Raw genomic sequence first — 71552 nt, 5'->3', positions numbered from 1 at the left:
AGTCGAATTAAAAGTGAAAACTTTTAAATCAGTGAACAATGAGATTTTCAAAAACTGTAGCAGTAAACATTTTCATATTCAAAACAAGAAAGAAAACTTTTAATGTAGTAAATTTTAACAACTTTTTAATTCAAAAGTAAGTTACTTTTGTCATTACCGTAATATTTTTTTGTGTGTAGGAGTGCAATTCATAGCTCCGATAATTGAAATACATTTTTTTTAACAATGGTTTGTTTAGTCTTTTGCCACCAGATTTCGGAGGCGAAAATAATCCTTGGTCGAACTATACATTAGGGGATATGAAAATTCGGGAAAATTTAAGAGCGAGTTTTTCACCAATGTGTAACAGGTCGTATCGAGGTGCTCCGATTTGGATGAAACTTTCAGCGTTTGTTTGTCTATACATGAGATGAACTCATGCCAAATATGAGCCCTTTACGACAAAGGGACGTGGGGTAAAACGGGCTTTGAAGTTTGAGGTCGAAAAAACATAAAAAATCTCAAAACTGCTCTCATTTGCGTAAAACTTCATCAATTCCAACTCTCTTAGATGCATTCGAAAGGTCTTTTAAAGCACTTCAAAATGTACTATAGACATCCAGGATTGGTTTGACTTTTTCTCATAGCTTTTGCAAATTACTGTTAAAAATGGATTTTGTTAAAACCTTAATATCTTTTTACAACAGCCTCCAACACCCATACTTCCATAGGTCAAAAGATAGGTAATTGCATGCACTATAAGCCTACGGTATTAACTTTTTGGCCAATCGCAGTTTTTCTCATAATTTTTATATTTTTCTATAACAAACATTTTACAACGTTAGTTTTTGTCCTGTAGGCCGTCATAGCGGCACTTTTTGGTCTCAATTTTGTCATATTCGGAATACTCGGACAATTTCACGTAAGTTAGAAGTATTGGAGTTGTAAATTTGATTGGAAAAAATGCCATTCAGAATGAATTAAAATATTTTTAAACATTTTGTCGGATTAGGGGTAAAACAGATATTCGCCTACTTGATACAGCATTTGACGTATTGATCACAGGGTAAATAAGATCTATTTCTTTTTTCAAAAATGTTTTATTTAATTAATTTTTAAATCAAATTTACAACTCCAATACTTCTAACTTACGTGAAATTGTCCGAGGATTCCGAATATGACAAAATTGAGACCAAAAAGTGCCGTCTTCTTGGCCTACCAGGCAAAAAATAACGTTGTAAAATGTTTGTTCTAGAAAAATTGAAAAACTATGAGAAAAACTGCGATTGGCCAAAAAGTTAATACCATAGGCTTATAGTCCATGAAATTACCTATCTTTTGACCTATGGGAGTATGGGTGTTGGAGGCTGTTGCAAAAAGATATTAAGGTTTTAACAAAATCCATTTTTAACAGTAATTTGCAAAAGCTATGAGAAAATGTCAAACCAATCCTGGATGTCTATAGCACATTTTGAAGTGCTTCAAAAGACCTTTCGAATGCATTTAAGAGAGTTGGAACTGATGAAGTTTTACGGAAATGCGAGCAATTTTAAGATTTTTTATGTTTTTTCGAACTCAAACTTCAAAGCCCGTTTTACCCCACTTCCCTTTGTCGTAAAGGGCTCATATTTGGCATGAGTTCATCTCATGTATAGACAAACAAACGCTGAAAGTTTCATCCAAATCGGAGCAACTCGATACGACCTCTAGAACAAACCGAGCAATATTTACAAATACTGCCTCTTAAATTCAAATAATCGGCAATTAGCGTAAGTGTCAATTCGGGAAAACGGCATTCGGGGAAGTGGCCGATTAGGGGAAATGGCATTCGGGGATGTAGCCGATTAGGGGAAATGATATTTGGGGAAATGGCTTTCGGGGATGTGGTTGATTAGGGGAAGTGGTATTCGGGGTGTGGACAATTAGGGGAAATGATTTTCGGGGAAATCGAATTCAGGGAAATGGTATTCGGGGAAATGAGCTAGACCCTGTTTCATTTCTGTTAACCTCTTCCCGCCCAAAGCAAAATCGAGATTTTTTACGTTTTTCTACATTACTCGTAATTGGATCGACCAAATAAGATGAAATTTTAATGGTTATAAGTTAACATTCCATATAAACTAATGCGGGTTGAACCAGGTTGAAAAAATGCATGGTTGCAGAGAAATTTAATTTTGAATACAAAAATTAGTGGTGCTCTGGAGTAACCATGGGCGTTACAGGGTTAAACTTCTTAAGTTTTTGCCTACGCCCATGTTCAAACAGAGTCACTTTTTTAAATAACAAAAAAACATGATCATATGCCATGCAAAACTTTTTTCAAGCTCTGACCCTTTTCTAGAAAGCTTTGGCACGGCACCGGGTGTGTTGTCATCTTGTCACAATCCAATGAATAAATTTGTGAATTTTTCGTGTTCGTAAATGAACTTACTTCGTTTGGGCCGGTAGTAAAAGCTGATCCAGGACCTCTAGTTTTCCCTTATTGTAGCGAATTGCTTGCAATTTTTTCATTTCACTGGCCATGTTAACGAGAATCTTGCACTGGTTTTCTATTTAAAAAAAACCTGATAAGAACGCAGATTACCAGGGTGACAGCAAGGTTTACATGCACAGAACAGCAAGGATTGACAATACAGTTTCTAATAGAATAGAGTTATCTAAGACCGATCTCACGCACACTAGCTTTCCATTTGTTTTTGCGGGCGACCACAATTAAACCTAAAAATCCATCGTGTACGTACATGCGCACGTAGATAGCTCGATTATCTACACCCTTACCAAAAATCATGATTTTTTGAGTTCCAAATCCCACTTTTCATACAATTTTTTGAGTTCAGGTACTACAACCATAAAAATGGTTATATGGGTTGAACTGAAAAATTCGTATGAAAAGTGGGATTTGAAACTCAAAAAATCATGATTTTTGGTAAGGGTGTAAGCCCGCTCTCACGCACACTAGCACACCATTTGTTTTTCTGGCGGGTACAAAATTTAACTTCAATCTTTATCGTGTACGTACACGCAATACATGCGCCCGTGCAGGGGTAAATAATACGGGAATACCAAATGTTGGTATTACTTGGGTAATAACAGGAACCAAAATATGCCCTTGGTTACCAAAATAGATGGTAAAATTTCATGAAACCATACCAAAGTCTTTTATGTGGAAGGACACAACCATACCAAACCTTGTTATTCCAAGGGCAAAATAATACCACAATATAAACCATTTCAATACGTTTCGATTTACGCAGACGTCATGAAATTTATTACAAGCTGGGACATCGTACCCTTTTGGACCTGAGGGGCCCTGACAACGCCCCTGCCGGTTGGTCTTGGAGCCACGGCCGACAGGGGTGGGCACAGGGCCTCTTTTCTCGCGATGGCTAGATCAGCAAACAAGAGCTCGTAGTTCAAGGTCGGCTCGATTTCTCAGTAACCAAAGTAACAAGACACTAGATCACTCTTTAAACTACTTTTTATTCACTTACTGTGTGTGTGTGGGAGGGGGGATCTTGCTGGGCTGGCGTTTACTGTTTATCCTCGTCAGCGTCTCCACCACGTGGACGACGCCAAGACTCGTCCTCCGGATTCAGCGTACTTCCGGGCCTCACGGTCGTCGTAGGCCATCGCGGAAGGGATGCCCGTTGCTCGCGCTGGAAACCTCGGCGATGCGCTCTGGGCCAAGCGTGGCCCCAGGTTCTCGTGCAGTTCATCTTGGTCTTCAAGCTTGAATCGTATAGACAGCGTGGGGGGGGGGGTGGGGTTCGTCGACGCTCCCGCGGACCACGTGGTACAAATAACCTTCGAGTGCTGGTGTACAGTTCACAGGGCTGGACCGTACAGGTGACTTGATGAGTCGGTGGGCTCCGGGGTCACTGGAGCGGCCACTAGACCAAAGGTTGACCTTTGATGGTGTGGTCTGGTTCTGCGAGGCAGAACCACAAACCGCGTAACTTTTAGTTCACAATTACGGGTCCTGTTGGGATTGCACGTGGGGAGCGGAGGATTAGATATAACTACACTGAAATAAAAAAAAAAAAGTACCAAATTCCTAAATTCTAGGAATATTGCAACTTTTCCTTATTTAGTAATCGGGTTTTTTGGATTACTTAATAAGGAAAGGAGGCAAAATTCCTAGAATTTAGGAATTTGGTACTTTTTTTTATTTCAGTGTAGCCGTAATCGGGCTACCGATTCCACCATCCCGTAAACGTCCCAAAAGGCTCACTCTCATACCTGATTCGTTGTCGTAACTCAGAAGTGATATATCTTTTCAACCAAACTCTAAACGGGCACAATAGTGCAATATGCACACTTTACAAAAAACGCTTGTTGGTCGACTTTCTGACCTTGTCGATCGCTGATTGAAGTGGAAGAGAACGCTCAAGATCAAGGGCATCAGAGAAGATCCCTCAGTCTCTCCCAGATAGTCGTTTATTCCCTTTTTCCTCTTGACCAGTGTCCACTCTCTTTCTTCTAACCGTTTTCCCATGCAGCATCTGAGACTTGAGTGCAGGGTTGCCAGGTTGCCAGATAAATCTGGGAATGCCAGATTTTTCAAGTGTCAGCCAGAATAAAGATTTATCCTTCTCTGTGCCAGATTTTGCCAGATTATGCCTGATTTTTCACTTCATGCCCATTTTGAACAATTTTTTTATTAAAATAGACGAATTTAATTGAAAATAAAAAAAATAGAATGAGTTTTTCTTAGAGAGAATGTAAATGAAACATTTTTGAGGTCATAAAATTCATTTAACCTCCTGAATTCTACAATTAATTCAAATCCTCTTTCCCCTTCACCATTGAGAATGGTTAGATTTTCGTCTGCCAGATTTTTCCAGATTTTTAATCGAAACATTGCCAGATTTTCCTTATTTTGACCTGGTAACCCTGCTTGAGTGTGTTAACAAACGGTTGGCTACGGTTTGCAGATACAGTGTGTGCTTGATTTTACTCCCTGACCTTGCTCTGATTTTAATCTGTTTGTGTTGTATTATTTATTATTTTAATATTCACAATTAACATTAAGAAAAACATGCAAAACACAAACATCCCTACACGACAATTTCCCTACTTTAAAATACATTTCCCTACTCCTACCGGTTCATAAGCGAACAGGAAAGATGATCAATCGCAACGGTAACACTACCCCATACTCCCCTTCAAAAAAAATTAAGAATGTGACAAACATTCATTAATTTTTTTGACAGGATTGATCATATTAACACGGGCTCAAGGATTGGGGAAGCCAGATAACGGGCTCAATCAATAATGAACATCCCTACGTTGCATAAGCAAATAGTTGCTTCTATCATCAAGAAGTCTATTTTCAACGTATAAACTAAGTACTCTCGATTACTGAACCTTCTCATCTCCCCATTAAGCAAGAACAGAAAACTGCTCTTAGGAAGAGAAAGGCTTTCTCTTTCTGGAACTTTGACGAACTGTTCTGATGAAGTGGGTTTGAACGTTATTTAAAGCTGATATGTTTGAACTCTAAATTAGACCTCTGCTTAGGTGCCAACTTCATCACATCTCTGAATAAGTAGGATAGATGAAGCTAGCAAATACATCTTATCAAGCTTCCCATGCGCCAGTGCCAACGCACACCGCGGGTTTGGTTTTCTAGCTTCGGTACGTGCCTGAACCCATTTGTGTACACAGCTAAAAAAGTAGTAATCCAGCTGCGTGTAAATAGCCTGGGTGTGAAATAAATATTGCATTATTTTATGCAATTTAATGTAATTTTACACCCTAGAATATGTAGCCCATCAGTATGGGAAACCTACTTGACCGAAATGTCAAGCTCATATATGCGTTTATCCTTACAGCATTTCATCGGTCTGATGGCCGAGTGGGCTAAGGCGCCAGTCCTTACTGTTGGTGCTGGGTTTGAATTCCGTCGGTTGCAACTTTTTTTTGTGTTTGCAAAAATTGTACATGCAGTGTGTAATATTAAGTGTTTATTTTGACGAAGGTGATGTGCATGCTTTTGCATGCGATTTTACCATCGGATTTTTTGCTGTGTATTGTCTTGGTACATCGTACCAGCGCACCACGACACTCTCGGCTCGCCCCATCGGTTTTGTGTCTGGCACTCACCCATGGCATGAACCCAGCGTGCCGTGGTACGTATCGTGGTATTGAACCCGTTTTGTACCGCCAGCGCGTACCACGGCACGTACCTCGGCTCGTAACGAGTGAAGCACCTTGGCTCATATACCGGGTTCATGCCATGGGTGAGTGCCAGACACAAAACCAACGCGGCGAACCGAGAGTGTCGTGGTGCGCTGGTACGATGAACCAAAATACCCTCGGTTCGTGTGAGTCGGGTACGGGTGTAAACCGAACAAAGCAGGCGCAAAGCAAACCCGAGGTACAAGCGAACCGCGTGTACCGCACGGTGCAGGGAAGCTTGCATCTTATCAACACGGTTAAGAACTTGACATTTCTAGTTTGACTCCCTGATCGGTTTTATTCTCTCTCGATAACTACTCTTCAAATTATGATTTGGTGTATTCCAGTGATTTTTTTTTTCATTCAGTCTGATAAATAGAATTTGGGAAAAGAGATACAAACACATAAACTCAAAAAAAAATTTAAACATTCAATCAGATTCGTATAACTTTACTGTGACTGTGTCGGTTACAACTGTACAACGTACAACGACATACAAAAACTCCTCAACACTCGTGATCTTGATCTACGTTCGAGACAATTCTTGCACACCAACGTACAAAAAAAACTAGATAAACACAAACTTGCTTCTACTCGATCTAGCTGGTTACATTTTATTAGCGAAACAACAAGTGTTTTAAAATGTGCTCTCTGGCTCTGTGCTTGTTGTAACTATAACGAATTTCCTGATACGTTTTCACCACGGAAAATTCTAGTCGAAGTTTTGTTAACTAGGCGTCCCCAGTCAACTATGCTGAACTACTGTTGCTGTTCTTCTTGATCCTCTTGTGTTCCTTTCTGTACCACCTACAGTGCGCTAGCAGGCTGACGATTGGAGGAAGACGTCAACAATTTTCGCTGCTGATTTTCTTTGAATTTTTGTTCCAAAAAATAAAAAGGGGTTCCGGAACTAATCAGTGCAGTGGTGAATGGTGTTGTCGGTCGCGGAACTGCTATGGAACGCGGAGGCCTTCGAAACTTCCCCGACGACCAGGGTGGATGTGGGTTCGCCTGGAAATAGTCAACTTCCGGGAGTCTGAAGGAACTGACCCAAATTGGAAAGGTGGCGAGCGCAGAGAGCGAAGCGGTCGTCGGTCTCCTCGTGGATGGACTCGTCGAGGTCAAAACCCTGCAAACGAAACGGGAATCGGAGCCTTGGCGCACGGTTTTAGTTCGTCGGAACCAGTTGAGGTGGAACGCAGGTGCAGCGGGGAGGTTCCGTTGCCTAAGTTTCCACGAAAGAAGAGAAAGGAAGACGACGGAGCAGATTACGAGTGGGGCGGCGGCAAGCTGAAGCAGCCCAAGCAGAAACCGGCCTTTTTCGGTGTATTTCGGGCATGCGAGACCTTTGAAGAGAAGCTGATTTTGAAAATGTTATCAACTGGTGAGCTCGTTCTTTTTATAAGACAACCATACTTTCATTTATTCTGACATACACACACATCAATGAACACAAACCACGCCAATATTACTATATACGCGGTAGGGTGTTCCTTTGGTCGTTCGCTGTGAGTTGTGGATTGCCTGCTTCTCTAATGAAGGTTCGACTAGGGGGGCATGCTTATTAATTTCTCGTCGCTCCATACCCTCAGTGATGTGATGGGAGCAAGGGCGTCTATACAAAGTGTCCCTACACCCGCTACAAATTTCCGGTGCTTGGGGAGGGGAAAGGGGTTTCTTTTTATTCTTTGCGCCGGTATTTGTAGCACTAAAATTCGTGCAAAAAAACTTATGCACGTGGGTGTACAGATTACAGAGTAAAAGATGATCGAATTGTTCACCTAGCGCTCACATGTGTTCCAGGACCAAGTTGCCTGCGGGTATGGGGATCATACATACTAGAGTGTAACAAAAATGACTTTTTGGCGGGCATTCAGGGGTTTGTTCCGGTGGGCATACTGAGCCTAAATCCCAAATATGAGCTTGATTGGACGTAACAGGAGCTGGCGCTCCGCCCTTCAATTTTAAATGGGATTTAACCCGTAAAAAAAGATTTTTTCAAAAATGTCACTTTTTGAGGAATTTTGGCCACCAATGCGTTTACCTCGGTACAGACCTTCAAAGTTTGGCATTTTTTCGAAAAATCGGCCCCAGCAAAATCAAATGGCGTCTCGGGCGTCGCGAGGTGCGACGCATATCTTTTTTGCCGGGGCCTTTACCGAAACTTGGTTACAGTCCCATACCCTATCCAGCCAGCTATTTGATGACACTTATGAAGTTTACCGGAAGGATAGGTCAAGTTCTACTAGTTCGAAATCCAGTGGGGGCGGTGTTCTTCTTGCTGTACGCAAAGAACTTAAACCACGTGAAATGAAGGTCCCAGACACTTCCGAAGTCGAACTCGTCTGGGTAATTCTCCCTTTGACTGAAAAATCCGTTCACATTTGCGTCGTTTATCTTCCACCGGACCGTGTCAACGATTCTGAGCTTGTCGAGCGTTATACCCAGTCCCTCTTGTGGGTCGTCTCAAAATTGAAAGCTAATGACAGTATCTGCGTCCTGGGCGACTTTAATCTCAGCTGCCTCAAATGGACTTCCGACAAAGATGGTTCCCTTTTCGTCGACGTTAGCAGGTCTACCGTTAGCACAGTGACAGCGCGCTTTTTGGATGACCACCATCTGGCAAATCTTGCTCAAATTAGTGAAATCACAAACGAAAACAACGCTTTGCTTTATCTTTGTTTTGTCAGCAACGATGTTACGGAATATTACCGAGTTTCCCGCGCGCCTGCACCTCTGGTAAAAGATGTCCGGCATCATCCTCCGTTGCACCTGAGTATTTCCGTTAGCGCTCCCTGTAAGTTCGCCGATAGTAAGACTGCTGTATACTACAACTTCAAAAAAGCTGACTACATTGGAATGAACAACTTCCTGAACAACATGAATTGGGAGGAACTGCTTGCATCACGGAATGTCCATTCTGCTGCTGAGGTTTTTTCTCACGTTCTATTGTACGCAATTGACCAGTTCGTTCCCAAGAAGTGTCGGAAACCTCCTGTCACTCCGGAGTGGTCCACTCCTGCTCTCAAACGACTAAAATCTTCCAAACGTTCGGCGTTGAAATGCTTCTCAAAGAGCCATTCTAGCTTCTACCGTCTCCAGGTCAACAACATCAACAATCGGTACAAGCACCTTAACAAGAAATTGTTTCTCGCGCATCAGATTAGAGTTCAAAAACACCTGAAGAAAAATCCTAAAGGGTTTTGGAACTACGTGAAAAAACAGCGGAGTGAGTCCGGCCTTCCAAATTCCATGGTTCGCGACGGCGTCGATGCAACAAATACGAGAGAAATTTGTGATGCGTTCCGTGCCCAATTCTCTAGCGTGTTCACATATAACAATCTTTCTGAACAAGTAATATCCAACGCTGCGGCTCGAGTTCCAGAATCGCTACCCATCCCTTCGAACGTCGTCATCTCGCACGAAGACTTCAGAACTGCAAGTGCCAAGCTAAAATGCTCCCACTCCGCCGGATCTGATGGTATCCCCTCGGTTGTCTTGAAAAGTTGTTCTAACAGCATCTGCCTTCCTCTAACAAAAATCTATAACATGTCTCTTAGCTCCGGGGTGTTTCCTGACCGATGGAAGGAGTCATTTGTTTTTCCGGTATTCAAAAAAGGCTGTAAACGAGACATTTGCAACTACCGCGGAATTGCAGCCCTCTGTGCCATGTCTAAACTTTTCGAGGTTATCGTGCTTAACTTTTTTCTGCATAACTATTCTTCGGGCATTGCGTACGACCAGCACGGATTTCTCCCCAAACGGTCAACTAACACAAACCTTGTGTCTTATGTTTCCACAATACAACGAGCAATCCAAAGTGGGTACCAGGTCGATGCAGTCTACACCGACCTCTCTGCAGCTTTCGACAAGATCGATCATCGAATCGCAATCGCAAAACTTCGTCGTATTGGCTTACACGGGACTTTTCTTGACTGGGTTTACTCCTACCTAACCGGAAGATCGATGCAGGTAAAAATCGCGGATTGCCTTTCATCACCATTCCTTGTGACATCCGGGGTACCTCAGGGCAGCCACTTAGGTCCATTTATATTCCTGCTCTATATCAACGATGTCAACTATCAACTTCGGTGCTCGAAACTTTCTTATGCTGACGATTTCAAACTGTTCACTATCATCAAGAAACCCTCAGACTGTCGCTTCCTTCAACAGCAAATCAATGTTTTCTCCGATTGGTGTCAGCTGAACCAAATGGTGTTAAACCCCACTAAATGTTCAGTTATCACGTTTTCACGGAAGAGGTCGCCGGTCTGCTTCGACTACACACTATTTGAAAACTCGTTAAAACGTGATCGTTGTGTCAAAGATTTGGGTGTCATGCTTGACGCAGAACTTTCATTTAAGGATCATGTGGCTTACATGACTTCTAAGGCATCCAAACTGCTTGGTATGATCTTCAGAATGACTAAGTACTTCCGAGATATTCATTGTATAAAAACTTTATATTGTTCACTAGTCAGATCCACCTTGGAATACGGTTCTATCGTCTGGGCGCCATTTTATGCAAACGAGATAAATCGAATTGAAGCTGTCCAACGCAAATTCACTCGATTCGCATTGCGGTACTCTCCCAATCAATCTTTGGATTATGCCAGTCGATGTAATTACCTTCATCTTGATTTTTTGTCTGTCAGGAGAGATTTAGCGAAAACCGTGTTTGTTTCTGATCTGTTGAGATCCAACATTGATTGTCCTTACTTGGTCGGACAACTCAACATCAACATTCGCCGGAGAACACTTCGCTCGTTTGCTTTTCTGACCCTACCCTTTGCTCGCACCAATTACGCCTTCAATGAACCATTCTCCAGCATGTGCAGAGTCTTCAATCGGTGCTACTCGTCCTTCGATTTTAATTTGTCTCGTCCTGTTCAAAAACTTAAATTCTTGACGTTTCTCCGAGAAGAAAATCCCCCACCCCTTAACCCTCTAGTTTAGGTTTACACTTGTAGCTTATTTATTTATTTATTTATTTATATTGTATGTAATTTTCGTTAGCCCAATAAGTTAGTTTAAGTAATTATGTAAAAAGCCTTTTTGTCATTTGGACTGTAAATCTGTTGACAATAAAAAAAAAGAGGTTTTGTGCCTATTTGAGAAGGACCCATCGGTAGGCGATCCACTCAAACGGGCTTTTCCCTCCAAACAAAACAAAACAATCGTGCGTTCGCTTCGATTTTGTTTTGTCGGTCGGCTGCCGCCGAATCCTCCAGCACCAGCTGTTCCGTTGTTTCAAGTTCTCCACGGCGCTGAAATGATCAACAAGAAAAATGTAAACAAAGTATCTGGTAAATCAAATGATTTGTTTGAAAATTATACCTGCGCACAAAACGTAGACAACAACCAGCCGCACAAACGTTTCACTTCAGACTGTTTTTGCCTGCGCCAGCCTGCAACAAGTGCAGGTAACGAGCATAGCGAGAGAAGAGAAACGAGAGAGCGCGCAAAGCAGAGTAATAATACTCTGCCTGGCGCGCTCTTTCGTTTCTCTTCTCTCGCTACGCTCGTTACCTGCTCTCGCAAATATGCCGTAAATCCAAAATTATCAACTGTTGAAAAATGATTCGCTCATAAAATTGAAATAAAGTAACAATTATCACAAACATGATATGCTTAAAATTGAATCGTCAACGAAACTCAAAGAAATTGTAGCGCATCAAAAGGAACCGACATTTTCGAGCCTTTTTGTTCATGAGCTCCTCAGTTTGTTTTCTCTTTTTGTTGGTTTAGATTCTGTCAATTAAAATTGGTAAACTCCGGATTGGCTTTTTTTGGCAGCTTAAATGTGGGTAAAATCCAAAGCCAAGTAAGCCAAATGATGTCCACATAACTTGGTACACTTCACCGTATAGTGAATGCCTTTACCATATGGTTCACAAACTCTCCGCCAAAGTTGTAATTCTTCGCTATTATCAGCCCCACCATCGTTGAGAAGATTGTACACTTGTCGGCAACTTAGTCAGACAAAATCTTGTTCCGGAAGTTGCCCAAATCCGACTCCAGCACAAACCCAACCCCTTATGAAGCTACAGACAAAAAAGTTTGATTCTTTCATTTGAAAACAAAACTTGTTCAAATTTGGTAAACGCTTTTTGCAAATTCTAACTATTTTTCAAATGGGTATTTAATGTTTCTATATGGTAATCGTGAATCAATATGAACCATTTGAACTTAAAAATCACCTTATGATTTAGGGTAACCATTTGAGTAAACATCCCCAAATAGTTTTTTAAAGTCATCAAGAAAATTGTTTACCATTGATCGAAGCAAGCCGAACGCGCGTCGTGACGTTTAGAATTTTTGCTCCGCGTTTTTTTCGTTTCTTATTTCGATTATTATAGTTTTCTAAGTGAATTTTAAGTTTAATATTTTGATTGCCCGGGAGGTTCAGAATCGGATTTCGAGTGCTGAGCGACGGAATTTCAAATTAGAGGTTAAAGAGAAGTGTGATTCGTAAACTGGAAATTCAGTGGCAGTTTTTTTGGGCAAGCAAAACCGATGTCAGGGACCTTCGAAGGTGAGCTTGCCCTAGCTAGAAGCAGAACATTTTGAAGCTGCTGGTGGAAATTTCGGTGCTGTCGGGAGCGATTGATGCTGAATGGTGGTCGAGATGATCGAGTCAATGATTTGGATTTGTCTCTATGTTTCGTCCTGGATCGTTTTGTCCTATCCCGGTGAGCTCTTTTCTTTTTGGATCTTCGTTTAGTTTTCACGGAACGGAACGGACAAAATTATGGGAGTGGCCGTGGCTGACTGGTAACGGTGCACGCCATGGCGGAAGGCAATTATTATTGAAATTGAATGTACCTAAAATGTTTTTTCGTGGAAAGGTAGCTAAGGGGTTCCCTTTTCGATATTTGTGACCTAGAAAATATTTCACCTTGGGATTTTCGATTTTTTGTCATTTTCAGTTTTCGGTTACTTTGCGGTTGCACAGCACCTCCCAAATGCTTTTAATTGCAATGGATACTGATCAAAGGAGTCGTCCATGAAATATTTCACAATATTGAAGGCCCCACCCACCCTTACAAGCCCCCCCCCCTCTCATCACCCTAATTTATTTAACAAAGATAACATTATTTTTAGTATGAGGCGTCCATAAAGTATGGCTCACTAAAATCTGCAAAAATTAACCGCCCCCTCCTCCCCCCATAGCCACACATTGTCACGCTAGCTACCCCCCCCCCCCTTGATAAGTTCGGCACGTTTTGTACCTTAATTTGTTTTTTTTACATTTTTACTTTTTTTTCATTCTGAGTTCAATTCAACATCAAATAACTTTTTTGTAAATATTTTAAAGCTGAATTTTCATTTTTTATTTCTACTCCCAGTAAACTTGGTATCCTTACACAGTGAGTTGCATATGCCTAGCTCGACTAATTTCAGCACAGCTGATTAGCAGAAAAAATCAAAATTTATGGTTGATTTGGCTGACGAGTGTTAGGTAGTGTGATTCTCGGCATACTGCATAATAAGTTCATTGTGTTTTTACTGGATAAGGTACAACAATACATTATTAATATAAAACATTTGAAAAATCAAGCTTAAATAAATAACATTGTTCGCTCTACAGCATTGCCTTAACGTTGTCGATTGCGAGATTCCTACTCAAAACTAGGTGTCCGAAGGCTTGATTGTTGAGGCAATTGCAAACCTCTTTTTACACCTTAGCTTCCATCCACCCCGGGATTCGAACTGGCGACCTTTGGATTATTAGTCCAACTGCCTCCTGCGACTGCGACTCCAACGAGGCAGGACCCAGGGAGACGACTCCTACACCTGGACTGAGATAACGACATAACCTCTAGGTTAGACCGGGACCAACATTTACTTTCCCGTCCGACGGAAGGCGTGATCAGACAAATCTCGTCTCGAAATATGCCACCAGGACCATCTGGAATTGAACCCAGGCCGACTGGGTGAGAGGCAACCACGCTTACCCCTACAACACGGGTGTAAAATATTTACAAAAAAAGTAATTTGATGTTTAATAAACTTAACTCATAAATCAAACATGATAAAAGGCATTAAGAAACAGAGTTGTTAATGATAGATATTAGGGTACGAAACGTGTCGTACTTTTCAAGGGGGAGGGGGAGGCGTATTCAGCGTGGGGGAGGGGGTTATTTTTTGCTGATTTTAGTGTGCCATACTTGGTGGATGACGCCTCATACTAAAAATAATGTTATTATCTTTGTTAAATAAATTAGGGGGTTGGGGGGGGGGGGGTTGTAAGGGTGGGTGGGGCCTTAAATATTGTGAACTATTTCATGGACGACCCCTTTGATCGGTATCCATTGCAATTAAAAGCATTTGGGAGGTGCTGTGCAACCGCAAAGTAACCAAAAGTACCGTGCGCCTCCATTTATACAGTTAAAAAACTGAAAATGACAAAAAATCGAAAATCCCTAGGTGAAATATTTTCTAGGTCACAGATATCGAAAAGGGACCCTCTTAGCTACCTTTCCACGAAAAAACATTTTAGGTACATTCAATTTCAATAATAATTGCCTTGCGCCATGGCGTGCGGTGTTCACTTTGTAAGCGAATGGTCCTGGGTTCGATGCCCATCTGCTCCCAACGAAAAAGTTTAAGACTTAAAAATATTTGAAATACGTAATATGAACTAAAAATCAAAGTCGCTCGAGGCGGGGTTCGATCCCCCGATCTATGGATTGGTAAGCAAAAATGCTAACCACTGTGCCATCACAGCTTGGTGAGCTTTGACTGGAATTAGGAAAACTGTTACTACCAACTAAATACGCGCTGGGTTTGTGTCCATTTGGCAAGGATCCGGAAGTTCTGAATAACGTTTGAATCCGATTGATGCAAACGTTCTTTAGGGCGGGGCTTGTCGGTTCAAGCTGAGGTACCTCGCGCACGGCTAGCCTGCGTAGAAATGGGTCACCGAAGCTCGACAGAGCTAACACTTTCCAAATGCCTATGCGAGTTATTTGCATGTATAGAATGTAAATCTAAAATACATGGAAACAACTCAATTTGTAAGAAGCGGCCGCGTGGCTCCGTTTGGTTGGTTGCACACACACACACACACACACACACACACACACACACACACACACACACACACACACACACACACACACACACACACACACACACACACACACCTACAGTGCGCTAGCAGGCTTAACGATACAGAAAGTCACTTGCTCGCCTCCCTTCCTCATATTTTCATCCTTATCAAAAGGATTTATCGAAAATAGTACGGAAAACTCTTCTTCTTTGCCTTTTCTTGAAGGACTTTGCTCTTGCTACAAACTGTACACTTTCTTGTGCATTATACCCTTAAACTGGGAAAAAACACATAATATAATATCGACAAATAAATAACACGTTAAAATAAAACTTGAACAAATCATGCTTGCTTGACTAAGACACTGTGACTAGATATTTTCTTGCATGCTGATAACAAACAAAAGTTTATGTACTCGTTAAATCCATTTTTAGCATAAATTATTCTAGACTAGCTGGAAAGAACTTCAGCAAAAAGTTTCAAACTAGATTTTATTTCACTCTTGCACATATTATACGAAATCAATTTTCCTTGTTTATCATTCTCATTATTTATATCAGTAGTTCACCAGAACAACAAAAACTGGGACTAGAATCATGCAATAAATCTCTTTAATGTAGTTGTGATTCGGGTAAAGGAACTCACACTACGATCTTTTTACAAATTTCCTTTTCATTGTATTTGTTTACTACCACAAAATAGTCCTGAATTTGCTCTATAATCTCGCTAAATTTCGTTGCAGACCGCTTAACTCAGTGGTCATTAAAACTCACCTTGCGTCTTCATTCATGCACACTCTTATTCTAGTAACTCGCTCTGCTAACTAATAGTTAAAACATGTTTTTGAGGTAATTTGCTTTAGAAAAAAAAAACCAAAAACGCTTTAGAACCCTCATGCAAACATCATGCTGCTCTCAGCCATGCAACTTTTTTTCTTGGCAAATGATTTATCACAGATTTCATCAAATAGAAGGTGTGTCTCAACACCATGTTGAAGTCTTGGTGCAAGAATAACACAAAAATAAAACTTTTCATATCACAAATATTAGCACAATTTCAAATCACGACTACAGATTAAAATAATATTCTCTTTCCAATACTTCTCTCGCTACTAAACGATTACTATCGTATTTTTAGACGAATAATGCGAGCAAAACAAACTCAACTTCTTTATCATGCAATCTATTGTTCACTGTGGTATCAACCAAAACGTTCTGCTGTAAATTTGTTAGTTTTCTAGGAAGTAATTTTTTTTTTCAATTCAATTCAGGTTTTATTGGCGGATAATCATGAAACAATTAGTTCATTTAAGTACATAACAGAGTTTTGGGGTTCCTTTCAGCTGTGAGTTATTTCATAGTTCATTTGGAAACTCTAATTGCTTTTAACTAAGGATTTAACAAAAGATAGAAAAAAATAAAAAAAAAAACTATCTGCACGTGCTAAGAGAGAGAGGAAAGCTTAAAACTAGATCACAGTAAAATATTTATCCATTATAGACATACTTAATCATAAGTTCGCCAAGCGCCATAAATTGCTCCGCCTTGTTACGGCAGGTCTTGAACCGCGTCAGCATCTCCCCCGCGAGAGCAAAGAACTCCGGCAGGGTGAAGAGATCCTCGCCAGTTACTTCTTGCTGCGCCGAATTGCCGCCAGCGGCGACGACGCTGGCAAATGAACGTCCCCATCCAGGAGGAGACGCTGAGTTGCTCGCTGGGACCGTACGCTGCTCAGCTGCAGGAACGGTTGTGCACGTACTTCGATGAGGAGGGCGGGACGCTGCTGGTTTCTTCTTCCTCTTTTCCTGCTCCTCGAGGTAAGCTTTACGTGCGCTGCATCCACGGTAATTGCTGGTATGATTACCTTCGCATTTGGCGCACTTGATGCGCGGCTTGGTTTGGGCTGCGTCATCCCCCAAATCCGCCTTCCGTGGCAGTGAACACACCTCAGAAAGGTGTGTGCCACCGCATTTCACGCAACGTGGCTGGAGGTTGCAGTGTCGCGAGCCGTGGCCGTATTTCTGGCAACGGTGACATTGCGCTGCGTCGTTGGGGTGTTTCGAGTAAAACCGCCAGTTTACCCAAAACCCATCCAACGTTTTACAGCGTGTGCGTACCTGTCTCCGTGGTCTTGCGCGAGAGCACCTTTATCTCTCGCGGTTGTACTTTCGCGTTTTGGAGGTGTTCCTCCAGCTGCGAAATATCGCGATCCATATACCCGCCGAGGACAATTTTTACGGGGACGTCCTCTGCATGGCTAAAAGTGTAGTGCCTTATCCCATTAGCTTTGAGAGTCGCGATCACATCGGCAAAACTTTTTTTGTCGAGTGTGATAACTTGCACTGCAGTTTTGCCTAGCTTGAGCGAATAATTGTTGCCCTCGAGGAGCTCATCTATATCGTCTGCGAGGTGGCCCAGACAATAGATAGGCGGTGGCCTGTTGCAGTTGAGTCTTTTTACCGGACGGACGCGTTTTTTAATTCGCTCTACACCTTATTTTTATTTACCTTCACTGACCCAGTCCACAAACGTAAACGTAAACATATTTATTTTTTTTTGTCGCGCGTCGCGTGTGCACTTATTAACAAACGTAAGCAAAATGCAGTGCTATGTGCCGACGTGCTCTTCACCCTTCGACCAACAATACCTCTGGAACTGTACGGGCATTTGTAATCGACAATTTCACGCAGCCTGTATTGGGGTCAAACGTGGCTCCGAAGACGACTTGCAACTACATGTACTTCCTATATGCAGCCTTTGTCGAAATAACCTACATATGGAAATCGACATTAGAAAAATAATGCAGCATCATTTAGAAGGCAGTCATATGATCTTGACTCACATCAAGACCAATGACAAGACAAACCAAGAAGCCCTTAATGAACTGCATAATAAAATCATAGGCCTGCAGGAAGAAATTAAGAAATCTGCAGAAATCGCAAGTCGAATACTTTCGGCAGTATTAACACAGGCACCGGCAATGGACTTCCCCTTAAACGAAGTCAGAAAAGCATTTGAAGACACCACCTCGGACCAGAATCAAAAACTCGCTGAATCATTCTGCCGTATCCAGGAAATTACGTCATCCCACCGGGATGACATAATTAAAACAATTGCCTCAGCAGAAAAATGCCCCTCGGACATAATTTTAGCAGTCCACGATGAAGTGAGGGCCCTCACTTCATCCATCAATAAACTGCAAGACAATGAAATTGAAGTCCGGCAAAAATCACTGGCAGAAGAATTAAACGAACAAACCGTACTGGAAATCGAATCTGGCTGGCGACTTATCGGCAGCAAAAAAATTTGGAAGCCAGACTGGACCGACTTCGACGCCAGGCAGCGGACTCGCCGTCTTCAGGAAAAGGAAGCCGAAAAAGCACGTCGCCGCAACCGAAAACATCGTCAACAAATTCAGCACCAGCAACAACAACAATCACAACAACATCATCAGCAACGCCGGCAACAGCAACAACAATCACATCAACATCTTCGTCGGCAACAGCACCAGACCAACTGCAACTCTGACGCAGGCCGAAACCCAAGTACGCCACATTTTAACTTAAAGGACAATCAATTCGACCAGGACAACGCAAGTAGCAGCAACTTTTTCACTCATTCGTCAACCAAATTGTCCGACAAGGAACTTCTAGACCAGGCAAGGGTCGAATTTTCTGGCCAACCTCCAACTACATCGAATTCAAACTTCATCAACTTCCGAAAAGGGGAAACCATCAACCCCTACCGGAAGGAAAAAACGCCAATCGTCCCACCTCTAAACGCCACCACGCCGCAGCCAGCAAAAACGTCATCACAAACTCCTGAAGTAACAGACAGTATGTTCTGTCTGGACCCAATGAAGCCGCCCATAGTACGCCTAACTGAACAGTCTGCAGTCGGCGATGGCCGTTTCCTGCTGGCCAGACTCCGCGAAATTAAAGTCTATGACAATCTCAGACTATACTTGGCGTATCTGAAGGACCAAAAACCGGACGTCTGCATAGACGGACTAACACTAACCAGCATGCATGTCTTTTTTGCATCCAATGGCCTGCCTACTGAACCTGAACATCTTATGAACATCTTCATGGAATACAATTCAACAATTGGAATTTCACCTAAGCAAACCCTCACCGACCTGGAAACCTACAGGAAATATGTAACAACTAGAAGACTTCAATACCTGCAGCATTCGCGCGAAGCCGCCAACAAATTTTACCTGCCGACTACATCGTCGAATTTTTACAAGCATTGACGCCTTCTAACACGGAAGAAGAAATGACACCCTCGCAAGAGGCAGTAAGTACTATTAATAATTTAAGTATGTCTCCAAAAATTTCTTCAACGGAACAACAGAATGCGAATGAAATTCTAATTTATTGTCAGAATTTCAATCGCATGAAAAGCCCAGGCAAAATGAAGGAAATTTCTTTAAACATTCTCTCACATTCTTTCGACATTATTCTTGGAACTGAAACTAACTGGGACGAAAGCGTCCACCCTGAAGAAATTTTTGGAAACAATTATTTTGTATTCCTAGGCAATAGAAATTTAAATCTCAGTCAGAAAAAGTCAGGAGGCGGCGTCCTCTTAGCCATAAATGCCAGACTTAATCCAAAAGAAATTGTAACTGAAAAACATTTTCAATTTGAACAAGTCTGGGCCAAAGCCACTATTGCAGGCCAAGTACACATTTTTGCATCAGTATACTTTCCGCCGGACCATGCAAATAAACAGTCGTATGAACTATTCTTTAAAACAGTAGAAATCATAACATCAAAAATGGAACCGGAAGTAAAACTTCACATTTATGGCGACTTTAATCAAAGCAAAGTCGAATTTATATCTGACCAAGAAAATGAAGCAATTCTTCTCCCAGTCATTGGGGAAAATGAAACTTTGCATTTTCTCTTTGACAATATTGCAAATTATGGACTTTTCCAAATCAATCATGTAAAAAACCAAAGAAATTCATTTTTAGACCTTTTATTCACTAACTGTATTGAAGACTTTCATGTACAAGAATCTGTAACCCCCCTTTGGAAGAATGAAGTCTTCCATACAGCAATTGAATATTCTATTTATGTCCATAAAAACACTTTGCCCATTGACTGGGAATATGAAGAAGTCCTGGAATACAATAAAACAAACTTTGTAGAAGCCAAACGTAAACTACTTGCAATTGACTGGCAAAATTTATTTAATAATGAAGGAAATGTCGACGAATTAGTAGGAAAATTCTATACGGAAATTAACACTATAACATCTGAAACCGTACCTACTAAAAGAAGACGACGTAATAACACAGGCAATAAATACCCAGTGTGGTTCACTCCACAACTAAGAAATTTAAAAAACAGAAAACAAAAAGCCTACAAACTATACAGAAACAATACAAATGACACAAATCTTCTGAATTATCTAAATATTTCCGACCATTTTTTTTCAGCACTCAATTCTGCCAACGAAGAATATAATAGTAAAGTCGAATCTGAAGTCAAATCATGCCCGAAAAATTTCTTTAATTACGTAAAATCCAAATCCAAAAGTAGTAACTTCCCATCGCAAATGCAACTGGACGAAAATGTAGGCAGTAACTCAAAAGAAATTTGCAATCTTTTTTCAAAATTTTTCAAAGAAGTATACACCTCATTTTCCGAAGAAGACCGCGACCGCGACTACTTTTCATATATACCGGAATTTCCAAATGACGGATAAAGAAATTTGTAAATGAAAGTGCTTCTCCCACTGAAGCCATCCAGAAAAATCGTGTTGTGCTCCATTGCTATATGCGTGAGTGTGCATTAAAAGGAAAAGTGGAGTCAATCTGGAGATAAGGAGGAAGCGGCTAAATATTCGGCTGAAAACAGTGCTTGTTTTTGGGAGTTCACATTTCTTCTGGATGCGTATTATTGAAAACTCCAGGTTTTGGTAAACGAAACACAGCTGTGTTTCAGAGGGAGAGGTAGGACGAAGAATTGAAAAGCTGATGTTCAGGTGAGAGGTTCCATGCAGCAGACAAACATTCGAAAGGGCCTGATTGTTTCTTTATAGTTGTAATTTTTCTTAAAATCCAGGCGTCTTTTGGCCTTTTTCGAATGTTTGTCTTTCTGTAAAACGAGGAATAAAGCAGATCAATGTGTCACGCAATCGTAGCAGCATAGGCTTGTGAGTGTTGGTGCGCCTGGAGCTGACTGTTGTAGGGTTCTAATCTGTTTTAACGTTCAAATTCTGCAGTTGTTTTGCAATGGCAGTGCAGTCAGTTTGCTTTTTTTTTAAGAGTGTAGTGATGTGTTGCTCCCGTCGGTTTAAAATTTTCACTAGTTCGTTTGCGTGCAATTCTTGTCGGTTGATTTTAAAGAATAGCATGATTAGGAAGCAGGTTTGGCAGCTGACTCCAGGTGTTGGTATTCGGGTGTCGCCGATCTTCGGAGATGAATCATCATCAAATGCATAAATCCGGTGAGAAAATTCCAATAGAGTTATCTACGTGCGTGTGTATTGCGTGTACGTACACGAAAAAGATTGAGGTTAAATTTTGTACCGTCCAGCAAAACAAATGGCGTGCTAGTGTGCGTGAGAGCGGACTTAGATAACTCTATAGGAATATTTTATGTGTGAGTGTGAGTGAGTGTCCAAAAGTTGAGCCGGATCAACTGAACAGTGATGCCAAACATTAAAAAAAATTCAAAATTTATCGATAATTCATAATTTATCAACAATTCTTGACGTAAAGTTTGATGTTTTGAACAAAAACAATTTATTTAATTTTTATTAATTGTGAACAACAATTGCACATCCTCAACATTTCATTTCCATGAATGTTCTATGATATGAATATATTTATTGATCCGGCTCATCAAATGACATGTGCGTGAGAAAAAAAAATGTTGTTAAAGTATGGATATGATAAAACATTTTTTTTTTTTTTTGCAGCATTTTTTTTTAAGGAATCGCACGAAAAATCACGGTACGGAATACCCCCACGAAAAGTCGCGTTTTATCGTATATTCGAATGATTTTCACCGCGAAGCGCGATATCTCTCGGGGACGTAAGACTTTTGCATTACCGTCGGATAATTTAGCTCTTTCTAACATATTACATAGTTTTTCGGCTTGATGTTTATACTAATATATTTTTCCTCTTTAAAACTATTTGAAGAAATTTGCACATTTAACTTCTTAAGGGTGATCAAACTTGTCGTGTAGAATCGGATAATATCTCGGAATATTCGAATCGCTAAGCTGAAATCAATCTGATATAATATAATTTTGTTCGATCTTTCCGCAGCCGGCTGCCTAAGAAAGAACACTTAAGTAAATAAAAACTCCATCAGCTAAACCTAAAATTTTCTCAACAGCAGCATCCGATTGCTTGCCTTGAGAGTAAATTTTCAATCTTATAAAAGACTTAATTTATCAGATGTAAACGGGAACAGTCTCAACAGCAGCTTCCGATAGTCTGCCTTGAGAATAACAACTTACCCTTTAACCTCACTTATGCCAATGGTCGTATCGCTTGCTTAGGGCGAATCCCAGACCTTTACCTTTCACAACTACCAACTCCACGCGATGCTTACGCAGCTCTGTTGTTTAAATTCAATCAAATTTGATCAAACGGTCAGTTTGATCGAGTTCCACAATAGGGCTGGGAAAAAGAGCCTGCGGTTTCGCTACCTTTTTCTAAGTAAGTTCAGCATCAACACTTCCCGTGCTCCTAATCCTTATTCCTGCCCCGGTGAATGGTGGAGATGGGAGCGGCCGGCAATGGATGGCTTTCATGGTGCTGGCTGTCCTGTCCTGGTAGAATTGGTTTTAATTCCTTTTAATCAATTTCTAAGCAACCTGGGCTGGATAATCATCACACAAACATGACGAAATCCAGTCTGCAACCCGCTAAGATCACCATCTCCATGCGAATGCGAATGCGAATGCGAATGCGAATGCGAATACCGGAATTTCCAAATGACGTCTCAGTCAATTCTTTGTCAGAAACGGAAGTACGCCAGGCATTGAAGGACTTAGACTCATCAAAAGGACCAGGACCCGACGGAATAGCACCTGCATTCCTAAAGAACCTTGCAGAAGAATTGACATTTCCACTGCATCATCTTTTCAACATGTCAATAAATACTGGAAAATTCCCACAAACATGGAAAAAGTCTTTTTTGGTGCCTATTTTCAAGTCAGGCCCAAAATCAGACATACGTAATTATCGCGGAATTGCCCTTTTGTCTTGCATTCCAAAACTTTTCGAATCTATTATAAATGAAAAAATCTTTCAGCAAGTAAAAAACCGCATCACATGTAAACAGAACGGCTTTTTTAAAGGCCGCTCTACTAGCACCAACCTTTTAGAATTTGTAAATTTTACACTGAATGCAATGCATAATCGCAATTTCGTAGAAGCAATTTACACAGACTTTAGTAAGGCATTTGACAGAATCGACATACCATTATTAATCTTCAAACTGCAGAAAATTGGAATTCAACCGAATCTTTTGGAATGGCTTAAGTCATATTTGACTAAGCGCGAACAAATTGTTCGCTTCCAAAATGTACTATCGGAATCAATTCACGTCACCTCTGGGGTTCCGCAAGGATCCCATCTAGGACCTCTTCTTTTCATCTTGTATGTAAACGACATTTCCTTCATTCTTAAAAAAATTAACGTACTTGTATATGCAGACGACATGAAATTGTATATGGAAATAGGAAATGCCAATGACAGTCATGTATTCCAAAACGAAATTAATCTTTTCTACACATGGTGTAGTAAAAGCCTACTCCAATTGAATGTAAAGAAATGTAATTCCATTGCCTTCAGCAGAAAACATGAAACACCAAACATAACAGTATTATTAGGAAACCAACCAGTAGAAAAATGCAAAGTAGTACGTGATCTAGGTGTCATCCTAGACTCACAACTAACTTTTGTAGAACACTATAACACAATAATAAACAAGGCAAAAAGTACATTAGGCTTTATAAAGCGCTTTGCATTCAACTTCCAGGACCCGTATACTATTAAATTACTCTATATAACGTATGTCAGGCCACTCTTGGAATACTGTAGTATCGTCTGGAATCCATACTATGCCGTACACCAAGCACGTATTGAATCTGTCCAAAAACAATTCTTACTGTACGCACTACGTAAACTTAACTGGACTGCATTTCCTCTCCCATCGTATGAAGCACGCTGCATGCTCATAAACATACAATCATTACAAGAACGTCGTAAATTTGCCATGCTCTCTTTCATCAACGACATTATTTCTCAACGCATACAGTCAGCAGCATTATTTTCAGTAATACGCAATAGTATTCATGAACCAAGCCGTACTCTTAGACATTCACAACTTTTTAGAATAACTGCATACACGACAAATTATTTAAAAAATTCGCCATTAAATCAAATGATGCGCTTTTATAATGAAAATTCACAGTACATACATTTCGACATGTCTAAACCGGAACTACGAAAAAATCTGTACAATAGAAATAATATCTAGTATGTAAGAAAATTGTAAGTAGTCTACATAAGCTTGACGAATAAACAATAAAAAAAAAATTCTTCGTTCTTTCGAACGCGTTTTGTTCTTCTCCTTTGCGCTGGACTCAGGAGTGTTGCTGTTGTCGTCGTCGTCGTCACTGCTGGTTTCGACGTCTTCTTCCTCTTCCCCGCTGAGGGGCTCGTACGGGTTGCTGGTTGATTATTCCACCCGTTGATTTACTGCCGCCGGGTTTCGGCGCCTTCACCTGGCTCGAGCCTGCTGCTGCCGCGGTCTTCCCACGTGTCAACACGGGACTTCTCGGGGCCACGATGCCACGTGGTCGATATTCGGGATGCAAAAGACTCTTGTCGATGACACTTTCGCTCGTTTTAGCGATGGCGACGGTTTTGGCGACGGTTTGTTTACCACCTTTTTGCAATCGGCTGGTGGAGGAACTTCGCGAATGTTTCGAGGCCGCACTCGAGCTGCCACGACCCCGGCCGGACTTCGGCATCTCGGGGAGGCAGTTTCGCGGATAAACTCGTAACTCGCGACGTTAAAATCGAAAAAAACTTGGAGAGCGTCGAACACCGTGTTGTTGCTGGCTCTAGCGTTGCCAGGGTTGTGGGAAGTAAAATTTTAAACATTGAAATTTGCTCGAAGAAAATCGCTCTAAAAATAATCAATAATACAAAAACATGTAGTTTTAGTGAGATATTTTCATAAATCTGTTTGACTAGCTGTTGAAAAATGCTTGAATTGAAGTGGCAGAAGTTTCATCTGTAAAGTTGCAGTGGGTGCTTTGGTGTTTTGCTTTGTTTGCGTGGGTGTGTTGGGTGGGAGATGGGGGGATTTGTGTGTGTGTGTGTGTGTTTTTTTTTCTGCCAAGCGCTTGCTTGAGGAGCCTGACGTTTGGGCTCTCCGTGTAATATCGCCGACTGCCAACTGAAAAGGTGATTGTTGTAGTGCTGGAGATTGTTTTGATTTGATGAATCGATTGATTATCAAAACACAAAAGTGTAGGTGTAAAATCGAAAGTGCAAGAGTTTACAAAGAAAATTAGCAAAAGCTTGGAATAGCTTATTCAAAAGTCTGGTAAAAGTGTTTACGGTGATATAAATGTGAACGCGTTGAGCAGTACAGATTGTGTGAAAACATGTGTTGTGGTAAACAGTTTGAATCGATAAAAGTGTTGTTATTTTGTTTTCTTGGGGGTGGTATAAGGTTTGATCGGGTTGTGAATTATTAAAAACTTGAATGAATAGTGTTAATCGGGAAATTGTTGCTGTAGCTGTAGATTTAAGAGATGCTTGTTGAAACACAAGTGTCTATCCCTCTTAGTTTTAAATCTTAGTCAATGCTTTTGTAATTTTTAAGTACGATTTATTGGTAAAGTAACAAAATAGGGGGAATTGGAAATAGTTATATTGCTTGATAAAGTTAGAACAAATTTTACCTCGTGAACTTTTGAAGCCAACGGCACGATTCTTAAGTGTGAACAAGCGTATAATTGCTACATGTTTTTAGTTGTATGAGTTTAAGAGCTAACCGACACGAATAATACTTTACATATGTGGGTGGAAGCTTTGAATCGTAACAATGAATGTCAATCTTAAAGCATTCGGGAGCTTTGGTGTGGTGTTATTAACGGGCGATAACGCAAAGCTCATGCAAACGTTGATGTTTTAGACGGAAAAGCATACCTTGGTGAGTGTCTTATAACTGGAGAGGTCAGCGTATTTTATGCGACACTGGGAACCCTGGGTGAGTTTGCTTGTGTGCATGTATGCGTGAGTCGAGTGATGTGGGTGCATGAATAGTTTTGTGAAGAGTCATTTGTGAGTTTCCACAATTGGTGAACTCTATCATTTGGCTCATGTATGGATGGAAGCATGAATGGATTTAATTTTATTATTATTTTTTTATTGACCAATTTATTTTAATGTATCAATTTATTTTAACTTATTTATTTCAATCTATCTATTTACTTTAATTTATCCTTGTATGTATCTTATATTTTACATATTTTTCCCCACTTTCCCTCTTCTTTTTCTTCTTGCCTTCTTTCAAGTCGCGTAAAAAATAATATACCGGTCGTTAAACGAGAATGTCTAACTCGAGTTCATGCGTCGTTTTTACGGATTCGTTCTCCTCTTACTCTGATCTTATTTTTCCGATAATTATAAATATAACGTAAAATATATAACTACCTATAACGACTTCGGCTTAAAAATGCACCATTCGTAAAATGTACCATTCGTGATAGTGTCACTTTATTAATAACTGCTCGAAACGAAAACTTTGAGTTACTATTTTTCGCAATTCTGTCGGTCTCGTAGATTACTATTTTCGGATCATTTCGTCTTAAAATCTTGCAACACGATGAAATCATTGCAAACCTCACTATAAAGTTTTGATATAATTCATTTGGAAACCACAGAAAATACAATTTAATATATTGCTTAAATAGTAAAAGGAGGAGCCCTTCTCACAGCGTCGTTGCTCGGAAGGCACGCCGACGGGGGAATGAATGATAATTTGGCGCCGCGTTCGAATTAAAACTATTTCTAAATCAATGATTGTGTATCTTTCCGCAGCCGGCTGCCTAAGATTTTTAAAATTTCAACAGATAAACAAATTGCTTATGGTCGCATCACCTACCACAGTGAATCCTGACCTCATACCCATCTTACTAACCCCTCAAAACTCATGTGATACTTTGTCGGAGACGCAGTCGATTTGGCGGTCCCATCACTCAAGTATCGGACTAACATTCCCATCCACTTCCCCGTGTCTTACCACTGGTCGTGGCCGGCGTCGGTATTGATCAGCATGATAGGGATCTTTGAAAATTGCGAAGGGGTGATGATTGGTTCCTACTTTTCATCTGTGGTCCACGGAGCAATTTTTGGGGGTCCTGGTCAATAACGAAGTAGCAGCTACGGGTAGACACCAATGCTATGCTATGCTATGCTATGATATTTTCATAAATCTGTTTGACTAGCTGTTGAAAAATGCTTGAATTCAGGAGAAACAGTGGAAAATTTCCAAATAAACCGTTTCTTGCAACTCTCGACATTCTTTGCGCTTGTTCCTTACTTCAATCGTCTCCTTTTCACTGTTATTTGTTGCTGTTAAAGTTGCTGCTGTAAATTTCCAAAAGTTATCCAACACAAAGTGGTCGAAGGAAAATCATTTTATTTTTGCAGAGCACTCAATAACTTTGATTTTTACGTAAAAAAAAACTTTCACAAACCCTCGTATCCTCACCACAATCCAGCTCAATCCAAGTGACTAGTTCGTCAAAACTCGGACTAGACGTGATCTTTTTTTCTTGCTCTTGATCATATAAACAAAAGATTCAAAATTTCCCTTTTTGCGTTGTGAATATACTTTCGCAGACCAAATTTTCCCCTTCCTTTCCTCTCCTCTTCCTCATTTGCTTTCACCTGACACTTTTTAATCACTACACAATTCTTTGTATTCTTTTGTAGCTGGCGATTTATTACCTTCTTATTTTGCATAATTATCCAATAAAAGTCATAAAGTTTTGATAACCTGGAAGAATTTTCAAAAAATTCAATTAGATCAAATATCAAAGAGATTAATCACAAACAAATATTATTTACAACCCTTCAATAATCAGCTAGTGTGTTAAAACCACAAACATAAAACATTTAATCGAAAATCCAAAGCAAAATTTTCTATTTTGATCAATGTTACGAATCAAGACCCAATAATCGATTTTCAAGTCAAATTTTATTAAATTCTCCCGCTCTTTGCTGAAACCACATAAAAATGTTCACTTTTGAAAGCGTTCGCGCACTTGCAACCGGTGTTTAAATTATTTTCACCAAGTGAAAAGAAATAAAGCATAGTGCAACCGCTTTGAAAAATCACCCTCTAACCAGAGTCTTTAAAACCAAAAAATCCCTAGCTTCTCACAAACTTATCACAAACAGATCTTGTCACTTTGATTACACATTTACGAAAATTACTTTCAGTTGGGCGCCATTTATTACAAGCTGGGACATCGTACCCTTTTGGACCTGAGGGGCCCTGACAAAGCCCCTGCCGGTTGGTCTTGGAGCCACGGCCGACAGGGGTGGGCACAGGGCCTCTTTTCTCGCGATGGCTAGATCAGCAAACAAGAGCTCGTAGTTCAAGGTCGGCTCGATTTCTCAGTAACCAAAGTAACAAGACACTAGATCACTCTTTAACGGTGCACATCAACCAGAGCTTTTGCACCGAGATTTTTGTTACAGATATTTTAGTATTTTTGAAACTACGGGAACTATCGATATAATTTTATATTCATACCCTAAAGTACTGTCTACTAAGCAATTTACAACAAAATTTGCTTATTTTTATTATCAGGTTGTTGCAGGATTGGGTCCGTAAGTTTGTCAATTTTGGAATAAGAAGACAACAACTTCCTTGGTTGCTGTGCACTACTTTTTATTCACTTACTGTGTGTGTGGGGGGGGGGATCTTGCTGGGCTGGCGTTTACTGTTGATCCTCGTCAGCGTCTCCACCACGTGGACGACGCCAAGACTCGTCCTCCGGATTCAGCGTACTTCCGGGCCTCACGGTCGTCGTTGGCCATCGCGGAAGGGACGCCCGTTGCTCGCGCTGGAAACCTTGGCGATGCGCTCGTGCTCTGGGCCAAGCGTGGCCCCAGGTTCTCGTGCAGTTCATCTTGGTCTTCAAGCTTGAATCGTATAGACAGCGTGGGGGGAGGGGGTGGGGGTCGTCGACGCTCCCGCGGACCACGTGGTACAAATAACCTTCGAGTGCTGGTGTACAGTTCACAGGGCTGGACCGTACAGGTGACTTGATGAGTCGGTGGGCTCCGGGGTCACTGGAGCGGCCACTAGACCAAAGGTTGACCTTTGATGGTGTGGTCTGGTTCTGCGAGGCAGAACCACAAACCGCGTAACTTTTAGTTCACAATTACGGGTCCTGTTGGGATTGCACGTGGGGAGCGGAGGATTAGATATAACTAGCCGTAATCGGGCTACCGATTCCACCATCCCGTAAACGTCCCAAAAGGCTCACTCTCATACCTGATTCGTTGTCGTAACTCAGAAGTGATATATCTTTTCAACCAAACTCTAAAGGGCACAATAGTGCAATATGCACACTTTACAAAAAACGCTTGTTGGTCGACTTTCTGACCTTGTCGATCGCTGGTTGAAGTGGGAGAGAACGCTCAAGATCAAGGGCATCAGAGAAGATCCCTCAGTCTCTCCCAGATAGTCGTTTATTCCCTTTTTCCTCTTGACCAGTGTCCACTCTCTTTCTTCTAACCGTTTTCCCATGCAGCATCTGAGACTTGAGTGTGTTAACAAACGGTTGGCTACGGTTTGCAGATACAGTGTGTGCTTGATTTTACTCCCTGACCTTGCTCTGATTTTAATCTGTTTGTGTTGTATTATTTATTATTTTAATATTCACAATTAACATTAAGAAAAACATGCAAAACACAAACATCCCTACACGACAATTTCCCTACTTTAAAATCATTCCTTTGTGGGCCACCATTCAGTGAGGTACTCCTGGATTTTAGCTCCTGAAAAGTGCTTAAAAAGTGCAAAAATGCCTCACGGCAAGAAAAAGAGGCGGTCCTCTCCAGCAGGATCGGCAGATTTGAAGAAGCTAAAGAATGCCGAAGCGCTACCTGCAAATCCAGGCAGTTTGAGCAAGGACGCTCAAAAATTGTCTGGAAACCAGTTCGCTACCCTCCCTGTGGACGTGAGCGAGAAGGAAGAATTTGAACGACGGGAAAAGTTGCCACCCATTTTTGTGAAAACATCGTCATCGGATTCGGTGCGAAAGTGGCTGACCGGGTTTATCAAATCTGGAGCTTTACGAGCTTGTGTGCTGATTGACTCAAAATTCTGCTACCTACCAGAAAGGATTACAACTACGTTCGGGATTTCCTGAACAACACAAAGATTGAATACTACAGCCATGACGATCCAGGTAAACGCCCCATGAAACAGGTCCTCCGTGGCCTGTACGACATGGATGTGAGTGTGCTGAAAGAAGAGCTCAAAACTCTTAAATTGAACGTGATCGAAGTCTTCAAGATGACGAGACACAACAAGGACATCAAATATCGTGATCAACTGTACCTGGTTCATCTCGAGAAAGGATCGACAACGCCTTCTGAGCTGAAAGCAGTTCGGGCAATTTTCAACATCATCGTGACTTGGGAACGTTATCGTCCAGTGCACCGTGACGTGACACAATGTTTGAACTGCTTGCAGTTTGGACATGGTGGAAGGAACTGTTTCATCAAGAGTCGTTGTGCAACCTGCGGAGGTGAGCACAAAACTCAAGCTTGCGAAACAATCAACGAGAACATCGAAGCGAAATGCTTCAATTGCGGCGGCGACCATTCTACCAAGAATCGAAGCTGCCCAAAACGAGCTGAGTTTGTAAAAATTCGGCAGCAAGCGACGACGAGGCACCAACCAAATCGTCGCAAAACACCACCAGCATACACGGACTTGGATTTTCCTGCTTTGGCGTCACCAGGAGCAGGATCTGTTCGATTGGTTCCAAATCTGCAACCATTGCCGTTGAATCAGCGGCAAAAAGTTGCAGAGCATACAACACCTCCTGGCTTCAGTCAGCAACCGAGGGAAAACCAACCAACATCAACGGGTGAAGGCAGTAGTGACCTGTTTTCACCACAAGAACTTTTGAACATTTTCATCGAGATGACAACAACACTACGTGGTTGTAAAACTCGCCAGGAACAAGTAAGAACTCTTGGAGCATTCATCTTAAAATACAGTTCGTAGTTTACTCGTTCTAATGATTTTGAATATTTCAATGAATTTATTTTTTTAGTTTTAAGTTAGGATTAGTTGTTAAAGTGATTTTTTTCTTTTTTACCCAAATGTATTCGATGCAATGCAATAATGTAAAACAATTTGAAGTAAATAAAATAAATGTGATCAGTTAATAATAAAACGAAAAATACAACAAAGATGAAGAGCATTAGGCCATACCACTTAGTATGTAAAAGAAATGTAATTATTATAAGAATGTTCAATAAAGACATATTTAATTTCAAAAAAAAAAAAATCAAAATTTCCTACTTTAAAATACATTTCCCTACTCCTACCTACCCTACTCAATCGCAACGGTAACAAATTATTTATGAAAATTCAAAACGAAACAGATGTTATAGTAGGGGAGCTGGGGGTAAGACGGCTAGGGGGGGTAAGACGGCCACCCCACTGTTTTAATAAGTATACTAATGAATATTACTAAAATGTTTAGCAATGCTGTTCCTCATGCTAAATAATGCATATGGAGTCACCTTTGCCAGAAATATTGTTTGAAATAGTATAAAAATAGCTCAAAATAAACAGATAATATTTGAACTTGAAACTGGATGAAATTTTCATGAATTACAACTTAGGCATTTTTGTTAAATAACAATATGTTTTTCTGTCTTCAAATATTTTTTCATGTTAAATTGAAGTTTTCCCTAGATTATGTCCCTCGAAAAAGTTCAAAAAATGCGATGAACTGTTTACAATCAAAAATCAAACCATCCACATTAACGACCCCCGGGTCTTTTGTGGTCTCTATTGCAAGTTTCTGCTCGAACCTAGGAGTCCGAAGGCTTGAATGGGGAGAGCACCCAAACCTCTTTCTACTCCAAGGAACCTTCCACCCCAGTGTTTGAACTGACGACCTTCGGATTGCGAGTCCAACCGCCGCCAGCGATTCCACCGGAGTAGGCTTGGTTTGGTGTGTTGTTTGTACTTATGGTATGGAGACGACTCCTACACCTGGAATGACTTAACGGCCTAACAACCAAGACCGGGACCGACATTTTACTTCCTCATCCGATGGAAGGTTGGAGCAGATGGGAATCGAACCCAGAATCATCCGCTTACAAAGCGGACAGCGTAACCATTCGGCCACGCACTGCCACTGTTTACAAAAAATGTTTAAAAAAATAATTTATTTGGGGGCAAGACGGCCACCTCCTCCGGGGGTAAGACGGCCACCCGTAATTTGTAGATTTTATTTGATATAGGTTATATTTTTGACGGTTTTTGACTATTAAGACATATTTGTAGATAAAGGAGAAGCATTTTCAATAAAACTGTCCATTTTTAATCAAAATGCTGTTAACTACCGTTTCGACAACATTCTTTACTGTGATATAGCAAAACTCATTGAATAGTATGAAATCCTATCAAACTTTTCATAAAAATCGCTAATTTAATATTGTTTACATAATTTTGATTTACTTATTCTAATCGAAATACACAAACTAATTTTTTTTTGTATCAAATTGTGTTTGTTTTGTAGTAAAAATTCATAGTTTTTCATAAAATGTGGTCGCAATAATATGAAATTCACAGAGCCAAAATATTAAATTTTTTAAACAGCATTTTTCTTCACATTTGAAACCTGATTTTTTTCAACCAAAATAGTTATGATGTTCAGAGAAGTCTGTTGAACCAACCATGTAGGTGTTTGGGTGGATTTAGCAAAGTTATTAAGTTAATTTATAGCATTGGCCGTCTTACCCCGCGTATTTCATATATATATACGATTTCAATTATTTTTTTAAAATTGCTGAAAAGTATTGAAAATTGGTTTTTAGACCAACTAATTTATGTCATTTCTATAATGGACTAGTAGTAGAACAATACGTACGTAATTTGAGATCAAAATAAGCTGTTGTGTAAATTTTATTAGACTTCTCCCTTAGGGTGGCCGTCTTACCCCCATCTCCCCTATTCCAGAATGAAATTAATATTTTCTATATGAATGGCGCTGTCGTAGTCTTTTACAACTGAATATAAAAAAGAGCACATCAATTTTGTTTTGTAGGAAGATAAACAAGGGGTAGGACACAGAGTAACTGAGTGACTCAATTTTACAAAATTACTCAATGTGGCTCAAAGTTACTCAATCTTCCTCATGATTTTTTTTTCACCGAGTTGCGGAATTTGTGAATAAACGTTGACCACGTTGACAGAAGAGCGTGTTTACAAATACATTAGAAATATTTTCACGCCACGCTGCTGCTAAAGTTCAGTCAGTCAACGAAACCGGGAACAAACTATTCCGCCCGACGACGACGTCGATTCCGCCTGTTACGGATTGTGCCGTGTTGATCGTCGCCGCCGGTACCGGTGAATTCGATACTGGTATTATCTAAATCCGGATGGCACAGAGATAACATGCTGGAACCGTCCACCAAGATGTACTTGTTTCAAGCAGAGGCCATCAAGCGCAAGAGAGCCAGGCTGACGGCAAGTGCCCAACGGACCCCACCGACCCCACCAACAAGCCCCTGCATCTGCCCCCGGCAACGGAAACCGGTGTAAACAAGCCCGGTATCGCCATCGTCTTAGCCCCGGTCAACCTGGCCGCTGAAGTCAAGTCCGTCCGCACAAAGAAGCCCTGCTGGACAACGCCAAAAATGTGTCCGTCAAGGAACTGCGTCGTGGTTACGTCGCCGGTGACTCGAAGAACTCACCGCCCAGGTCATCGTGCTGAACCACCCCGGTCAGATCTCCAACGGATACACCCCAGTGCTGGATTGCCACACCGCTCACATTGCTTGCGAGTTCAGCAAGATCAACTTCGTTTATAACATGGTTTGGTATTGTTGTGCCCTTCCAAATACAAGACTTTGGTATGATTTCATGGTATTTTTCCATCTATTACTGGGCAACCAAGGGCACATTTTTGTCCCTGTTATTTGCCCAAGTAATACCAAAATTTGGTATTCCCGTATTATTTACCCCGGCTCAGGACGGCGGCTAAGTTCCGGCGGACAGCGGCCTCCGCTGGCGAGTCCGGCTGGTCTGGGGCGTCTTCTGGAACTGGAACTGGACTGGAGTTGAACTAACTGGAACTGACTGAAACTGACTGGAACAAGAACTGACCCTCCTCAAGAATTATTTAGGTTTTTATAGTCAGTCCCCGAAAACTCTACTAAATTTTGTTCTGCTAAAAGTGGTCCGTTTCGATAAGAAGCATCGATGAACCTCATGAATTAAATTATGCAGACCTCTGCAATTCTGACTTTCCGTATGGTGTCGTGAGCACACCTCAATATCGGAAGTCATGAGTTCGAATCGTTTTCATGAAACTTTAATTTATGTAATAGCATATCAAAAATATGTTATTCAAACTTCCTCCAAAATTGAGGTTAATAATGAGAATGCCAAATTCTCTATTGAACAAACATGCCAAAACCTTTAATTTCCCTTGTGAAATAACATCGCACATTCATAATTGAAAGCTTAACCAATTTGAACATTATTTAGGCTTGCGTCAGCGCGCATAGTCAGAACTCTGGTGAGGTTCGAAAAATGGACAAATTTAATGATTTAAATTTGAGGTCGCTGCACCGACCTGAAGTTCAAAATGTCAGAAATTCGAATTCAAGTGAATATCACAATAATAATAATAATAAATAATACTTACAGATTTACGTAATTCCAAATCACATTTTGCCATTTGAAGCATCCAAATTCGTCCGATATAGCCCGATAACGATTCCCAAGTCTAAGATTTGTCATTTTAACTTTTCCCAAGCGAAACATTCTCAGGCAATTTTGGAACAGGAATTCACAGCACAAAAGGTGAAAATTACAAATCTCTGATTAGGGACTCGTAATCGGGATCTATAGGACGAATTTGGATGCTTCAAATGGCAAAAGGAGGGGTTTTATGTCCCCCCCCCCGGGGGTCAAACTGGTTCTGGGACAATCCGGATTGTTTCCGTACAGGGGGGTACGGACAAATGTTTGATTCACTGTATTTAAAAAAATATAACAGCTAGAACAAAGTAAAGCTGCAAAGTAAAAATGCAAAGTAATCCACTTTAACGACCCCCGGGTCTTTTGTGGTCTCTGTTGCAAGTTTCTGCTCATTTCTAGGCGTCCGAAGGTTATGTGTGGTGAGTCACTCAAAACCTCTTTTACGCAAATGGACCGACGTTTTACTTCCCCATCCGATAGAAGGCGTGGTCAGGCAAATCTCGTCTCGAAAAATGCCACCGGGTCCGTCTGGGATTGAACCCAGGCCATACTGGGATTCAGAGGCTACCACGCTAACCACTAAACCACCGGACCCGGCTAAAGTAAAGCTGCGTTGCTTACAAAAAAAAAATTTAAAAATGTATAATAAAAAATCACATGGGACAATTGTGTGTAGAACGCCACCATAATTATTAAAAAATATTATTTAGTTATGGCGCAAGCCTAACCTTCAGATCTACTCACACTTGTTTAAACAAAAATGGCGTCTACCTCTGTGTGCATAAAAGTCTTGCTATATGCCATTGAGACAACACATTTCGAAGCACAATTGTATTTTTGAGAGATGTTAAGCAAACATGATGACCATTACACGAAAAGGTTTATTTAAATGTGAAAAAAGCTGCCAAGTCGTCAGTGTTATTCTAACGTAACACGCTAAGGCAAGCGGAGAGGATGTCGAGCCGCTGTCAGTGCGAGCCACCTCCATAAGCTTGCGGTTGTGAGAGCAGAAAGGAGAACTCGAGAGATAGCGTGAAAAATGAGACAGAAGATTCTCTCCGTTCGACCCAGGTAACACGTATACAGTATATTTTATGTATAATGCCATTCTGCAATCAGATTTGTGATTATTTAGCGTGAGCTAGAAATAAACACAGAACCATCTTGCGTCGTGAAATATATGTCACCACGTAAGTAACACCTCAGCAATTCTGAACTATGTACCACATAAGAGATGATGCCCACTGGGAATTTTGGCTCGAGCCTCGAGTCGATCTGGCTCGAGATCGAGCCTGAACCGAGTCGAAGCTCGAGCCAAAATTTTCAGTGGGTGTCTTCAGTCTTAAGGGCTTTTTTGCAAAACAGGACTATTGGGTACATGACGATGACGAAACATTTGTTGTGCCTTGATGGCACTTACAAAACGTCAAAAGTAAACTAACAGGAACTTATTTCAAAAATGAATTACATGCATAAATGTGTCAACAATGTATATGATAGCGTTTCATTGAAGTTTAAGCCATAATTAAAAGTGTTCCAATGGGAAATTTAAGGAATTAATTGTAAGAAATTGAGTAGTTTCCATATTTTAGTGACGTTTTTTCCAGGTAAATCAAAGATAGAAATAATAACAATTGAAAACGGTATCCATAATCGTGTCGTTAAGCAGTAAACAAATTGACACGTTTTTGGACTTCTTAGAAATTGAGAGACAAATACTGGATGCTGTATCAGTCATGTATACCAAATTTCTTGGATGAAAATTTAGCAAAATCAATTAGATGTAAGTGTTCTTTTGCATGAAATAGTAAACTTTAGTAAATTGGGCAGCATTTGAATGCAAGACATATTGTGTGTTCATAATTCGATGCCGCTGTGTTCTTTTATGCTAACTAGATAGGAAAACTAGCAAGCTTAGTACAAGAGATTACAGAGGCATCGAATTATTAGTGAAACAATGTTGCCTTCTGAAATGATTTTTGATGATTTCTCAAGATCTGTTTGAACAGCGTACTTGTTGAATGTTTTACGTTTGTTATTAGGAATTAGAAGAAAGTATGGTTTCAGTGATCTTTGAAGCATCAGCTAGACTAGATATAATTTGCTTTGATTGCTCTGAACAAAATCTATTTTTCTGGCTGTAATTATTTTTCTGTTTGTTTCAGGACAAATCTCGAATGCATAGAAAATGATTGGTACTTTTCTGAAAAGAAAAATGTGGATTTCAAATTTTCGCATAACCCATTTAATATTCGGCATTATAGTACTGGCAACCATAATATTTTATTCAACGCTGAATGGAAGGCAGTATAATTTGGTCATAAAAAGATATCCAGATCTACGTCTCAATGGCACAGAAAATCATTTCATGCCATTGCCTCTATCAAACACATCTTTGATGGATATCCAAACAAAATTAAATAAGAGGAAAAACTGTGGATTTTTCACATTTTTAGCCAACGGCTGTGGATCGACTAGTAACATAACTAGCGTACTGAAGAAACTTGGTGAGAATAATTTGATTGCAAACGATTCGTCGCTCAAATCTGAAGCCAACAGTGATAATATTCAAAGGATAGAAAAGTTACCCTTGTCTGAAATTCAAGAAGTTGGTGTTAAATTGGAAAAGCTTCCTCCGAACAACCATTCCCTTTCTAACAAAACCATTGTAGCCAACAACAATGTCGACAGTTCTACAGAGCGTGTGATAAAGACTAAGGATATTTACGAAAATGGACACATGAATGACCAAACTAGCATAAACAACATTTGCCCGCAAAAAGGCGCCGACGTGAATCTACTGATATTGATTACATCAGCACCCACTCATCGAGAACAAAGGTTATCTATCCGGCAATCATGGGGACATTATGGAATTCGGCGAGATATCTCTATTGGATTCATGCTTGGTCGGACCCAAGACCAACGCATAGAAGATCAGCTGTCTGCCGAAAACTACATGTATAGGTAATATTTTATTTAAGGAGGTGTATTTGATTAATAACTTTTGATTTTTTTCTAAACTGGCAGCGATCTGATCAGAGGAAACTTTATCGACAGCTACAAAAATCTCACCCTAAAAACGATCTCGTTGCTCGAATGGACAACTACAAATTGTCCCAATGCCACATATTTACTCAAAACAGACGATGACATGTTTATTAACGTACCCAAACTGTTGCAATTTATCGAAACGCACTTGAGCTACAAACGGTCAATTTTCGGGCGGCTCGCGAAAAAATGGAAACCGATTCGGAACAAAAAATCCAAGTATTATGTCAGCCCAGAACAGTACTTTCCACCAGTATTTCCACCTTTTACTACCGGTAAGTTAATAAGAAAACTTGGTTGAAATGATGAAAATATGTTTTTATTACGTAGTCTTTGCTCATGGTTGAAATATTTTAATAAATGCTCTATTTCAACTTATTTTAGGCCCGGCGTATCTGATGACATCAGACATCATTCTAGATTTGTACAACAAGTCGTTATCCCAAACTTACCTCAAACTGGAAGATGTCTACACTACCGGAATAGTAGCACAGCTACTGAACATTCATAGAGTAAACATTAAAGAATTTCTTAACCGACGAATAGCTTTTAATCAATGTAATATAAAAAAGTCTATAAGTATACACATGGTGAAAACAAACGAACAATATGATTTATGGAAAAAGATATCAGACAACAGCGTACAATGTAAATAGTCATGTAATTATTATATACAATAAATAAGTTTTATACAAAATAGATGTGTTATAGCAGTTTATTGTTTGGAGAAGAGTCGTTTGTTCATCGAATAGCAATTTATAATATGAGCAATTCTCGCTGAAACCGTCCCACTAGATGCACATGTTCTCAAATCGTTACGGCAATGTTCTCATTCGATTCAGCGCACCAAAAAACCATATAAACAACCTTCGAACCAATGAAAATGTCAGCCGTTAGCCACCTGTAAATAAAAACTTGTTTTGAACAATGGATTTTTTCGAAAAAATGCCCTAATTTGAAGAAATGATATCTTCCAAAATACATTACCAAACATCAAAAACTTATATATCATTAGAAAGGTAATCGCGAGGGCTTTCTATCGCACTTTGATAAACATTTAAAAAAATATTTTTTCAAGTGTAATTTTAAGGATTTTCGGGAAACTTACTCTTAATTTTGAATTTTGACCGTGTTCGCAACCACTTATCGTTACGAAACCATTTTCATTCGAAAGATTGGACGATTTTGCAGAAAATTGACTTGAGAAAAGTAGTGTAATGAAATAGTTTTTATTTATTTGTCGACACCTCCATCAATATAGAGCGGGTTGTGGCGCTATAACCACGGCAAATAGTGTCCAGGGCATTCGTGGAAATACAATGTCCCATCCCAGAGGGTCCCGGAGTACCAAACCTTCTTAGCATGGTGCTCCCAACGAATACAACCAATAATCTCGGAGCGCATGGTGGTGTGTCCCCACGCTTCTTCCTCCCCTGTCGATTCAGAATTGTGTTGTTGTTCGAACACTCAGTGCTCAAACTCAACCCAATTACGAGTCATCTCTGCGATACGACTTTACGCAGTAGGCCTGGCCGCTTTAACGCTTGTGATGTTTCAATGCATTCCGATGCAATGGCGCACTACAAATGTTAATAAATGACAAGAAGAGTGCTAGGCGTCATCTAACCTAAGGCACTCTCCAGGATCCCTTCGAAAGATTGGCTGCGCTAGGGTCTGATTAGATTAGATTAGATTAGATTTGTCGACACCTCCATCAATATGATGCACAGGCTACTTTCTTAAAAAACTATGAACTAATTCTAGATTTAAACACATTTTTAGACACAATAAAATCAAAACATGAATGAACGTCATTAAACTTTCTCAAACAAACATCTAACGGGTTGTGATGTCCATAAACCGTTCGGTGCCGCGGGACACTAAGCAGTGGTGGGTTGTTCCTGAGTCCTTGACGTGCTGGAACGTAGAAATGGACCAGTTCACGGATGCTGCTACAGTCAATGTTGTCCCTAAGAACGTCGAAGACCAGTAGACGCTGGATAAAAACACGGCGGCGGGCGAGCGTAGGCAGGTTGAACAGCGCACAACGTTGCTCATACGGTGGCAACCGTAGGGGATCGTTCCAGCGAAGTTTCCGGAAGGCGTACCGTACGAAAGCCCGCTGTACTCTTTCGATTCTGGTGACTTGAGTTTCGTGGAACGGGGCCCATACAACGACTGCGTACTCCAAAACACTTCTTACTAACGAGCAAAAGAGCGATTTTAGCGAGTAAGGATCGTCGAAGTGCTTGGTACTCCTTTTCAGGAAGCCCAACATGGCAAAAGCTTTGGCGGTCGTTAGGGCAATGTGCTGGTTGAACCTCAACTTACTGTCAACAACTACTCCCAGGTCCTTGAAGGTGTCCACACGATCGAGTTGTTGTCCATTCATGCTGTAGTCCGAGATTATAGGGTTCCTCGAACGGCTGAATGACAGAACCTTACACTTTTTTGCGTGCGCTGTCATCCCGTTCCGGTCGCACCAGTGCAGCAAGGTGTCCACATCTGCTTGTAGAGCGAGGCAGTCGACGTGAGATTTTACAGTTCGGTAGAGTTTAAGATCGTCGGCGTACATAAGCGTACTTGAACCCGTCAAAGTGTTGAGCTCATTCACAAACAGTATGAAAATGAGCGGCCCCAGGTGGCTACCTTGCGGGACGCCAGAAGGAATATCGAAGATATCGGAACGAGTTACCCGGAGATTAACGAAAGCCTTCCTGCTCGTCAAATAGGAGTGAAGCCAAGCGACGATCCAGTCCGGGAGGCCAAGTTTTTTCAGCTTCTTGATGGTCAGCGTGTGCGGCACCTTGTCGAACGCCTTCTCGAAGTCGATATACACTGCGTCCACCTGGCCTCCACTCTCCAACACGTTGATGGTAGGTGAGACGAAGGAAAGAAGGTTCGTGGTAGTTGACCGGTTCCGCATGAACCCGTGTTGGTTTGCCGAGATAATCCGTCGCACTGCTGGGAACAGCCTGTCGTAAACGACCTTTTCTAGCACTTTTGCTAAACAGCTTAGGATAGAAATAGGCCGGTAGTTTTCGACCTCGCTTACGTTACCGGATTTATGGATTGGACTAATCGACGCAAGTTTCCAGATGTCGGGGAAGATTGCATGTTCCAGCGATTTGTTGAAGATCACCGAGACCGGCACAACAAGCGAGTTTGCACAGCTTTTCACGAATACTGGTGGGAGACCATCGGGACCAGGACCTTTGCTAGGATCGACGCTCGAAAGAACCTTGAGGATGTCATCATCTGCAAGGGTTGGGCGAGGGATTGAGATGTTAGAGGTAGGAGCCCTCTCCAGGTGGCTGTCCGGGTACACCGTAGAGTTTGTGTTATATACAGATTTGAAGAAATCAGCAAAAAAAACTGGCTGACTCTTCGGGCGACGAACTGTTGACATCACGGTAGGACACGTCCAGCGGAGTTTGTTCAGTCTGCTTTTTTGCGTTCACATAGGTCCAGAATTTTGACGGGTTGCTCTTCACGGCACTTTGCAGATCATTGATGTAGTTCTGGAAGCTCTCTTGTTGATAATTTAGGTACTCTTCTTCGATGTTACGCGCGACGACTTTGTCCCACGCTGTTTTAGTTGATAGAAACCTGCTAGTTGCTTTCCGCAGACGATTTCGGAGCAAGCGCAAATCGTCGTTCCACCAGGGCTGCCTGTAGCGGTGGCAGATGCATACTGACTTCCTTGGTACAACCTCGTTGAAGATTTCAAAGAGTTTTTCGTAGAACATTTCAGTCACAGAGTTGACACAGGGAGCATCCAGAAAGGTCAGCCAATCGACAGCAAGGATTCTCTCGTTCAAAGTCGTGTAATCACACCTTTTGAAGTCAAAGACAGCATCGGGTTCAACAGTGTTGTCGTTCAACGCAGTTCTGTACTCCAGCTGCATAAGAAGCGGGTTGTGGTGCTGATCAACTTTCAAAAGAGGGCATGGAGGCTCGAACAACTCGACCGATACGTTGTCACTGACAAATACCAGATCCAGCAGCTTACCAAACGCGTTGGGCAAGTCGTTTACTTGTGTAAGACCCAGCGGCAACATCGACTCAACTAGCGTGACTTCCTGCTCTGAAGAAGCGTTTACAGGAAGGAGGCTGTCCGTGTCGTCGTCATGGTACCAGATTAGATTCGGGAGGTTGTAATCGCCAACAACTAAGACAGAGTCCGATTCCTTGGAAAGGTCGATGACTTGCTGCACGGCGGCGGCGTGGGTGGCGTAGGTGGCGGGATCGCTAACGGGTCTGATGTAGACACAGCACACGAACAACGTTTGCAGTGGCAGGGTCAGGCGAATTACGGTCTGTTCCAAGCTTTCGCAATTGAGTAGCTCGACAGCTTTACACCCGAGCTTAGCTTTAGCTGCGATAAGGACCCCTCCTCCTCGAAGTAGAGAACTGCTTTCTGGGTTGCGGTCGCATCGAAACAGCTTGTAGTTTTTTGTTAACTCGGCATCTTTGATCGCCTCCGTGAGCCAGGTTTCGATTAAAACGATAACGTCGTAGTCGCAGCGACAGAGTGCCAGAAATGTTTCGTTGGTTTTTGTTCTGAGACCTCTCACGTTCTGGTAGTATACTGTCAGGAAGCGGCGCTCCGCCGGTTCGGTTTGAACTACAGCAGCAGCAGCATCAGGAAAGGTGCTGGAATCCAAGGAGAGATCTGAGCCCGATAACACTGCGCTTTCATTAGACGTGTACTTGCCTGAGCTGGCGGTCTGGGAGACCCCATTTCCTTCACTGCACACAGGACCAGGGCGGCTGAAGAGACGACGATGACACGGTGGCTCGACTGTGGCAGGAGGTCCAGGATCTCCCATAGTGCTTAGGTACACGCGCCCCGGTGTGGTTGAAACTGCAAGATGAGCAGCTGCCGCTTGAAACTCCATTGCGAGATGTTGATGTGCTCGTTCAGGTGAAACGAAGCCAGCGCTGGAATGCGGATGATTGTTTGGCGAGGGCAGATGTTCAGAGCAAGACATGTACGTACCAAGGTGTGCCATTTGGGAGACCTCTGCCTCAGCGCCGACACCTGCACCAGGACGACTCTGATGGCAGCAGCGAGCAGAAAATGTTCCAATGTGGTAGATTGACGAAGAGGTTGCAGTGTCGGGCGGGCAAGAGGCTCCCATAGGGCTTTCTATGGCGCGTCCTGGTGATGTGCTCTCACACGGCAGACGAGTTGACTGAACCGGTGACAAACTGGGTGAAGGCACAGCAGCGCCTGAGCTGGTAAGCGGGATTTCCGAGGAAGTAATGCGAGTGTTGTCGAGACTGAAAATTGGAGTTCTTTGAAGCGATTGGAGTGTTCGAAGAGGCGAGTACTTGCCTGTGGTAGCAGGCTGGGAGACCCCCACATCACTACGGACCTGTGAGCCCGGGCGACGGGGATGAACTTCAACAGCGGGTGGGCCGAGGTCGGTAGGATTGGAGGTTCCCAAAATGCTTGTGCGCCCCATGGTCGAGGCGTTGATCGGTTTTTTGAATCCGTGTCGAAAAACTCGAATTCTCTGACACCGAGGTTTCTTGGCCAATTGTTTCCATCAAGGGCCTTATCTCGGAGTTTGGGATCCAAGCCGATTCGATACGAAACGAATCTGTAACGCGAGCAGTCGGTATCCTTCGGGACCAGGAGCTTAGGATCAAGATCCAAGCTTGTTCCAAGGCAACGTTCCACGATCAACTTGACGTCGTTGGTGTTGATTTTTGGATTCAGTCCGGTAAGGTACAACCAGAACCGTTGGGGCCTTGGTTCTACCGTTATGCTGGTTACTGAGAGGTCCTGAAGGTTCACTTCCCCGGTTCCGGAGATCGTGGGCCGTTTGACACGAGGCTTCTGCACGACGACGCTGTCCTTCTCACGCTCGGAAACCTCACTTTGTCCGGAAGCTACTGCTGCGTACGAAGTTGATTTGCAACACTCGGAGGGGGAGGTACACTTCTCGATTTTTTCCATGACCGCTGTGAGGTTGTTGGAAACCTGCTGCTGAAGATCGGTCACCGATTTCATCAGGACCTCGACTTGGTTTTGAAGTCTGGTGAGCTCGCCAGAATCCCCTGCCGCTCCTGTTCGATCTGCAGCAACTTCCTGCAGCAGACTTTTCACCGTCCGATTGCTGAAGACGTCGCGACAGTTTGGACACAGCCAGAGCGCCTTGCGGGTACTGAAGAAGACCTGCATGTAACTCCGGGTAACGTCCGAGCATTCCGCCTTGATGTGGTAAAAATTTTCGCAGTAAGAACACTGAGCAGGCTCAATGTCTTTGATCTCCTTCGCGCATGTACCGCAGACTCGATCCATTCCGTGCTTTGCGAAGCCTTGCTGTGCGTATAACAGTTACACGTAAACAGGCCGTTCAAGTGCGTCGTAGCTGCTGCACGGGCCACCGCAGCTGCCGAATGGCTAACAATAGTGCTTTAGAAAACACTAGCCGCAGCAAGCAAAAGTAAAATGCGAAAATTGCAATTCTTTTGCAGTAACACAGCAAACTCCAGTGGATTCGACGATTTGGTCAGCTTATTTGGAACTCGCGAAATTTTGAAAGCGTATCGGTCAAGTATCGGTATGTAATAATAGTACAAATACAGTAATTAGATGACGATAAAATAACTAGACTTGTCAACAACAATTGTTTTGACGTATTTTCGTATAGTTATTAACGGATGAAAGAAATTGGTCAAATTTCAGTTAAAAATAATCAAAGCTCAGACTTCAGAAATGAGCCTTATTTACAGGCAAAACAAGGCAAGATTGTATTGGAGCCGAATGTACAGTCATCTGAGGCAAATCTGGACATATAGGATGAATAGGGACAGTTATTTCAACTATGCTTTCACTCATTAGATCATATTTTTAATTTGTTGATGTATAAGCATACATAAACAAACAAGTTTCTGAATTTTAAGATTTTATGTACTCTGAAAACTAATGTCCTTACTTAGACTGTAGTCTCGATTCGCCACATTTCACTGAAGTTATATTTTATGTACAGAATTTGTTTTAGGAAGGTATACTTTATTTATAATCGTGCACATAAAAGTGCAAAGTTGAAATCAATATTTTTGATCAAGTTAACATTTGGTGGGGCTTTTGATACCATCAAAACAAGCAAGAAACTCGATTTTCGTCCAAATCGGACTACGCCCTTTTATTTGACACCACCCTAAAGTTTCGCTTTTTCTGCAAACAATGTTAAAAACGTTACTTAATCCACCTTCAGGTGGTTGGTGCCTTCCTCACATTCATATACACTCAACCCCCGGTGGTTGGTCACTTTTTCGTTTGACACTTTTTTAATTTGTACCCCGTTGGTTGGTCAAAGTCAAACTAAAAAGTGACGAACTGTCACTTTTTACGCAGCGCTCACGCACACTATCAAAACAAACGTTTATTAGTGTCAAACCTTCGCGGTTCAAGTGTAGTACATGCGAGTCAAAAATCAAAAAATTTGCGTTACGTAATAAAAGCACGCTCCCATTAATATCATGTGCGATGATTTAGTATTAAATAAAAATTTACCAAATTTTAAGCGAATCACTTGACAGTGCAGCGAAGACGTCATTGAAAAACATCGAAAAAAAATTGTCTGCGGAGTTGTTTCGAGCGATTTTTTCATAATTCGGCACAAATTCAGCGAAAAAATGCATAAATCGATGGAAAAGGTTTGTAAAATGTTGTTTTTATTACAATTCACGAACTAACGAGTACCTTTCAATTTCCATTTCTTAATTTAGGCGAGAAACCCATTCTTCCAAATGGTCAAAGAAATCTGCAGCTTCTCAAGAGTTTATCGTTTCTGGATCCGGCTCGGAGAACCGTATTTTGCCTAGAGACCCTAAATAGGGAGACTGGTCTAAGCTTGATAAATCGATCTGGCAACGTATGTTTTGAGCTTGGCAACACTGATCAGTTTTGCTGGGCGTAAAGGCAAATGCTCGTTTGGATACGTCAAACTCGCGTCTGTTTGGGTACGTCAAATTCACTTCGTCCAGTCTCCCTATTTAGGATCTCTAATTTTGCCTCACCAGCTGGACCAAAATGACACTGCCGAGTGGACGACTTGGGGCAATGAATTCTGCTGCAGGGAATATATTAACGGAAAAATGTGAAAGAGTGTTGGTTCTTATGACGATGCTGAACTGCGCCTAACACGGACCGTTTCCCGCTGTAACCGAGTTCCGGTTCTACTCCAAGTGAAGAATGTTCAGCCCGGATTGTTACGATTGAGCTGATTCTTCGAGAGGGCCAGCTTCAAGCTGCTAAATGAGCGTGGCAAGGATATCGGTTGTATTGAAGATTCGTGATGGTTCCGAGGTGAAATTTGAAGTCGGAGCAATAAAATAAAGTCGGTGTTGCAGACAGCGATAATGCGTGAAGCTACCCTAATGCACTTTTATGCTTCACGTGCCGCAGGGCTCACAATCAACTGCCAGGCTGTTGACTTGTGATGCTGTAAGCGTGTAGATGGAGAAACGTCATCTGTCCAACGTCATGTATTGTAATTGTTTACGTTTTCATTCTCTGTATGGTCGTCAGTAGTTAAATACACATTTTAATTTGTTAGATCTTAAATGATTCTTTTCTTTGTGCGTGCGCGTTATTCCGTCGATCCCAGACGCTGGGACTCGTGCCTCCCTCGCCCTGCGCACGAACACAAAACCGAATATGTTTTTTATTGCACCAAAAGTGCAGAAAATCGCTGGCAACAGTGTCTGCGGCACATTCAGAAATGCCGCGCGGCGTGTACCTTTGAAAGAAACGGACAATATAAGATAAATCCTCCAAGCGTTCTTACTTGTTCCGCACGAGTTTTGCAACCACGCAGTGTTGTTGAGCAAAACAGGAATTTTTTAGGTACCGTAATCTGGGGTGAATCGGGACTACAGTCTGAATAGGGACAGCACACGGAAAGAAGGTTTATCGTGAATCTTACTAAATTTCGGTAAAAAATCCTAAAAAAATTGGTTGTTTTTTCAACCACCAATTTTTTTAGCTGGAAATCCTAAAAATAAATCCTAGATTTGACAGCTGGATCCAGGTCCTAAAAATGATAAATCCAGCTAAATTTTTAGTAAATTTTACTAATTTGCAAGCTGGAAAAATGCTGTCAGTCTCAGAAGCTGTATGTTTTGAGAAGGTCTGTTAGCTATTTTAGCTAGATTTTATGGTATTCTAGGAAGTTTTATAGTTAGCCCAGCAAGTTTTTAGGCTGTTTCAACTAGTTTTTTTGGAATCATTCTCAAAATTTTCCATTGATGGCTGCGAAGCCAGGTATTTTCACACATCTTTTTAGCTAGTTTAGCTAACTTTGCCACTATTCTTGGTAGGTGTTTTGGTTGGAATAGCTAATTTTTCCACTATTTCTACAAGTTTTCTTTCAAAAGCCTCCGTTGCTGCCTGCAAAGCACGCATTATTCACCCAGCCTTTTGGCTGATTTAGCTCGTTTCTTTTTTGTTCTTGCTTCGTTTTTCGGTAAGTCCAGCTAATTTTTCGACTGTTTTAACTGGTAATTTCGAAATCATTTTAAAAATCCCTTGCTGCCTGTAAAGTTGTTTTTTATTTTCAAAAAGACTTTTTGCTGGTGTAGCATGATTTTCCGCTATTCTTGGTACGTTTTTTGGTAGTCCAGCAAGTTTTTTGGATGTTTCAATAGTTTCCAGGCTTTTTAAACTATGTTCTAGTTGATCATCCTTATAGTACGGCTTTGTTATTCTATTGACAAATTAAAAAAAATAAATACAGTAATACAAAAATACAAAAATACAAAAATACAAAAATACAAAAATACAAAAATACAAAAATACAAAAATACAAAAATACAAAAATACAAAAATACAAAAATACAAAAATACAAAAATACAAAAATACAAAAATACAAAAATACAAAAATACAAAAATACAAAAATACAAAAATACAAAAATACAAAAATACAAAAATACAAAAATACAAAAATACAAAAATACAAAAATACAAAAATACAAAAATACAAAATACAAAATACAAAAATACAAAAATACAAAAATACAAAAATACAAAAATACAAAAATACAAAAATACAAAAATACAAAAATACAAAAATACAAAAATACAAAAATACAAAAATACAAAAATACAAAAATACAAAAATACAAAAATACAAAAATACAAAAATACAAAAATACAAAAATACAAAAATACAAAAATACAAAAATACAAAAATACAAAATACAAAAATACAAAAATACAAAAATACAAAAATACAAAAATACAAAAATACAAAAATACAAAAATACAAAAATACAAAAATACAAAAATACAAAAATACAAAAATACAAAAATACAAAAATACAAAAATACAAAAATACAAAAATACAAAAATACAAAAATACAAAAATACAAAAATACAAAAATACAAAAATACAAAAATACAAAAATACAAAAATACAAAAATACAAAAATACAAAAATACAAAAATACAAAAATACAAAAATACAAAAATACAAAAAATACAAAAATACAAAAATACAAAAATACAAAAAATACAAAAATACAAAAATACAAAAATACAAAAATACAAAAATACAAAAATACAAAAATACAAAAATACAAAAATACAAAAATACAAAAATACAAAAATACAAAAATACAAAAATACAAAAATACAAAAATACAAAAATACAAAAATACAAAAATACAAAAATACAAAAATACAAAAATACAAAAATACAAAAATACAAAAATACTAAAATACAAAAATACAAAAATACAAAAATACAAAAATACAAAAATACAAAAATACAAAAATACAAAAATACAAAAATACAAAAATACAAAAATACAAAAATACAAAAATACAAAAATACAAAAATACAAAAATACAAAAATACAAAAATACAAAAATACAAAAATACAAAAATACAAAAATACAAAAATACAAAAATACAAAAATACAAAAATACAAAAATACAAAAATACAAAAATACAAAAATACAAAAATACAAAAATACAAAAAAAAAAAATACAAAAATACAAAAATACAAAAATACAAAAATACAAAAATACAAAAATACAAAAATACAAAAATACAAAAATACAAAAATACAAAAATACAAAAATACAAAAATACAAAAATACAAAAATACAAAAATACAAAAATACAAAAATACAAAAATACAAAAATACAAAAATACAAAAATACAAAAATACAAAAATACAAAAATACAAAAATACAAAAATACAAAAATACAAAAATACAAAAATACAAAAATACAAAAATACAAAAATACAAAATTACAAAAATACAAAAATACAAAAATACAAAAATACAAAAATAAAAAAATACAAAAATACAAAAATACAAAAATACAAAAAAAAAACTAAAAAAAAACTTACAAAAAGTTATTTTGGTTAAATTGTAGTAAATTGAAGTTATACAGCAATTCCCCACGAAAACAGCATGATTCGAAAAAAAAGTTCTCCGATCGGGCTCAAAATTTTTCTGGGGGATCCTTGGCCGAAATAATTAGACCCGTATTTTTTTGTTTGGCCATTAGGGTGACCTACGCCGTGTTAGGGTGGTCCGAAAAATGGCAATTTTCGTCGATTTTCGCAAAAACCACTTTTTTCAAAAAATCATATCTCCGCGCCATATCATCCGATTTTAGCTGTCCTAGACGCAAAAGAAAGGTGATTAGTTTGGCTATTTGGGAAAAATAGTAAGAAGTTTCGAAAATCTAGCTTAACATTTGAAAAGGTCATATGAAAACTTAAAATGCTGTTTTGAAGGTCTCGGGACCAAAGAGCCTATGTATGAAAATATTTTTATCGGATTCCTCGGAAAATTTCACATAACATATCAAAAAATGGTGAAGTTATGTTTTCGATACTCTGAGATACGATTTTTTGAAAATAAAAACTGTGTTTTTCGACGCGCCACGCGCAAAAATTGGAAAATGACGAAAACGGGGAAAAATCGACTTTTTTTCACTAAAACTGCGATAACTTTCAAATTTCAGCGATGACCTATAGATGTTATGGTACCAAAAGTTGCGTCTTTTAATTACGAAAATTTTAGTATCCTAACATGTATAGGTCATCGCTGAAATTTTAAAATTATCGTAGTTTTAGTGAAAAAAGTCGATTTTTTCCCGTTTTCGTCATTTTCCAATTTTTGCGCGTGGCGCGTCGAAAAACACAGTTTTTATTTTCAAAAAATCGTATCTCAGAGTATCAAAAACATAACTTCACCATTTTTTGATATGTTATGTGAAATTTTCCGAGGAATCCGATAAAAATATTTTCAGACATAGGCTCTTTGGTCCCGAGACCTTCAAAACAGCATTTTAAGTTTTCATATGACCTTTTCAAATGTTAAGCTAGATTTTCGAAACTTCTTACTATTTTTCCCAAATAGCCAAACTAATCACCTTTCTTTTGCGTCTAGGACAGCTAAAATCGGATGATATGGCGCGGAGATATGATTTTTTGAAAAAAGTGGTTTTTGCGAAAATCGACGAAAATTGCCATTTTTCGGACCACCCTAACACGGCGTAGGTCACCCTAATGGCCAAACAAAAAAATACGGGTCTAATTATTTCGGCCAAGGATCCCCCAGAAAAATTTTGAGCCCGATCGGAGAACTTTTTTTTCGAATCATGCTGTTTTCGTGGGGAATTGCTGTATATTTAAACTACGTTTTGCATTTAACAAAGTTTAAATATAGCATCAAATTACTTTAATTTAAACTTAATTTAACTTAATTTAACCTAATTTAACTTAATTTAACTTAATTTTACTTATTTTGCTTAATTTTACTTAATTTAACTTAATTTAACCTAATTTAACTTAATTGAACTTAATTTTCCTTATTTTTGCTTAATTTTACTTAATTTAACTTAATTTTACTTAATTTTACTTAATTTTACTTAATTTAACTTATCTTTACTTAATTTTACTTAATTTTATTAATTTTACTTAATTTTGCTTAATTTTACTTAATTTTACTTAATTTTACTTAATTTTACTTAATTTTACTTAATTTTACTTAATTTTACTTAATTTTACTTAATTTTACTTAATTTTACTTAATTTTACTTAATTTTACTTAATTTTACTTAATTTTACTTAACTTCACTTAATTTTACATAATTTTACCTAATTTTACTTAATTTTACATAATTTTACTTAATTTTACTTAATTTTACTTAATTTTAAATAATTTCACTTAATTTTACTTAATTTTGCTTAATTTATATTTAATTTATTAATTTTACTTATTTTTTTTTTAATTTTACAAAATTTATCATAACACAACTTAATTTTACTAAATTTCACTAAATTTCACTTAATTTTACTTAATTCTACTTAATTTTACTTAATTTTACCTAATTTTACTTAATTTTACTTAATTTTACTTAATTTTACTTAATTTTACTTAATTTTACTTAATTTTACCTAATTTTACTTAATTTTACTTAATTTTACTTAATTTTACTTAATTTTACTTAATTTAACTTATCTTTACTTAATTTTTCTTAATTTTATTAATTTTACTTAATTTTACCTAATTTTACTTAATTTTACTTAATTTTACTCAATTTTACTCAATTTTACTTAATTTTACTTAATTTTTCTTAATTTTACTTAATTTTACTTAATTTTACTTAATTTTACTTAATTTTACTTAATTTTACTAATTTTACTTAATTTTACTTAATTTTACTTAATTTTACTTAACTTCACTTAATTTTACATAATTTTACCTAATTTTACTTAATTTTACATAATTTTACTTAATTTTACTTAATTTTATTTAATTTTACTTAATTTTACTTAATTTTACTTAATTTTACTTAATTTTAAATAATTTCACTTAATTTTACTTAATTTTGCTTAATTTATATTTAATTTATTAATTTTACTTATTTTTTTTTAATTTTACAAAATTTAACATAACACAACTTAATTTTACTAAATTTCACTAAATTTCACTTAATTTTACTTAATTCTACTTAATTTTACTTAATTTTACTTAATTTTACTTAATTTTACTTAATTTTACTTAATTTTACTTAATTTTACTTAATTTTACTTAATTTTACTTAATTTTACTTAATTTTACTTAATTTTACTTAATTTTACTTAATTTTACTTAATTTTACTTAATTTTACTTAATTTTACTTAATTTTACTTAATTTTACTTAATTTTACTTAATTTTACCTAATTTTACTTAATTTTACTTAATTTTACTCAATTTTACTCAATTTTACTTAATTTTACTTAATTTTACTTAATTTTACTCAATTTTACATAATTGTGCTTTAATTTACTTAATTTTGCTTAATTTTACTTAATTTTGCTTAATTTTATTAATTTTACTAAATTTAACTTAACACAACTTAATTTAACTAAATTTGGGAAAATTCAACTAAATTACACTAAAAATAACTATTTTCAACTAAATTTATCTGAATTAAACTAAATTTTGGCTTAATTTGACTTATTTTTATAAACTCTTCTTAATTTAACTAAAATTAACTAATTTAATTAAACTTAAATTGATTAAACTTAATTTCACTTAATTTAACTTAATTGAACTTCATTTAACTTCGTTTCTAACAATAACAATTGATGTGCTTAAAAGGCGTTAGGTGCCCTATTTGTACGGATTTGTCAAACATCGGCCAATCAATGTCTAGACATTCTGTACCAGCCGCCCCTCCAGGTGGACAGATGTCCATACAAAAAAGTAGAGTGTGGACAATTGCCAGTCTCCCCTTTCCCCTGCCAAAGTGTTCACGTGGTTTAGGGATGCCCCCACTTTATGTTAAGTACATGTTTTTACCTACGCATCCTCCAAACAGTAACGAGAGGCTCAACTTCTAACCACTTTCCCTCAACACAAAAAACTTCTCACCTTATCAACTGAAACATTCCTTCAGGTGCCGATCCGCAGAAAATCTTCCTGGCTTTTAATTTATTCACTCACACAACATATTCTATCGCCTTTTGCACTTGCACTCAAACAACACACATAATCATCAAAAAAAAACTTCACGAACTGAGCGGCTCAAACAGGATCGAACACGACACAGGACGTTGCTTTGTTTTGTTCTCGAACTGATGATCTGTCAAAAATCCATGCTGCCGGTTCCAGCTAGTTTTTTTTGGTAATTTTACGCAAAATTGTGCTGAAACACCATTATTTTTGGTAAAATCTCTCCTGTCATTTTGGTTTGGGCTGTCAGTTTTGGAAAGCAAATCAGCAATCAGGGTTAGCTATTTCACCAATACCAGATTGGTAAATTTAGCTGAAATTTTAGCTGATTCAACCAAAAAAATCACTGTTTCACCAATTTGAAGCCAGCTAATTTGAATTGTTAAATTTTAGATGGAACTCCTTTCCGTGCAGTTTTGAGAACACTTTAAGCTTTTAAATTTGGAAATGGATGTACACATTTTGTTGGCATGAGTCTGTTCTAACCGAAACCAACCAGAAAAATCAAAATATTGTGCTCCAACATGGTCAAAACTGCTGTCCCAATTCGCCCCATGTGTCCCGATTGACCCCAGTTTACAGTACTTTTTTCTCGACCCTCTCCGATTTCAATGATACTTTGTAGACATGTTATCCTAGGCCTATATAAGCCATTTTTGTGTATATGGAGCCAGTTACACTCGATAATGACATTTGAGAAGGGCGTATGTGTTTTAAATATTTATGTATTTCGTAATTTAAATATTGCTGTATCTCGAAGCCGTTGCATCGTATCAAAAAGTGGTCAAAGACAAACTTGTAGGAAATTTGACGGGCTTTCCGAAAAAAATACACTGAAAGAAAAAAACACTTCACTTTTATGAGAATTTTTTATTTTAAAGTTTAAAAGTAAAATTCAAGGAAGGGAGCGGCCGTGGCTGACTGGTTACGGTGTTCGCTTTGTAAGCGAATGGTTCTGGGTTCGATTCCCATCTGCTCCCAACGAGAAAGTTAAGAACACATAAATTTGAAATGATGAATATGAACGAAAAATCAAAGTCGCTCGAGGCGGGGTTCGATTCTCCGTCCTTTGGATTGGTAAACAAAAATGCTAACCACTAGGCCATGACGACTTGGTGAGCGTGGACTGGAATTAGGAATACTGTTACAGAGAGCGAGTTGTGGCCACGGCAAATAGTGTCCAGGGCATTCGTGGAAATACAATGTCCCATCCCAGAGGGTCCCGGAGTACCAAACCTTCTTAGCATGGTGCTCCCAACGAATACAACCAAATCCCGGAGCGTATGGTGGTGTGTCCCCACGCTTCTTCCTCCCCTGTCGATTCAGAATTGTGTTGTTGTTCAAACACTCTGTGCTCAAACTCAACCCACTTCAAACGAATCATGTCTCTGCGATACGGCTTTACGCAGTAGACCTGGCCGCACGGCAGACGTGTTGCCAGTTTGTTGAAAAAATATAACAGTGTTGCTAGTGACAGTTGGTAATCAGCTCTAAAACGGCTTTTATCAGAGCAGTTATTTTAGAGCTGATTTGCTTTAATCTTTGCCGTTTTACAGCTTATTAGCTGGTGAATGCTGGTTAGCAACTGATTTATGATTTCTATTATGGCGGGATGGTTACTTGGGGAATTTCGAAAATTGTCCAAATATATGTTTTTCCATGTAATTTTGCCCGCTGAATCTGAATCTGCCCTCAGAATTGACCCAAAGTGTCGAAAAATCGAGTTTTGGTCATATTTTGGGTTTCCATGTAAAATTATCAAACATTGAATATTACGCCCATTTAAAATGCTAGTCTTGATTTAAAAAATTTCAAAATATTTTTTTCGAAAAGATCGGTAAATTTCACGAATGTTTCATGTATTAACATTGAAAATTGAACCATTAATTGCTGAGATATCGTCATTAGAAAATGGTGGGCTATTTGGGTGAGACTTAGAAAACTTCAATTTTCGTGTTTCTTTTTCTTTAAGCCGCTGTATCTCAACAACCAGAGGTCCAATCTTCAATGTCTCTTAGACAATTTTATAGCAAATTTTCTGAACTTTTCAAAAAAAATATTTTCAGAAATGGTCACTCATGGTCACTATTTTCAAAAATCGAAAACTGCAAATATTTCGCTGAAATCAAACTTTCTTTGTCCCCTAAAACATATCAAAAAATCTCGAAAATCAAAAATTATGTATTTTGGGAATTTGAGTTTTTGTGAAAAAAAAGTTAATAAAAAAATCGGGAAATTTTTTTTTCCGTGTACCTATTTTTTTCTAAATAGTCCTTAACAATACCTACAACTTTGCCCAAGACATCAAATTAATCAAAAAAGGTGCAGGTGGTTATGTTACACATGACCAGTATGACAAAGAACTTTGCAAGATGATCGTTGAAATTTTCGATTAGAATGTCCGGTCCAAATTTCCCCCTTATAATTACCGTCCTATCGAACTAAGGGGACGGAAATTGCAAGTGGAGCTGAAATAGAAATCGAAGTGAAATCAATTGACTTTCCTTCACCACTCGAAAGATACCATGATGCGGGAATGTTTTTGCAAGGCTGTTGCAAGCAATCGGCGGCAGTAAAGGAAATTTGAAAAGCAGACATTAAAACTGCCCTTTACAGGGCTCTAATTGATTACGAGATAGTTATTATAAATTTCCAGAAACCACTCCGGCCACTCCGGATTTTGGCCCCTACTTCCGAAATGTCAAATTTCATGTCCAGTATCAAAAACCATAAAGTTTGATACCCATATTGGCCCAACTCTTACGGTCCGGCAAATGTCCCCCCATCGGAACATCCCCAGGGCCTCCGGCCACTCCGGATTGTGGCCACTACTGCCGAAAAGTCAAATGTCATATCCAGTATCAAAAACCATAAAGTTTGATACCCATATTGGCCCAACTCTTATGGTCCGGCAAATGTCCCTCCATCGGATCATCCGCGGGGCTTCCGGTCACTCCGGATTGTGGCCACTACTGCCGAAATGTCAAATTTCATGTCCAGTATCAAAAACCATAAAGTTTGATGCCCATATTGCCCCAACTCTTACGGTCCGGCAAATGTCCCCCCATCGGAACATCCGCGGGGCCTCCGGCCACTCAGGATTGTGGCCACTACTGCCGAAATGTCAAATTTCATGTCCAGTATCTAAAACCATAAAGTTTGATACCCATATTGGCCCAACTCTTACGGTCCGGCAAATGTCCCTCCATCGGAACATCCGCGGGGCCTCCGGCCACTCCGGATTGTGGCCACTACTGCCGAAATGTCAAATTTCATATCCAGTATCAAAAACCATAAAGTTTGATACCCATATTGCCCCAACTCTTACGGTTCGGCAAATGTCCCCCATCGGAACATCCGCGGGGCCTCCGGCCACTCCGGATTGTGGCCACTACTGCCGAAATGTCAAATTTCATATCCAGTATCAAAAACCATAAAGTTTGATACCCATATTGGCCCAACTCTTATAGTCCGGCAAATGTCCCCCCATCGGATCATCCGCGGGGCCTCCGGCCACTCCGGATTGTGGCCACTACTGCCGAAATGTCAAATTTCATATCCAGTATCAAAAACCATAAAGTTTGATACCCATATTGCCCCAACTCTTACGGTCCGGCAAATGTCCCCCCATCGGAACATCCCCAGGGCCTCCGGCCACTCCGGATTGTGGCCACTACTGCCGAAATGTCAAATTTCATATCCAGTATCAAAAACCATAATGTTTGATACCCATATTGGCCCAACTCTTATGGTCCGGCAAATGTCCCCCCATCAGAACATCCGCGGGGCCTCCGGCCACTCCGGATTGTGGCCACTACTGCCGAAATGTCAAATTTCATATCCAGTATCAAAAACCATAAAGTTTGATACCCATATTGCCCCAACTCTTACGGTCCGGCAAAAGTCCCCCCATCGGAACATCCCCGGGGCCTCCGGCCACTCCGGATTGTGGCCACTACTGCCGAAAAGTCAAATGTCATATCCAGTATCAAAAACCATAAAGTTTGATACCCATATTGGCCCAACTCTTATGGTCCGGCAAATGTCCCCCCATCGGATCATCCGCGGGGCTTCCGGTCACTCCGGATTGTGGCCACTACTGCCGAAATGTCAAATTTCATATCCAGTATCAAAAACCATAAAGTTTGATACCCATATTGGCCCAACTCTTACGGTCCGGCAAATGTCCCCCCATCGGAACATCCCCGGGGCCTCCGGCCACTCCGGATTGTGGCCACTACTGCCGAAAAGTCAAATGTCATATCCAGTATCAAAAACCATAAAGTTTGATACCCATATTGGCCCAACTCTTATGGTCCGGCAAATGTCCCCCATCGGAACATCCGCGGGGCCTCCGGCCACTCCGGATTGTGGCCACTACTGCCGAAATGTCAAATTTCATATCCAGTATCAAAAACCATAAAGTTTGATACCCATATTGGCCCAACTCTCACGGTCCGGCAAATGTCCCCCCATCGGAACATCCCCGGGGCCTCCGGCCACTCCGGATTGTGGCCACTACTGCCGAAATGTCAAATTTCATATCCAGTATCAAAAACCATAAAGTTTGATACCCATATTGGCCCAACTCTTATGGTCCGGCAAATGTCCCCCCATCGGATCATCCGTGGGGCCTCCGGCCACTCCGGATTGTGGCCACTACTGCCGAAATGTCAAATTTCATATCCAGTATCAAAAACCATAAAGTTTGATACCCATATTGGCCCAACTCTTACGGTCCGGCAAATGTCCCCCCATCGGAACATCCCCGGGGCCTCCGGCCACTCCGGATTGTGGCCACTACTGCCGAAAAGTCAAATGTCATATCCAGTATCAAAAACCATAAAGTTTGATACCCATATTGGCCCAACTCTTATGGTCCGGCAAATGTCCCCCCATCGGATCATCCGCGGGGCCTCCGGCCACTCCGGATTGTGGCCACTACTGCCGAAATGTCAAATTTCATATCCAGTATCAAAAACCATAAAGTTTGATACCCATATTGCCCCAACTCTTACGGTTCGGCAAATGGCCCCCATCGGAACATCCGCGGGGCCTCCGGCCACTCCGGATTGTGGCCACTACTGCCGAAATGTCAAATTTCATATCCAGTATCAAAAACCATAAAGTTTGATACCCATATTGGCCCAACTCTTATGGTCCGGCAAATGTCCCCCCATCGGATCATCCGCGGGGCCTCCGGCCACTCCGGATTGTGGCCACTACTGCCGAAATGTCAAATTTCATATCCAGTATCAAAAACCATAAAGTTTGATACCCATATTGCCCCAACTCTTACGGTTCGGCAAATGTCCCCCATCGGAACATCCGCGGGGCCTCCGGCCACTCCGGATTGTGGCCACTACTGCCGAAATGTCAAATTTCATATCCAGTATCAAAAACCATAAAGTTTGATACCCATATTGCCCCAACTCTTACGGTTCGGCAAATGTCCCCCCATCGGAACATCTGCGGGGCCTCCGGCCACTCCGGATTGTGGCCACTACAGCCGAAATGTTAAATTTCATATCCAGTATCAAAAACCATAAAGTTTGATACCCATATTGCCCCAACTCTAACGGTTCGGCAAATGTCCCCCCATCGGATCATCCGCGGGGCCTCCGGCCACTCCGAATTGTGGCCACTACTGCCGAAATGTCAAATTTCATATCCAGTATCAAAAACCATAAAGTTTGATACCCATATTGCCCCAACTCTTACGGTTCGGCAAATGTCCCCCCATCGGAACATCCGCGGGGCCTCCGGCCACTCCGGATTGTGGCCACTACTGCCGAAATGTCAAATTTCATATCCAGTATCAAAAACCATAAAGTTTGATACCCATATTGCCCCAACTCTTATGGTCTGGCAAATGTCCCCCCATCGGATCATCCGCGGGGCCTCCGGCCACTCCGGATTGTGGCCACTACTGCCGAAATGTCAAATTTCATATCCAGTATCGAAAACCTTAAAGTTTGATACCCATATTGCCCCAACTCTTATGGTTCGGCAAAAGTCCCCCCATCGGAACACCCGCCGGGGACTCTGGGCACTAAAAGTGGTGGCCAATTCCAATTCCCGCTCATGCCGGCTGGCATGTCTTGGCGTGTCCATGCCTCCAGGCTATCTGCTCCCGGGCCTCCAGGCCGTCTGCAAACGAGCCACCAGGCCATCTGCTCCTGATGTGTTCTCGTCGACGTCCAGCAACAGAATGAATTTTCGGGACTGATCGAGCCGCTTTTTGTTGATTTAGGTCGGGGACGTATGCCCCGCCTCTTTGCACCCATTCTCCTACATCTCCTTATTCGCTTTTTGCCGCGTCGACGATCCGAAAATTATGAGGTAGAGTGGGGGTAATTTTAGATACATCAATCTCACGTCTCTATATTGACTGATTGGGAAACGTTTGTTCAACCAACCTACGTGCACCAAAAAGAGGGGAAATGTGCCGAGAGGGGAATTCGTCACGTAACGTTTTCGCTTCGCGAAAATTTTGGATTGACACCCCGTATAGAAACCTTAGGACAAAGTTCTTTGTCAAAAATCCTTCAAAAGTTACAGATTTTCGAATATTTACGTACCATTTTTGTATGAACAGCTGCCAAATTTGTATGGAAATTTATATGGACAAACTAATGATGCAAAATGGCTTCTTTGGTCATAGGGAAGGCCCCCACAAAGTTTGAGCCAAATCAAAAAATACAAATAAAATCCATTTCCGGTTTTGGTAGAGAATTGCTCATGTTATATATGCATGCATAGTTTATTTTTAATTATTATTTTTTGAAAGCACACTACAAGTAAATGATTGAATATCTTAAATACACTTCAATAAGGATGATAACTTATGAGTGGGATCAAATTGTTGAACTGGTATAATCCACACCAAAATTGGGTATAAGCCAATACCCCAGGAACATCACAACTAGAGGAGAGTTCAGGTAAAATTCCTAGAAGAGTTGGGCGAATTAAGGATTTTTGCTAATTTGCGGGGACGCTAACCTCTCTGGCGTCATGTGGCTTCCATATGACGACACGGCGAGCACATTTTTAGTATGTGTTACTAAAGTTCCTCTATCTACGTCTTAGGACCTTTTTTGTTTCCTTGGTTTAAGCGAAATTCCGGGTTGATTGCCGGTAATTCCCGCAAGTAACATACCCGGACACTGCGGTGCCCGGAAGTCGCACTTTTGGTCTCTGCTACGAAGCTTGCGCTGAGTAGCATCAACGTCAAAGAGACAACGCTTCTCACCGTGCGCGGTGATCACCGTAAAAGAAGCTTTTCACTCGGATTAAAGCATCCTAATCGTCAAGGAGTGCCCTTCCGCCGGAACTACCCACGGTACGACCGGTTCAACAAAGGAAGAAGACGTCCAGGGGTGTGATCGAACACCCAAATAGCTTGCAGTAGCTGTACCTACACGAGCTGACGGAGCAGCATACCCAGCCACAACCCAGAGGTCCTGCGCGATTGCGCTACCGCGTGGACCTATCCAGCAAACAATTTGGCGCAGCGCGCTAGCCGTTGCTTTACTGGGAACCCCTGCATGAACCCGCCTAGATCACCAGTACCTGCCTGCCGCTAGATGAGCGGCGGCCCCTGTTCCAGCCTACATGTCCAGCGCGGACGTGTTAGCCAAAGACCCGCCACGTGGACGCACCACGTGTACACGATCGTTCGAGGCCTCGACAAACGGATAAATCCGGGTAAGACAAACTTGTGAAAACTCTCTGTTTGATTCCTTTTGCCTAAGAGTAGTAGTATAGAAGTGCGCATGTGGGTCAGAATAAACTGTGCAAAATATGAACAAATTGTGTTTACTTTCCTCACTGATCTGTGACTGACATTGCGAATGCCGACCCTTTGATTAGATTCTAGTTTGCTTATACTGAGCTATGCCGCCGTTCTTGCCTTGTAACAATTTTGAAAAAAATGTTGGAAAATAGCGAATTGGGAACCAGCCACGTTTAATTAAGTCTGATTTTTGGTACGATTTCGCCCACTGTGCATTGTAAGAAAAGTATTTAAAAGCATTTTTGAATGTTAGGCTTGACATTTTAAATTTAGTTTTGATTTTTTGTCTACCAAAAATCAAAAAAAATCAATTCAAACCATCCACATTAACGACCCCCGGGTCTTTTGTGGTCTCTATTGCAAGTTTCTGCTAGAACCTAGGAGCCCGAAGGCTTGAATGGGGAGAGCTCCCATACCTCTTTCTACTTCAAGGAACCTTCCACCCCAGTGTTTGGACTGACGACCTTCGGATTGCGAGTCCAACCGTCGCCAGCGATTCAACCGGAGTAGGCTTAGTTTGGTGTTTTGTTTGTACTTATGGCATGTTAATTATTCTACAGCTGCCGTAAAAGAACAAATTCTGTGTATCTTGGTTAGCATTCGTGCGAGTATATCATTCCGTGCCACGAAAACCTAAACAACAACAAACGAACTATGAATCGTGCCAGGATAACATAAACGTAAACAAATTCAGTTTTCATCGGAGTGACGGGGTCAGTGATAGCAATTTTGACAACAGCACCACAACACACTAAATCGCGAGTAATTTAGTAGTACCATGTTTGCATCCTTCTAACATAACCCCAAAGATGAACGTCCAACAGCCTCAGCGCTCATCAAGAGAACCTCTGTTTGAAACAGAACAAAAACTGTTTCCTGGACGGCCAATTAGCAATTATTGTGTGACAGACTTGTCATCAAATTTGTCTCAAATAAGACTTACCCAAATATTGTTTACGTTCGTCCAATATCACCTGCGATTCTATCGAGATGAATCTCTTTCCCAATATTAAGCAAAACATTCAGATTCTCGTTAGCAAAATATTATGGAGCACAACTTGCTGATTTTTACACCGCGGTATTTACGCAGCAATAATGTCCTGTCACTCACAGCGAGGAGGAGTTTGATTTTATCCGGCGATAATCAATATTAAAAGTTTTTGTAAATGTCAACAGCTTAGCTACTTGACTTAAATTGCGCATAGGGAGTGATATCACAGTTATTCTATTGCAAGCTGGCGCAGGTTAAGTTAGCTGAAAACACTTGCATCTTCTGTTGGGACAGCTGGGCCAAAGTTTGGGGACCGCTGCCAGCACTGTGAAGGTCTGTAACCACTCGTTACAAGTCCTCCATTCTTCAACATCAATAAACCAAAAATAAATGCGAACTTTCACGATTCTTAGCTATGGGGTTAGTAGGGAATTAGGGAATAAATAAATAAATGTAATTTAGTTAGTAGGGTTAGTAAAAAGGGGAAATTAATAAATAAAAACACAACTTGTTAACACACTATAACAACACACAAACGGTGGGACAAACCAACAACCAGCGACAGTATTGTCTTCGTCTTAAAACATCGCAAAGGGGGTGGTAGACAACGCCCAAAAGTGATGGGTGTCACGTGACGTAATGTCGTGTCACCGACCAAAAGTCTTGAAGGGACGAGAATTAGACCGCCAACGGTCACATTCTCCCAGGCAAGTGAGCGATCTATACCGTTATAAAAAGTAGAGCGAAGGACTAGAAGTGAAAGTGGTGGAAATTTGTGCGAGTGCACCTCCAGTCGTTCAGGTATGTTCTAAACCCCGTATTCGGCTATGCGGAAGGACGACTAAAGCTAAACTACCCTACCTAGTAGTACGGCTAAAAAATAATTACTTCTCTCCATTGTCCTCCAGGACCTTTTGTCCTTTGGCGTAAACGCCATTTTGCGAGTTAAGCACGCCGCTTGACCGCCAGATCGCTCGCTCTTCGGCCCAGTTTGCGTAAGCGCGGAGGAGCCGGCTTACTGCGTCTAATCGTCAAAGATCATCCGTTGCTCTGGTCCGTGGACCATAATTTCCAAGGAGCACGCTCGGGCCCTCGTGGCTCTCATTCCAAAGGAGCGTAAATTCCCCCTCTCGGTTTGGTCAACGTGGGCAGGTTGTAACCGACCTAACCGTGCTATGAAGATTTTTGTAGTTTTAAACGCAGTGGCTTATGCGCCACTCTTGCCGAAACAAGAGGCCACCCGTCGTGTTAGTTGCCCGACATTAGCTCTCAGGGTCGTTAGTCGGCATACGGCTTTTACGCAGACGAAATTACCAAAAATAACTAAAATGGGATCTTATCAAATTGAACGTGTAGTGACCCACGGAGATCTTCGATTCTGGTTCTTTCAGACAACGGAAAGTTAGGGAAAAGGAAGGTATGATTTCAAAGAACGAAAACGAAAAGGTTATCAAGAGTGCACGTTCATAGAGATTTATTCAAGGTAACGCATGAGGGGAAAAAAAAGAATAAATTCATGTTCGCAAAATCATGGTTTCACTGTGTATTTGCGGGATTCCATTTCCCGGAGCATAAAACTACCGCGAGAGTTCGAGCTAGACAATTGTTTGTGTGGGTAAGGGAAATGGGAGAGAGGAAACATGGCCATGATTCAAGGGTCTCTCACATACCTGCGCAGGGTTTTGTTGGTGTTGGTGCACATGCTGCTGCGAAGACGCCCGGCCGTCGAGGGCCGGCGAAAGCTGCTGATGCGATGTTCTGGTAGATGCTGGCAGTCTGGAGGTGTCGAGTTGGTTCCTCTGCTTTGGCGGGAATCCGCCGTCGAGCGACGCTCGATGCTGATTGGCCGTGCGGTTGATCACGACGCCGAGAAGGTAGACGCTGGTCACGTGGTGCGTTCCAGCTCCCTCGTTGGGTGACGTAGGACTACGTGGACGCTCGTGGCCGAAACTAAAGTTGCGGAGTGTGGGCGGCTGGACGGGAAGCTTTCCGATTTCACAAGTGCACAATTCCGCAGAGCCAATAAAGAGCGAGCCGAGCTCAGCTCACGCGCGATGGACACGGAGTGTCGGGCGCTGTCCGGACTGGGTCTTCGTCCTGGAGGCAAACGAACACCCCACCATTGGAGGCTTTAAGTTAAAACCAACAGGATTCCCGACCCGGGTGTGTACGACGATTTGACTACGTACGGCTCTCGGAAGGGTCCGGGGGTTGTAACGTGGTGGACCCTTTTCACGACCGGCAATTGGCGACCGGTGTGTGGTTTCTGCCAACGGGAATTGACGAACTTCCACGACTCCGTTTGACTGCCAAGATGGCGGGCCGGAGCGTCACACGATCACGGAATGTAGAGTCACCAAGATGGCGGCGAAGACGCGCCGAGATGCTGATCCAAAACGTAGAGGAACGTCCCGCAGGACGGCGTACGAAACCCGGCGTGGGCTTTCGCAATTGCAGCAAAAATTTCCAGCCCATACAAAAAGCGTCTTATTGGACGCTGCTGTCCAACGCGAACTCATGTTAATTTCACATTATATATTTAATTCAAACAAACTACGTTACCTTATTGTATGTTAAAGTGAGCTGTATTTAAGAAAGCGGACGCAAAAATCCAAGAATTCACTTAGGTAAAACTAATGGAATAAAAAGTAAACTTAATTAAATAAATCTTTAGGAAGAACACTCGCACTATGTACAACTAACCTATTAAGGTAAAAGGCAAAGGCAAAGGTTAAAGTCACTAGTCGCGTCGCGCACTTCTTATCACCAGCCGTTCCGTTGGCAGAAAGAACGAGACCCGAAACTCTCATACCCAGGAAACCTCCGAAGTTCCGAGTCCCCGGAATATGGCGGCACCCGAGACGGGCTCACCAACGTTCAGTGTGACAGATCCCATTTGCTATAAAATTCCACGAAACGTGAGTCGTGAATATACACTCGCTTCGTCTGATACCGGTACGCGCGTTGCCTCAATCTAGATATTTATTTATTTTTTTTTATATTTATTTATTTACATTTTTTTTTATTTCTTTATTAACTTTAAGTTTAAATTAAAAAAATTAATTCGCAATAACGGAAAACGTTACAAGGTCCCCGATCGGCCGATCCAGTCAAGGAGGGAAGGCCTGGTCCCTAAGCCGTGCTCTACCTACCATCCACCCCCACCACGTCGAGAACCAGCACCGGTGCTTCAGCAGCGAACGCGAGCGCTCGCGGCCAGCGGACTGGCTGAGTAGCAGATCGTCGTCGTCAGCGGAAAGGCAGCGTTACGTACCGAGTCCCTCACACACACATACACTCACAAATATACACTTTTGAACCGACTTAAATTCTTTAAATAAATTTCCCTTTCCGTCTCCCAAAAGAGGAGTTTTCATTCAACCCGTAACTCAACAAAAGTGAAGTTCCCAAAGTTAAGTTCGCGTATCTCCTCGTTGGCGACTAGCGCAGCCAACCCTGCGATTACCGTGAGTCTGTGCTGTGACTAGCTAACCGTTAGCAAAAACTAATGTGGGTAAGTCCTAAATAGTTTCAGTTGGCGCCCAAACAAAAATCGCAAAAACCAACGAGGATCGATTAGAGATTTTGGCAATTTTTCAACCCGAGTGGGAGGAGAATACCAACCAAATTTGCGACTTGTTTTGGTAGGATCTGTTGCTAGACTTTACCTTAGTGGGCCTAGTGAGAAATAATTGTGAATTTGTAAGTTGCTAGTGGTGGTATTTGAACTCGATAAAAATATTTCTAGCAGTTAGAGGTGGATTAAACGAGCATCATAGACATCTGGTTAAAATTTGAGAATATAAAGCCGAATAAACTTAAAATAAAAGGTCCTGAGCGATATTAAAAATAAAACTACAAGTCAACAGAATTTCAATTTAATTTATTTCTTTTGTATTTGTTAGTGTGAACTTATTTTGTATTTTAATTTAGTTGATTTATACTGAATTACATTCAGTTTTATCGTCACTTTGAGAAATCAGAGAGATTCAAACAGTTTTAAAGTGATTTTGTTAGATGAAAACATGCTAGAGGTCGAGTTTTGTCAAATCAAAGAGAAGGTTGGAAATATTCGAAAACAACTGGAATCAGGCAAAGTAAAAAAAGAAGATCTTCCGCCGTAAGACTACCCAAGTAACCATCCAGCATTAATAGAAATCATAAATCAGTTGCTAAACAGCATTCACCAGCTAATAAGCTGTAAAACGGCAAAGATTAAAGCAAATCAGCTCTAAAATAACTGCTCTGATAAAAGCCGTTTTAGAGCTGATTACCAACTGTCACTAGCAACACTGTTATATTTTTTCAACAAACTGGCAACACGTCTGTCGTTTTGACTGAGAGTGAAAGAGAGCGACCGAGAAAGAAAACAAACTCTCGCTTTCTCGTAGAAAAGCCAAATCAAAATAATCATGGCAGGGAAAATTTCGATTGGCAAAATTGCAACTGGAGCCTGATTTTCTCCTACTTTTGTAAGTATAAGACAAGATTATCACTTACCAATTATCCAATAATGAACAAATATCTTTCAGGATGCATGGAACAAAGTATTTGCCTTCCACCGTGGGACTTAAGTCTAGAAAACAGTGGCCGTTCCGGAGATCTTCAGTATCGGCAAATGGCCGGTAAATTCCGGATTTCAAAGCTGAGCAATTCTCTACCAAAACCGGAAATGGATTTTATTTGTATTTTTTGATTTGGCTCAAACTTTGTGGGGGCCTTCCCTATGACCAAATAAGCTATTTGGCGTCATTGGTTCACCCATACAAGTCTCCATACAATTTTGGCTGCTGTCCATACAAAAATGGTATGTAAATATTCAAACAGCTGTAACTTTTGAGTGAATTTTCTGATCAATTTGGTGTCTTCGGCAAAGTTGTAGGTACCCACTGAGAATTTTGGCTCGAGCCTCGACTCGATTCAGGCTCGATCTCGAGCCAGATCGACTCGAGGCTCGAGCCAAAATTCTCAGTGGGTATTGTTGAGGACTTTTGAGAAAAAAATAGGTACACGGAAAAAAAAAATTGCAGATTTTTTAATCAACTTTTTTTTCACTAAAACTCAATTTCCCGAAACATGTATTTTTTGATTTTCGAGATTTTTTGATATGTTTTTGGGGACAAAAATCCGCAACTTTTGAGCCATAGAGAAACATGGTCAAAAAATCTGCCGCCGAGTTATAAATTTTTGAAAAAATAGTGATTTTTGGAAAAAATCGAAGTTTCATGCAAAAACAAGTTTGACATCATTTTTTAATGCAAAATTGAATTTGCAATCGAAAAGTACTTTACAGATTTTTTGATAAAGGGCTCCGTTTTCAAGATATAGCCACCGAAAGTTTGATTTTAGCGAAATATTTGCAGTTTTTCAATTTTTAAAAATAGTGACCATGAGTGACAATTTCTAAAAATATTTTTTTTGAAAAGTTCAGAAAATTTGCTATGAAATTGTCTAAGAGACATTGAAGATTGGACCTCGGGTTGCTGAAATAGAGCCGCTTTAAGAAAAAGAAACACGAAAATTGAAGTTTTCAATCTCACCAAAATAACCCACCATTTTCTAATGACGATATCTCAGCAACTAATGGTCCGATTATCAATGTTAATACATGAAACATTCGTGAAATTTTCCGATCTTTTCGAAAAAAATATTTTGAATTTTTTTAAATCAAAACTAACATTTTAAATGGGCGTAATATTCAATGTTTGGCCCTTTTAAAATGTTAGTCTTGATTTAATTTTTTTCAAAATATTTTTTTCGAAAAGATCGGAAAATTTCACGACTGTTTCATGTATTAACATTGATAATCGGACCATTAGTTGCTGAGATATCGTCATTAGAAAATGGTGGGTTATTTTGGTGAGATTAAGAAAACTTCAATTTTCGTGTTTCTTTTTCTTAAAGCGGCTCTATCTCAGCAACCCGAGGTCCAATCTTTAATGTCTCTTAGACAATTTTATAGCAAATTTTCTGAACCTTTCAAAAAAAAATTTTTTAGAAATGGTCACTCATGGTCACTATTTTTAAAAATTGAAAAAACTGCAAATATTTCGCTAAAATCAAACTTTCGGTGGCTATATCTTGAAAACGGAGCCCTTTATCAAAAAATCTGTAAAGTACTTTTCGATTGCAAATTCAATTTTGCATTAAAAAATGATGTCAAACTTGTTTTTGCATGAAACTTCGATTTTTTCCAAAAATCACTATTTTTTCAAAAATTCATAACTCGGCGGCAGATTTTTTGACCATGTTTCTCTATGGCTCAAAAGTTGCGGATTTTTGTCCCCAAAAACATATCAAAAAATCTCGAAAATCAAAAAATACATGTTTTGGGAAATTGAGTTTTAGTGAAAAAAAAGTTGATTAAAAAATCTGCAATTTTTTTTCCGTGTACCTATTTTTTTCTCAAAAGTCCTCAACAATAGAGGAGAAAAGCAACTCTCGACAAAATTTTGAGGTTAGGAATTTTGACAGGTATGATTTTTATAAAGTATTCGCCTCCTTTTCTCTCCCACAGAAAACCGGGGAACAAGGTAGCTGTCAAACTAGGGCAAAATGTTAAAGTCACTCACAAAATGAACTTTGAGTGATTTGAGTTCATTTATGACGTCACGATTTTCTCCCCTATACAGTCAAACCTCTTTTTACGCGACCTCTTTTTGCGCGAAATTTTTTTTACGCGGTTTTTTTTACGCGAAGAATTCAAAATAACGCGAACTCAATTTACGCGAAAAATTCAAAATAACGCGGTCCGATTTTAAACTGTCGGAAGTCTTAACCATTATGGTCATATCTTCCTGTTCAACGGGGACCACAATCAGGGTTTTAACCATCAGTAGCTTCGGTATACTCTCTGTGATCTGTTAGAATGTACGAGGTCATCTAGGAACTCCCGGAAGTCATGGCCTGGATATCTACCTGATCAACGGGAGTCTATATGGCTATATTAACCTATATTAACGATCTGGCTCGAGATCGAGCCTGAATCGAGTCGAGGCTCGAGCCAAAATTCTCAGTGGGTACCTACAACTTTGCCGAAGACACCAAATTGATCAGAAAATTCACTCAAAAGTTACAGCTGTTTGAATATTTACATACCATTTTTGTATGGACAGCAGCCAAAATTGTATAGAGACTTGTATGGGTGAACCAATGACGCAAAATAGCTTATTTGGTCATATGGAAGGCATCACAAAGTTTGAGTCAAATCAAACAATACAAAAAATATAAATGGTCGAAATCGGCCGATTTCGTAGAGAGTTGCTCAGCTGCAGAATTTGCCGGAATTGGACGTCAGGATGCAATAGGCATTGAAGGCTCCGGCTGCAGGTTCAGGACAGGAAGGACACACTCGCAAATTCGTTGAAGTGTATTTCTAGCGCTCCAAAGTTTTGTTTAGTTCGGGTTATATTGAAGAAATTTCGGTTGAAAAATGATCTATGAAGTGCAATAAAAAGTATTTTAGTCCAATCTTAGTGTTTGCATGTTTTTCTCTGAAATCTTAAGCTGAATCTGACTCTCCCTGCACCGTGCAATGAAGTTGTAGATCACATACCAACTCATGATTTGCATCTGCCAGTAGTACATTTCTCGATAGAAGATGTATTAAGAGCCCTTGATGATGTTGATGTTACTAAAGGTCCCGGCCCGGACAGTATCCATCCATCTTTCTTGAAAAACTGTGCGGCTTCTCTCGCTCTTCCCACAACTATCATTTTCAACCGCTCGCTCGCAGAATCCACATTTCCCACTGCTTGGAAATTGGCTAGTATTACGCCAATACATAAAGCCGGCAACGTTCACAAAGTCGAGAACTACCGAGGAATTTCAATTTTGAGCGATTTTGCTAAACTGTTTGAACACCTGGTACATGGAGCACTTTATCCAGTATTGAAGCCAATCATCGCCAACGAACAACACGGGTTTGTTAAGCGACGCTCAACAACGTCCAACCTTCTCCTCTTCACTTCAACACTCTTGACGAACATTGAAAAAGGCCAACAAATTGACGCTGTTTACGTGGATCTATCTAAAGCCTTCGATAAGGTACCGCATGCTCTCTTACTGGAGAAACTGAGACGCTATGGCCTTCCAGAATGGATCGTCCGATGGATTCATTCATACCTTGCCGATCGCAAAGCCTTCGTCAAAGTAAGATGCACTTCCTCTCATCTCCTCGCAATTCCTTCCGGAGTCCCGCAAGGCAGCGTGATTGGACCCTTACTTTTCATTTTGTTCGTGAACGACCTGTGCAGTGTCCTCGAGTCGGACAAGCTGATGTACGCAGACGACCTGAAAGTGTTCCGATCAGTTAGCTCGCCTCTCGACAGCTGTGCACTCCAGCAAGACATCGATCGCCTGTTACGCTGGTGCACTGCAAACGGAATGGAGGTCAACGTACAAAAATGCAAAATCATAAGCTTCACGCGCAAACGAACACCTCTCTTGAGTAGCTACAGGATGGGCCAAAACGAACTTGAACGGGTGAACACTATCAAGGACCTGGGTGTGACGATCGACAGCAAAGCGTGCTTCAACGAACATATTGCACTGACAACAGCGAAAGCTTTTGCCACCCTCGGATTTCTTCGTCGAAATGCAGCTGACTTTGTGGATCTGTTCGCGCTTAAAACAATCTATTGTTCGCTAGTTCGGAGTCAACTAGAGTACGCCGTCCAAGTATGGGCACCTTACTACGCCGTGCAAGCTGAAAGGATCGAGCGGATTCAGCGAGCTTTCACCAGATTTGCTGTGCGACGCCTGCCATGGGTGCGGCCTCAAGGACTCTCCTCGTACGATGACAACTGTGAGCGGCTTAAACTCCCTACGCTGGCATCACGACGAGTTCTACTACAGCGAATTTATGTATTCGACTTGTTGTCGTGCAATATTGACTGCCCTACCCTTCGCGATAAAATCACCCTACACATCCCAGCTCGTAATCTGCGCAACCCTGCTCCGTTTCTTGAAGTTCCTGGCCATCGTACGAACTACGGTTATTATAGTCCCCTTAGTGCTTGCTGTCGAGTGTTTAATGATGTAGCAGATGTGTTTGTGTTTGGAATGTCAAAATGTGTATTTAAAAATAGGATTAAAAATAGGACATAAGTTGTAGTCTGTGCGGCGAGTGCCGAAGATGAAATAAATAAATAAATAGACTCCGAGGGAGGCAAGTTAAAAAAAGGTTTTATTTCGAATGTTATATTAGAAAATGTAACAGTATCTGAAGCTGCTCAATCCCGTTAACAAACCATTTCCCAAACAGGCGTGAGGATAAAGGCACAGGAACCATCAGGAAACATCGACGATCACTCCCAACATCCCATTATCAAATTCCCAACAACGCGATATCATTAAAAAAAATCAGATTCCCCTTCGGTCAGCTGCACGGAACAAAATCCGGTTTGCGGAATCGGAAACTTTGCTTTCGATTTGCTCTAAAAATCGCAAATCTCGGTTTGCACCTTGTCACCAGCTA

At 40.3% G+C, this 71552-nt stretch overlaps 4 protein-coding genes, 3 long non-coding RNA genes and 1 pseudogene across 12 annotated transcripts in view; 4 read left to right on the top strand and 4 right to left on the bottom strand.

Moving 5' to 3' along the window:
* The first annotated feature begins 19491 nt into the window (after nucleotides 1–19491).
* LOC128092349 (uncharacterized) lies at nucleotides 19492–20931 on the top strand. The gene has a single exon (XM_052705994.1). The coding sequence runs from the start codon at nucleotides 19492–19494 to the stop codon at nucleotides 20929–20931; it is 1440 nt and encodes a 479-aa protein (XP_052561954.1).
* A 10989-nt stretch (nucleotides 20932–31920) lies between these two features.
* On the top strand, nucleotides 31921–34609 carry LOC120430058 (elongation factor 1-alpha 2-like; annotated as a pseudogene).
* Nucleotides 34610–36025: 1416 nt separating this feature from the next.
* Nucleotides 36026–38998, top strand: LOC120430062 (beta-1,3-galactosyltransferase 5-like). Of its 4 annotated transcripts, none has more exons than XM_039595153.2 (6): nucleotides 36026–36174; nucleotides 36318–36436; nucleotides 36854–37029; nucleotides 37412–38213; nucleotides 38277–38572; nucleotides 38682–38998. In XM_039595153.2, exons 4-6 carry the CDS (start codon nucleotides 37435–37437, stop codon nucleotides 38951–38953), a joined length of 1347 nt encoding a protein of 448 aa, XP_039451087.1. In that variant the 5' UTR covers nucleotides 36026–36174; nucleotides 36318–36436; nucleotides 36854–37029; nucleotides 37412–37434; the 3' UTR covers nucleotides 38954–38998. The 4 variants fall into 4 exon arrangements, with proteins under 4 accessions (XP_039451087.1, XP_039451088.1, XP_039451086.1 ...); XM_039595154.2 differs by having other exon boundaries at nucleotides 36839–37029; XM_039595152.2 differs by lacking the exon at nucleotides 36854–37029.
* Nucleotides 38999–40133: 1135 nt separating this feature from the next.
* LOC120430056 (uncharacterized) lies at nucleotides 40134–43129 on the bottom strand. Its single transcript, XM_052705993.1, has 3 exons — nucleotides 41698–43129; nucleotides 40501–41555; nucleotides 40134–40214 (listed from the first exon to the last, which is right to left on the bottom strand). The coding sequence occupies exons 1-3, from the start codon at nucleotides 43127–43129 to the stop codon at nucleotides 40134–40136; spliced, it is 2568 nt and encodes an 855-aa protein (XP_052561953.1).
* Nucleotides 43130–43475: 346 nt separating this feature from the next.
* Nucleotides 43476–44610, bottom strand: LOC120430055 (uncharacterized). Its single transcript, XM_039595149.1, has 2 exons — nucleotides 43639–44610; nucleotides 43476–43583 (listed from the first exon to the last, which is right to left on the bottom strand). The coding sequence occupies exons 1-2, from the start codon at nucleotides 44608–44610 to the stop codon at nucleotides 43476–43478; spliced, it is 1080 nt and encodes a 359-aa protein (XP_039451083.1).
* Nucleotides 44611–45050: 440 nt separating this feature from the next.
* Nucleotides 45051–46656, top strand: LOC120430061 (uncharacterized). 2 transcript variants are annotated; one of them, XR_008212540.1, is made up of 3 exons: nucleotides 45083–45971; nucleotides 46044–46277; nucleotides 46338–46656. It is a non-coding gene; the product is annotated as an uncharacterized LOC120430061 (long non-coding RNA). The 2 variants fall into 2 exon arrangements; XR_005607543.2 differs by having other exon boundaries at nucleotides 45051–45971; nucleotides 46044–46656.
* Nucleotides 46657–61823: 15167 nt separating this feature from the next.
* On the bottom strand, nucleotides 61824–65080 carry LOC128092459 (uncharacterized). 2 transcript variants are annotated; one of them, XR_008211791.1, is made up of 3 exons: nucleotides 64778–65080; nucleotides 64637–64707; nucleotides 61824–64574 (listed from the first exon to the last, which is right to left on the bottom strand). It is a non-coding gene; the product is annotated as an uncharacterized LOC128092459 (long non-coding RNA). The 2 variants fall into 2 exon arrangements; XR_008211792.1 differs by having other exon boundaries at nucleotides 61824–64571; nucleotides 64778–65078.
* A 6450-nt stretch (nucleotides 65081–71530) lies between these two features.
* LOC120430060 (uncharacterized) overlaps nucleotides 71531–71552 on the bottom strand; it is a 2038-nt gene continuing 2016 nt past the window's right edge. The window contains exon 4 of the long non-coding RNA XR_005607542.2: nucleotides 71531–71552. This exon is cut by the window's right edge and continues 640 nt beyond it. This is a non-coding gene — a long non-coding RNA (uncharacterized LOC120430060).

This window comes from Culex pipiens, chromosome 1 (assembly GCF_016801865.2).
Source record: "Culex pipiens pallens isolate TS chromosome 1, TS_CPP_V2, whole genome shotgun sequence".
NCBI lineage: Eukaryota > Metazoa > Arthropoda > Insecta > Diptera > Culicidae > Culex > Culex pipiens.
This window is presented reverse-complemented; position numbering and strand designations above follow the sequence as displayed.

Coding starts and splice junctions, on each gene's coding strand:
- LOC120430055 (XM_039595149.1), bottom strand. CDS start 44,610: ATGGATCGAGTCTGCGGTACATGCGCGAAGGAGATCAAAGACATTGAG. Junction 43,584..43,638: donor CTCCCAGCCTGCTACCACAG/GCAAGTACTCGC, acceptor TCCAATTTTCAG/TCTCGACAACACTCGCATTA.
- LOC120430056 (XM_052705993.1), bottom strand. CDS start 43,129: ATGGGAGATCCTGGACCTCCTGCCACAGTCGAGCCACCGTGTCATCGT. Junction 41,556..41,697: donor GTCCTACCGTGATGTCAACA/GTTCGTCGCCCG, acceptor CAACCCTTGCAG/ATGATGACATCCTCAAGGTT. Junction 40,215..40,500: donor AATCGCTCTTTTGCTCGTTA/GTAAGAAGTGTT, acceptor TCTACGTTCCAG/CACGTCAAGGACTCAGGAAC.
- LOC120430062 (XM_039595152.2), top strand. CDS start 37,435: ATGATTGGTACTTTTCTGAAAAGAAAAATGTGGATTTCAAATTTTCGC. Junction 38,214..38,276: donor GCCGAAAACTACATGTATAG/GTAATATTTTAT, acceptor CTAAACTGGCAG/CGATCTGATCAGAGGAAACT. Junction 38,573..38,681: donor ATTTCCACCTTTTACTACCG/GTAAGTTAATAA, acceptor AACTTATTTTAG/GCCCGGCGTATCTGATGACA.
- LOC128092349 (XM_052705994.1), top strand. CDS start 19,492: ATGACACCCTCGCAAGAGGCAGTAAGTACTATTAATAATTTAAGTATG.